Source organism: Hevea brasiliensis, chromosome 16 (assembly GCF_030052815.1).
Source record: "Hevea brasiliensis isolate MT/VB/25A 57/8 chromosome 16, ASM3005281v1, whole genome shotgun sequence".
Taxonomy (NCBI): Eukaryota; Viridiplantae; Streptophyta; class Magnoliopsida; order Malpighiales; family Euphorbiaceae; genus Hevea; species Hevea brasiliensis.
The window spans coordinates 48,383,672-48,455,760 of NC_079508.1; the positions used below are offsets into that span (position 1 = coordinate 48,383,672).

The window sequence follows — 72,089 nt, forward strand, 5'->3', positions numbered from 1 at the left end:
GTGGTATGTGGGTGAAGTTGGAATTCCCATACCTATTAAACCTTAGAAAGTCAACAATTTGACTTGAATAGTGTAGTAAATAGTAACCCGAAACACAAAAATTTCAAGAACATCGAGTTTAACACATTAGAGCTAGGTAAAAGTGAAGTTAAATTCATTTTTGGATTTATGCTAAGTTATGGTACTGAAACACTGTGAAACTGTGTGTTTCAGCTGAAAAAGACTTGGAAGGTCTAAGAGACTGAGTCAAGGTCTAGAGGCGACTCACGTCAGGTTTGTGCACAATAAACCTTATTTGAGCCCTTTTGTCATTGAAAAATTGATTTAATGTGATTTATGAAAATTTGAAGTTAATTATGAATTGTGTTGCCATCTTGTGAATGAAATTATGACTTTGGAAATTTGTTGGATTTCTCACGAATCATTTGAATAAAATGTTTGAAATTAATTTTTGATTCACACTTAGCATGACAATATCTTATTATTCCTCCTCCATTTATGGGGTGAGATCGGTTATCTTTCCTCCCTCTCTGGTTTACCAGTTGAGGTTGTAGATCGGATGAGTACTCATTAGCTAGCTAGCCACCTCCCTTATTGATTTCGATTAGTGGGGTTGTAGATTGCTTTGTCGTGGTGTACAACACGGCATTGATCCGAAATTTTATGTCATGGCTTAAGTTGTGTATGAATTGGCAACACTGTGTTCTTAAATTATTTGACTAAATTGTATTATTATGAGCTTTGATAATTTGTGAAATGTGATTGAGAAATATTTAAATTGTGTTTTGGCAATGAATGATTATGTATTGTATTTAAAATTTTTATTGTGCATCACTGAGTATTTTTTTTATACTCAGCGATAGCTTGTTTTGCTGTCGCAGAAAAGAGCAAGGAGAAAGCAGCAGAGTGAGCTGCTATCAATATTGAAGATTCCATTGATCTTTTTGTACGGGTATTGTTTTATACTCTTGTAGTTATTTTGATGTAAATATTGTGATGTTGTATGTATTAATGTAATGTGAGCAGTTGTATAATAAATTGTAATAATTTTATTTTTGGATTGTATATCTGTAAATTTAATTTGTGCATACAATATTGATGGAATGATATGAAATAGTTTGTTTTGAGAATTTTGAGATGACAAATTTTGGATTAAATTATGAAATTGATTTGAGATGTGTTGACTTGAGAATATTTGGAGGTTGGGAGTTATGAAAAATTTATTAGAAGTGCTTTTTACAGGTTTTTGAAGAACTGTTTTCTCAAAATACAGACGACACTCTGCTGAAATTTTTATAAAATTTGCGGAGAAAAAAAAAGGACAAAATTTTTACTAGTATTTAAGCTTTGAATAAATGATTTTAATTCCTACCAAAATGCTTACCACTTCCAAAATATAAGAAAATAGTTTTAAAATCCCGTGTAGGGTGCTTAATGAGTTATCGGTAGGTGAAGTTCGGTAGTTCATTAGGTAGTCTACGGGATCATATTATGTCTTACAGAGGGGTAAGGTGTGACATATTTTAGTGGTATCAGAGCATGGTTTTGCAATGAATTTTGACTATTTATGTGAACATTTCTTTGATAAGTACAACTGTTCAAGTGTCTTTAATTGATACATATGACATATTTACATCATGAATATGCACTAACGGAGGTCAACCTCCTTGTGTTTGATCTCAGGAAGTAGAAAATTTAGGAAAACGGAATGGAAGAAGGAGATCATTCTGTAGAACAATCTGTTGAGGCTGAGGTTTAAGGGGAAGCCCCAGCACTCCAAAACGTGAGTGGGTTAGCTACTCCAGCTCCTACTCCAGCACCGCAGTTTCCTGCTCAGTTTGTACAGCAGATGGCTGCGTTTTTCCAGCAAATTGCGGGAAATATGCCACCCCAAGCTCAGATGCAAGTACCTGTAGCACAACCACAGCCCTCAGCTCGGCAATATGAAAAATTGATGAAATTTGGGGCCACCGAGTTTAAAGGCACTGTGGATCCACTGGAGGCAGAACAGTGATTGGAAAGAATGGAACGGGTTTTCAGGAAGCTACAGTGTACTGAAGAATTAAAATTTGAATATTCAGTATCTCTTCTCCAAGGGGATGCATATGAATGGTGGAAGACCATCCCCCACAACCTGGTAGAACCTCTAGTCCTTACTTGGTCAGACTTTTTGAGGGAGTTTCGACAGAACTGGGTTCCCGATGCATATGTGGATATGAAGTTACAAGAATTCCTGAGTTTGAAACAAGGGGACAGAACTATAGCAGAATATGAGAGAGACTTCTCTCGACTGAGCCACTACGCTGGAAGCTTAGTCTCCACCCCCAGAGATAGATGTAAGAGGTTTGAGTCCGGGTTAAGGCCGAATCTGAGAATGCAAGTTGTGGGTTTCCGACATCAGAATTTAGTTGAGTTGATCTTACAGGCCCTGAAACTGGAAAGGATAGAATCAGAAGGGCCAGTGAAGAAGGGTACACAAGAGAAAGAGAAGACTGAAAAGACTACTGGACAAGCACTTAAGAGTGGTTCTGGGAAGAGGAAACAGTTTGGGGGATCCAGCTCCCTTAGATCTGGCAGAGGTAGATTCTCTGGCCAAAGACCACCCCGGTCTGGTTAGCAGACCCAGCAAGCACCCTGAGGAGCTCTATCAGTACGGCAGTGTGAAACTTGTGGTAGAACTCACGGTGGGGTTTGTTTCAAGGCCACCGATGCATGTTTTAACTGTGGAGGGAGCGGACATTTCGCTAAGGATTGTACTAGTCCGCGCTGGTCTGGACCTTTTGCTACATCTGAAGGATCAGCCCAAGTCTCTACACCTAGAGGGTCACAGTCAGCTGGTAGAGATAGAGGCAGAGGTAGGGGTCCTGGTAACACTCCTAGGAGTCAAAGCACTGTTAACCAGCCAGTATCCAGTGGCGCACCAGTCAGAGTGTATACCATGCGTCAGAGGGAGGAAGCTGAAACATCAGACGTAGTAGTTGGTATTTTCTCCATCCTTGACCAAGATGTACATGTGTTATTTGATCCTGGCTCCACACATTCGTATGTTAGTGCTAGTGTGATGTGTTCTACTGCTATTCAGTGTATACCAATGGACTATGATGTGCTAGTAACTAGTCCATTAGGCTAGGAGGTTAGGGTAAATAGACTATATAGGGACTGTCCTTTGATGATCCAAGGACACACTTTTCTGTCTGATTTGATTGAAATGCCCTTTAGAGATTATGACATTATCTTGGGCATGGATTGGTTAGCCAGGCATCATGCGATGATTGACTGTAGACTGAAGACAATCACTTTTGGTCTTCCTCAGTATGGTGATGTGGTAATACATGGGGAGAGGCAGTTATTGCCTTCAAACATCATTTCAGCTACACTGGCCAGAAAAATGATTAGGAAAGGGTGTGAAGCGTACTTGGCACATGTGATAGACACCCAAGTGGATAGTCCATCATTGAGGGACATCCCTACGATATATGATTTTCCGAATGTATTTCCTGATGAATTGCCAGGATTACCTCCAGAAAGAGAGGTGCAGTTTGAGACTGATGTTATGCCTGGTGTGGACCCAATCTCCATAACGCCATATAGAATGGCACCTGCAGAATTGAAAGAGTTGAAAGTACAGTTGCAAGAATTGCTTGACAAGGGCTTTATCCGCCCTAGTGTGTCACCTTGGGGAGTGCCAGTGTTGTTTGTAAAGAAGAAGGATGGCACTCTTTGGTTATGCATTGACTATCGGCAGTTGAATAAGGTGACAACAAAGAATAGATACCCATTGCCCCGCATTGATGACTTGTTTGATCAGTTGAGGGGTGCAGCTGTGTTCTCCAAAATTGACCTGAGATCAGGTTATTATCAGCTGAAAGTACAAGAGCAGAGTATTTCTAAAACTGCCTTCAGAACCCGCTATGGCCATTATGAGTTCTTGGTTATGCTATTCGAGTTAACTAATGCTCCGGCTGCTTTTATGGATCTGATGAACACTATCTTCAGACCATACCTCGACCAGTTTGTTATGGTATTTATTGATGATATATTGGTCTATTCGAGGAATGCAGAAGAGCATGATAGACATTTGCGGATTGTACTACAGACTTTGAGAAAGAAACAACTATATGCCAAATTATCGAAGTGTGAATTTTGGCTGAAGGAGATATCCTTTCTGGGGCACATAGTATCAGCAGAGGGTATTAAGGTAGATCCTAGCAAGATAGAAGTTGTCCTTAATTGGAAGCCACCCAGAAATATCACAGAGATTCGCAGTTTTCTGGGGTTAGCTGGATACTACCGTCGATTTGTAAAGGGATTCTCCATGTTGGCATCTCCATTGACCAAGCTGCTTAGAAAAGATGTGAATTTTCAGTGGATGGATAAATGCCAATAGAGTTTTGATGAATTGAAGAGATGTTTGACTGAGGCTCCAGTCCTGACTTTACCTTCATTGGGTAAAGAATATACAGTTTATAGTGATGCTTCTCACAATGGGTTAGGCTGTGTATTGATGCAAGGTCGAAATGTCATTGCCTATGCATCACGCCAGTTAAAACCGCATGAGAGGAATTATCCGACACATGACTTGGAGCTTGCAGCTATTGTGTTTGCTCTTAAGATCTGGAGACATTATTTGTATGGGGAGAAGTGCTACATCTACACAGATCATAAGAGTTTGAAGTATTTGGGCACTCAGAAAGAGTTGAATTTGAGACAGAGGAGATGGTTAGAGTTGATAAAAGACTATGATTGTCTGATAGACTATCAGCCAGGGAAAGCTAATATTGTGATAGACGCCTTAAGTCGCAAGACTATGACAAGTATATGGGTTACTCCTTTGTCTATGGTACATGAGTTAAGATCATTACATGTAAGCTTAGAGGTTAATGATGATGGACAGACAGTAGTTGCATGGCATGTACAGCCAGTGTTGATTGATCAGATCAGAATGGCTGTTCAGAGTGATGAAAGGTATCAAAAGCTGTTGGAAGAAGTCTGGCAGGGCAAGAAACTAGAATTCTCAATCAGAGATGATGGTCTATTACTATACCAGGGCAGAATATGTGTTCCTAATGATGTTGGTTTGAGACAGATCATTTTGAAGGAAGCACATGAGTCTCCTTTTGCCATGCACCCTGGTGGTACAAAAATGTATAGAGGGCTAAAGGAGCATTATTGGTGGATGGGTATGAAAAGAGATGTGGCAGAATTTGTTTCCAAATGCCTAACTTGTCAACAAGTGAAGGCAGAGCATCAAGTACCCACTAGGTTGTTACATCCACTACCAGTGCCAGAATGGAAATGGGAAAGAATAACAATGGATTTTGTGATGGGACTTCCGAGGACACAGAAGAGTCACGATGCAGTTTGGGTCATTGTTGACAGACTGACTAAATCTGCTCATTTTCTGCCAGTTCGGATGGACTACAGTTTAGAAAGATTGGCCAAGTTGTATATAGACGAGATTATGAGACTGCATGGAGTGCCAGTATCCATTGTATCAGACAGAGATCCTAGGTTCACTTCTAGATTCTGGGGTAGTCTTTAGAGAGCCCTAGGAACTAAATTGAACTTCGATCGCATTCCACCCACGCATGCATGGCGATCCGAGAGGGTAATTCAGATCTTGGAGGATATGCTACGGGCTTGTGTGATTGAGTTTGAGGGCAGTTGGGATACACACTTGCCTTTGATTGAGTTTGCTTATAACAACAGCTATCAATCTAGCATTGGGATGCCTCCATATGAAGCTTTGTATGGCAGAAAATGTAGAACCCCGTTGTGTTGGGATGACATGGGTGAAAGAAAGATGATTGGACTTGAAATTGTTCAGCAAACTGAAGAGAAAATCAGAGTGATCAGAGATCGACTTAAGACTGCATCAGACCGTCAGAAGTCCAACATTGATCTGAAGAGAAGGGATATTGAGTATGCAGTGGGTGAGAAAGTTTTCCTCAAGGTTTCTCCTTGGAAGAGAATTATGAGATTCGGCAGAAAGGGGAAACTGAGTCCTCGTTTCATTGGGCCATATGAGGTTCTGGAAAGAGTAGGTCCTTTGGCATATCAGTTGACATTACCTCCAGAGTTGGAGAAGATACATAACGTTTTCCATGTGTCTATGTTGAGGAGGTATCGATCAGACCCATCTCATGTACTACCAGTAGAAGAAATTGAAGTGAATCCAGACCTCACATATGAAGAAGAACCCATAGAGATTCTGGCTTATGAGGTGAAGCAGCTACGGAACAAGCAGATACCATTGGTAAAAGTGCTGTGGAACCATCATTCGGACCAGGAGGCTACTTGGGAACGAGAGGAGGACATGAGAAGACAACACCCACAATTGTTCAGAGATTAATACCAGGTAAAATTTCGAGACAAAATTTATTTAAGGGGGGGAGAATTGTAACACCCCTATTTGTATAGCCTGGTATATTTCACTGTTCCGGTGACCGGTGTCAGTCTGGACAATTAAGGGGATTAGAACCACACTTAAGACAACTAGAGAAGCCATAAATACAAATAATTAGTAATTGCCAATTAGTTAAGTATAAATAAGAAAAACAAAACATAAGAAGTTAAACGAGCCGAGAGTCACAGCGATGGTGACCGTCTCAGGAACGACTGCAAAGCCATTTTAAACTCAAATTTCATACCGTAAAATGTGACGCTGCGGTCCTTAGGACCATTACGAACACAGTGGCAAAAAGAAAATCATGAAAAAGAACTGTTAAGCCAGTCAAATAATTAGGTCTGGGAGCTGGAAGAAATACTGAATTATTTGCAAATCGGGATGAACCGGCGAGGGGCAATTTAGTCAATTGACCCCGAGAGCTGACTCCTGACCTAACTGTCAAATAAAATCGGAGAAAAAAAAATTTAGAATCGAGAATTAAATTAAAGAACTAATAGAAAAATAAATAGAAAAAAAAAAGAAAATGGAAAAGTCAAAAGGTGATGACATCATGCATGGCCTCATGCATGATGCCATAAAAATGATACTTAATATATTTACTTAATTGGAATTTTTGGGTCTTCCATAATTAAATAAAAGAAAAGAAAAGAAAAACAAAAATCATTGTCTTCCTTATCCCAAACAAGCTGCCCACTTCTCTCTCCCTTAGCTCTCTCTCTCAAACTCCATTGAAGCTCCCAATTTAAGCTTCATACACCCCAATTTAACCATAAATTCCCCTAAAGTCCTTAAGTAAATCTTACCCCTAGACCTAGATAAACACTTTGGGAGCAAGAAGGAAAAGAAAACTTGGAGAATTGAAGGATTAGGAAATCTACAAATTGAGGTAAGTGCAATTTCAAGTTTAGATTCTTATTGAATTCATGAATTTAAGTTTATGTGTGATGAAATTGCATTAGAAATAAAGGAAACCATGCTTAAATAAGGGAAGAGAGAATGTGGCAGCCATGGAACCCTAAGGTTTTGATGGTATTTAGTTAGGGTAAACATGAAATCTTGGTGAATAGATATTATATATGTGAATTGTATATTTAGATTACATGAATTGTGAAGATTGGACAAACTTAGGGTTTTGGACATTAGGGTTTAGAGACCAAAAATGTGAGAAACTTGTAAATAGTGTCTTTGACCTAATGTGAAGTGAGAAATGGTCATTTGTGACCTAATTAAGTGTGTTAGAAGTGTTGGAATTAAAGTCAAATTCGGAGGGAGTGTGGTCATGCTGCTGCAGCATGACCAAGTCAACTTTGAGGCCAAAAATGAAATTTTATAAGTTCAATTGGTATGAGACTAATTGGGAATGAAAATAGGCACTAAATGACACAATTTTCATTTAGGAAGCATGCCCAAAAAGTGACTAAAACCTAGTGAACAAATTGACCAATGTTGGAAAATTGCAGGCTACCCTGTATAAATTGACTAAATGAATAGTATTTATTTATTTGGTCATAACTCGAGCTAGACAAGTCAAAATGACCTGAAATTTTACCAGTAGTTAGATGAGATATAGACCTAAAACTTTTATGAAGAACACAATTCCAAATTATTCCATTAACCCAATCAAATTAGTGAGCAAAGTTGACTCACTGAATCTGCAGAACTGCAGATTTACCATATGAACAGTAAGGTTTCAATGGCTATAACTCTCTCTAGAAAACTCTGATTTAGGTGATTCTTGAACCAATGGAAACCTAAGGCATAGTAGAAAATTTCATATGAAGAAAATTAGACCAAATTATGGACTTAACTTGATCAAATTGCTAAACGAAGTTGGATCAATAATCTGCTAGAACTAAAATCTGTAGCATGAACAGTAACCGTAATTTGGATATAACTTGAGCTACAAAACTCCAATTGGAGTGATTCAAAAAGGAGAATAAACTTAAGACAATAGGGAACATTTTCTATGAAGGAAGTTTTGCCAAATTGCAACAGAAAAGTGACCAATGGAACAGTGCAACCTTAGACACTAAAACTGAAAATTTGGCAATTTTGCCTAAAAGACCTAAGTTTTGAGAAAATGACCAAAACCAACAAGTTTGGTGACCAAAATGTGGTATGTGGGTGAAGTTGGAATTCCCATACCTATTAAACCTTAGAAAGTCAACAATTTGACTTGAATAGTGTAGTGAATAGTAACCCGAAACACAAAAATTTCAAGAACATCGAGTTTAGCACATTAGAGCTAGGTAAAAGTGAAGTTAAATTCATTTTTGGATTTATGCTAAGTTATGGTACTGAAACACTGTGAAACTGTGTGTTTCAGCTGAAAAAGACTTAGAAGGTCTGAGAGACTGAGTCAAGGCTTAGAGGCGACTCACGTCAGGTTTGTGCACTATAAACCTTATTTGCATGCCATATAACAAACATGATAGGCACTTATACATGGTAAGTAGGCCGAACCAGTGACACTTATGACAAGCACATGGAGTTTACTCTTGTCAATGCATTGTCATAAATCATATCAATGCATATAATCTTTAGACCTGAGATAGCAAAGTTATCTTATATATAGGTAGTTTGAGTTTGATACTGCTTTCATACTTGTACTGTGTTTGGGTATATGAGCATGTGTTGGCTCTTACTAGTTATATATAGAGGTAGGTGTTGATCAAGATGGAATCTATTCCTCTAAGTAAATAGAGATAAAATCATATGTTCATTTAATTGTTCTTGATGTTTCAAGTTCCTGGCCAAGACAAATAGATTTATTCAGAAAGAGTTTCTGATGAGAAAATCTTTTTAATCAAGAACTAGAATTAAAAGAGAACATAATATTCATAGCAAATGGAGTTTGACATAAACCATGACTCTAGCTTGAGTTGGAATTTTGTAACAGAGAGATTCTAGTGCATGGTTACATATGATTATAGGTTCATTTAAGGTAAACCTTATTACTGATTAGGTGGCCATGGCATGCTATGCTAGGTATTAACCATGGTCAATGAGGTGCATAAAATGATTTAGAGAAATCATTTATGGTAAGAAAGAGTTCTGATGATATTAAGAGTTGATATCATGTCTTATTGCCAATTAGTGATGAGCTTAGTAAGTCACACACATACACAAGTTATCACCTAATTAAATATGATTTAATTAATTAATTGAAGAGTTTAATTAATTAATTAAATAGGTTTGGTTTGCAATTAGATTGCAAAGTCCCTAGCATGACTTGAAACCAAATCTAGATTATTGGATGTATAATATAAGTTAAATTTATATTTAAAGTGTTTAAATATGAATTTAATTAATGAGAAATTAATTAATAAAGATTAATTAATTGATTTATATTTGATGTAAATTGATTAGAAGAAGAGAAATAATTATTTTGGGTTAAGAACTCAAAATTAAGACACAGGGGCATTTTGGTCATTTCACAGGGTGACATTGGCACCATGAGATGGTGACACATGGCACTACACATAAGCTTGCTAAATGTTTTTTAATCATGTAAGATGATTAAAATTAAGATTAAATATAGGTTTGACACTTGGTACAATGTGATTGGGTCAATTAAACCTAGAATCAATCAGAGGGTGACATGTGGCAAGGGTTTAATGTATTGACCTAGCTATATAAGTGTTGTTATGAAAAGAAAACAACACAACCAGCAGCTATTCTCCTTTGTGCCGCCACCTTGAAGTTCTCCTTCTCTTTTTCTTATCTCTCATCAATTCCAAAAGATTAGCAAAATAATCTCTTGAATTAAAAATACTAGAAATCGTTTCTAGTGTCCTGTTTACATCTTTAATCTCTTAAAAGGAAAAACTTGATTTTCTAATTAATAGAAAAATCTTTAAAAGCTGTTCAAGAGCTGTCATAGGTGTTCTTGGTGTGGACAAGCTAGAGGGACAACATCTGGTATTCTGAAGACGCATCCAAAAGGCACAAATACACTGCAGTGCATCAAGAGGTTAGTGTATTTGTTCTTGATCTCATCTAAAGTTCTAAAATTAATCTGATTAATTTTTAAAATCTTAAATGACAAATACAGATCCAAAACATATTAAAAGTGTTTTAATATGTTGTTTATCATTGAAATCAAATAGATAAAAATAAATCTTGCATGATGCATGTGACCCTAGGTGAAAATTTTTTAATTCAATGGTATAAACTTGTGTTTTTCATGCTTTCGCTCTTTCAATTGGTATCAGAGCCACTATATTTGCCATTTAGATTGTTGATTATATGATTTAATTGTGTGTTTTGATCATGAGATGATTTATCCATTGCTGGTTGCAATGGATGTGTGGCGGCATGCTTGAAGGTTTGGCTTTTTAATTTGTAATTATTGTATGATCTAAAAGCTCATCCTATGTCTAATTAAATTGTTTAATTATAATTTTAATCACACAATTAAATTTTGATTCAAATTAGAATTTTAAAAATTGTTTGAATGTGATTCAAATCTGAATTTTAAAAGTTATTTGAATGTAATTCAAATCTAAATTTTTAAAATTGTTTGAATCATATTTAAATATGATTTTTTAAAGTTGTTTGAATAATATTTAGATCTAAATTTTTAAAAATTGTTTGAATGTGATTCAAATCTGATTTTTTTAAAATTATTTGAATGTGATTCAAATCTGATTTTTTAAAAATTGTTTGAATGTGATTCAAATATGAATTTTTAAGGTTGTTTGAATGTGATTCAAATCTGAATTTTTAAATTTGTTTGAATGAGATTCAAATCTGAATTTTTAAATTTATTTGAATCATGTTCAAATCTAAATTTTTAAGTTGAATATGAGATATTCAATTTAATTTAAGTATATATGTTTTATTTAATTATTAAATAGTGATATGCATGATGGATGATCATGGACTATAAAAGACCAATGTGATTGGATTATTTCTTTTATGTTTCTTTATGATTGTAAATTAATTTATTTATTTTAATTTATTTTGGGCATGTATTATTAAGGTTGTAAAAATTTTTTAGGTTGTAATTTCATTTATTTAGTTCTTGTAAATTTGCCTTGGTATGCTAAGGATTACTATGTAATATTGGATTGCAAGAAGATCAAGGAGGACAAGAGCATTGGTAGGACCAGTGGGAGGAATTCAATTTCAAGTGTTGATTATGTACTCCTTCAGCAACTCTTGTAAAATGAATGAATGAAATGCACCTAGGAATACCCTAATTCAATTCTTAGTAGCTTAGAATTGAATCCCTTAGAAAGTCCATGATCATACCATATTTATTTATTGTCCATGAATGCATGAGATGTATGTGAATGTATGCAGTAGATCATATATACATGCTAAATGGATAATGTTCAAAGTGAGACCTTAATAGTAATTAGGATGACCATAAAATCTTCCAAATAAATGATTAAGTTGGAAATGCTATAATTAAAGTAATTATAACATGGGCCCTCCATTGGGGCAATTATTTTAAGAAATTTTAAATAATTGCATAAGATGCAATTAATTTAAGAGATTTTCTTAAGAATAATTGCTAAGCATGAGATGTTGTAAATATTTAAATGGTTTGGTGGCCAATATTGGATGTACCTGAGGACATTAAAATTATTTGCATAATTACTAGCTCAATGGGATCAACTTAACTAATGCAAGATAAGTCAATAATGGATGTACCTGAGATCTTGAGCATTAGGGGCTAGGTAAAGGATTGAACCTCACATGAGATGTGATGGGCAAGGAGTTGCTCACTTATAGTTTATTGTAATTCCAATAATGGATGTACCTGAGGATGATTAATAGAATTATAAGAATTCAATCACCCACTAGAAATCCATCCAACTAGGATTTCTGTTTTCTACTTTGGAAGTGTAGTATTCGCTAAGTTAGTGGGAGGACCAATTTGATTAAAAGACCATAATCATTTTGGTTAATTACATTATACATTTACTAATTAATCTGATTATTTTCTACAGTTAATTTTCTGATAATAATGAGCACAGAACAACCACCACCATCCAATATCGTTGCAAGCATACTTGATCATAATAGGTTGACAGGACCTAATCTCTCTGATTGGCTAAGAAATTTGAAACTTGTCCTGAACCTTGAACATATAGGATATGTTCTAGATTCAAATGTTCCTGGTCCCTTACCTCCAGAGGCCACTAAAGAGGAACATGAAACTTTGGACAAGTGGAAGGAGCATGATATGAGAGCTAAGTGTTACATGCTTGCTTCCATGAGTAATGAGTTACAGAAGCAGCATGAGAACATGCAGAGTGCGAGTGAGATCCTCCTTCACCTACAAGAGTTGTATGGTGAGCATAGCAGGAATGCTAGGTATGAGATATCTAGGCAGTTGTTCCGCATGAGGATGTCTGAGGGACAGAATGTTGGGGATCATGTCCACAAGATAATTCGGCTGATTGAGCAGTTGGAACATCTTGACTTCAACATGGATTTCCAACTACAGATGGATTTGATCTTTCAGTCCCTTCCTGAGTCTTTTGGGAATTTTGTGACAAATTTCCATATGACTAAAGAGGAATGCACCTTATCTGGTTTACTCAACATATTGGTTATTGTCCAAAAGAATATGCCGAGCAATAAAGGAAAAGAGGTGGCTTTGATTGTATCTTCTTCTGCTGAAAAGTCCCATAAGAAAAAGGGCAACAAGAAAAAGAAATCTCAGATTCCTGGTCCTTCTAAGAAAATAGCTAAACAGAAAGGGAAGACTAAAGCTGATGGAGGCAAAGGAAAGTGTTTTCACTGCCAGAAGGATGGGCACTGGAAAAGGAACTACCCAGAGTATCTTGCTTCTCTGAAGGACAAGAAGGATACACCTTCGAAAGGTATGTCTATATCTTATTATTTAGATTCTGATGATACTAATAGTTCATTTACAGCTTCGGTTTTAGATACTGGTGCCAGTTCTCACATTTCTAATGATATGCAGGAACTAGAAAATAGTAGCAGCTTGCGTTCTCAAGTTGTTAGAGTCCGGATTAGCAATGGCTCAACTGTTGAAGCTTTAGCCATAGGATCTAAATCTTTTTACATGTCTGGATATGTTTTATTTTTGGATAATATTTTATATGTACCTAATGCTTTTAAGAACATCATTTTTATATTTAGTTTGACTAGAAATGGCTATGAATTTTAGTTCACAGATGATGTTTGCAATATTTATTTTGGAAATAAATATGTTGGTTTGGGTTAGATGAATGATGGTCTTTATTATTTGGATAATAATGACAAACACAAAATGAATGCAAGTGATGTATGCAATGCCATGGTGAAAACCAACTCAAGTTCAAAATATATTTGGCACTTAAGGTTATGTCATGTTGCAGAAGATAGGATTGCAAAATTGGAGAAAATGGGGATTTTATCCTCATTGGGCTCTGAACCTACTCTAACTTGTGAATCTTGCCTTCAAGGCAAAATGACTAGATCACCCTTTGTTGGGCAAGGGCTAAGGGCTACAAATATTTTGGAGCTAATACATAGTGATGTATGTGGTCCATTTAAGGAAATGGCTAGAGGCGGTTTTCATTTCTTTATTACTTTTATTGATGATAAATCAAGGTTTGGGTATTTGTATTTGATGAAATACAAACATGAATCCTTTGAAAAGTTCAAAGAATTTAAATCTGAAGTAGAAAATCAAACAGGAAAGAGTATTAAAGCTCTTCGATCAGATCGTGGAGGTGAATATTTGAGTACTGAATTTGATGAATACTTGAGAGAACATAGCATTGTTTCCCAGCTGACTCCTTCAGCAACGCCATAGCTGAATGGTGTATCTAAAAGGAGAAATCGTACCCTATTGGATATGGTAGTAGTATGATGAGCTATACTGATATGCCAATCTCCTTTTGGGGATTTGCATTAGAATCAGCTTTGTATATTCTGAATAGGATTCCATCAAAATGAGTTTCTTCCACACCTTATGAGATATGGCATGGAAGAAAACCAAGTCTTAGGCATGTTAAGATTTGGGGTTGTCCAGCTTATATCAAAAAGCTGAACACTGATAAATTGGAAAGCAAATAAGAAAAATGTCGATTTGTTGGTGTCACACCTTACCCCTCTGTAAGGCATAACATGATCCCGTAGAATACCTAATGAACTACCGCACTTCACCTACCGATAACTCATTAAGTACCCTACAAGGGATTTTAAAACAATTTTCTTATTTTTGATAAGTGGTGAGCATTTCTAATAAGTATTTAAAACATGTAATTAAGTTGAAAACTAGTTGGAAATTTTGGCCCATTTTATTTTTTTTCCGCAAACTTTATAAAAATTTTGACAGAGTTCCCTCTGTATTTTAAGAAAACAGTTCTTTAAATACCTGTAAAAAGCACTTCTAAAAATGCTTTCTCAACAACTACTTCAATTTCACAATCAAACTCAATCCATTTTAACAACTCCACAATCATTTCAATCAATTTCTCAAGTTCAAAATTTAATAGTCTTCAAAATACTAGCAATACATTTTACTCATATTTCATTAGAGACAAAACAATTTATATACACATCATTACAAAACTTACATCAAAGGAAGTTCAAACTAAATTTTTATTACAACTTCGTACAAACTTTGTACAAGCTGCTCAAGACCCATTTACATGTCCATACTTTTATATGCAATACATACATCAAAAGAAATATTTACAATTAGGGTATAAATTATACCCGGCGACTTCAAGCTGATAACTCCTCACACCTCAGCAGCTCGGTCTGCTGCTCCTCTAGTCTCTGTATCTGCGACAACAATAGAAGCTATCGCTGAGTACTAGGACTCAGTGGTGCACAACATACTAAAATAATCTTTATGCAGAATATAAATCACATTTATTCAAAAATTTGACTAAACATGAGCATTAAATACAAAACATGAATTATGAGGTTTTAATGCAAACCAAGTTCATTTCGAAGTATCAAAATACGTTTCATAAAACCCACAGTTAGATCATGCCATTCGAAACAAATAGAATCTCAATAGCCAGAGGCTAAAGAGAAATCACATTACAAGGCTAGCTAGCTCAAATATATGGATATCCATTCACATCCTCTTCTACTGTCACACCTCAACACTTCTCCAGAGAAGGAATCAAAATTCGAAACTAATTACCTCCACTAGTCGTGCTAGTGAGGTGTTCAAATATATGGTCATGACACTGTGGTTTCAAAACTTATCTTAACAATTTGCTAAACATTGTCATTTCAATATACATAATAACTTTCAACAATTTAAATCAAAACATCATAAGAATGTCATAATTCAATATTTCACATTATTCAAAATAGTATGCAAAAGATGATTATAAAAAGTATACATTGTGCACAAACCTCAAATGAGTCGTCTGTTGGCCTTGACTCGACTCCTCGGGTTCTGTCCCAGTATTCTTTTTCACTGAAACACACAATTTCACAGTGTTTCAGCACCATAACTTAGCATAAATCCAATAATACCATAACTTAGCATAAATCCAATAATAAATTTAACTTCACTTTTACCTAGCTCTAACATGCTAAATTCGACGTTCTTAAAATTTTGTGTTTCGGGTTACTATTCACTGCACTATTTAAGTCAAATTATTGACTTTCTAAGGCTTAATAGGTATGGAAATTCTAACTTCACCCACATACCACATTTTGGTCACTAAACTTGTTGGTTTTGGTCATTTTCTCAAATTCTAAGTCTTTTAGGCAAATTTGGTAAATTTCAGTTTTGGAGTCCTAAGTTGCACTGTTCCATTGGTCACTTTATTGTTGGAATTTGGCAAAACTTTCTTCATAGAAAATGTTCCCCATTGTCTTAAGTTTATTCTCCTTTTTGAATCACCCCGATTGGAGTTTTGTAGCTCAAGTTATAGCCAAAATACGATTCTTGCACGTGCAATCGCTCATGCTACAGATTTTGGTTCTGGCAGATTTTTGATCCAACTTCGTTCAGTAATTTGATCAAGTTAAGTCCATAATTTGGTCTAATTTCCTTCATACGAAATGTCCTACTATGTCTTAGGTTTCCATCGGTTCAAGAATCGCCTAAATCGGAGTTTTCTAGAGAGAGTTATAGCCATTGAAACTTTACTGTTCAAATGGCAATTCTGCAGTTTTGCAGATTTAGTAACTCATATTTGCTCAATAATTTGATTAGGTTAATGGCATAATTTGGGTTGGTGTTCTCCATGAAAGTTTTAGATCTATATCTTATCTAGTTACTGGTAAAATTTGAGGTCATTTTGACCTACCTAGCTCAAGTTATGACCAAATGAACAAATACTGTTCATTTGGTCAGTTTGTGCAGAGGTAGCCTGCGATTTTCCGACTTCGGCCACTTTGTTCACTAGGTTTTAGTCACTTTTTGGGCAGGCTTCCTAAATGAAAATTGTGTCATTTTATGTCTATTTTCATGCCCAATTGGTGCCATATCAATTGGACTTGTAAAATTTCATTTTTGGTCCTTCAAAATTGACTTGGTCATGCTGCCAGCACATGACCATACACCCTCCGAATTTAACTTAATTTCCAACCATTCCCACACTACTCATTTGGTCATAATTGACCATTTTTCACTTCACAATAGGTCAAACACATCATTTACTCATTTCTCCAAATTTTTGGTTTATAAACCCTAATTTCCAAAACCCTAACTCACTTAATTTGTTACATTTCACTAATTCCAACCATACAAATACAATTCCTCAACTCATTCAAGCTTTCTAACATATTTTATTCAATCAAATTCATGCAATTCTTACCCTTACAAGGGCTGGACGAATTTTCCTTTGGTCCTCTAAAATGTTTTCTTTTCATATTAAGTATATTTCTAGGTTAATTAAGCTATAAACATAACTAAATCAACTAACAAATCAAGTTTAGTTTACTAACCTTGTGTGCAGAATTTTCTTCTTCCTTTTCTTCAAGTTTTCTTTTCTTTCTTGCTCCAATCTTCTTTTCAAGACTCAAAGACAAGGTTTAACATGAGGAACTAGGAAATTTATGGTGTAATTTATGGTTTTAAAAGCTTAAATATAAGCTTTAATGGTGGAAAAATAAAAAGAAAGGGAGAGGAGAGCTTGGAAGAGAGAGAAACGTAAATGAATGGAAGATGAGTGTTTTCTTTTTTTTTTTTTCTTTTCTTTTTCTTTTATATTTTTAGTCTTATGGAAGACCACAAATCTAATTAATTAAATATATTAATTATTATTTTTATGGCATCATGCATGATGTCATGCATGATGTCATCACCTTTTTAACTTTTTCATTTTCTTTCTTTTTTTTTCTATTTATTTTTCTATTAGTTCTTTAATTTAATTCTCGATCCCGAAGTTTTCTTTTCTCCGATTTTATTTGACAGTTAGTTCAGGAGTCAGCTCTCGGGGTCAATTGACCAAATTGCCCTTCGCCGGTTCAACCTGGTTTGCAAATAATTCCATATTTCTTCCGGCTCCCTGACCTAATTATTTGACTGGCTTAACAGTTCTTTTTCATGATTTTCTCTTTTCCACTGTGTTCATAAGGGTCCTAAGGACCGCAGCGTCACTTTTTACGGTTCGAAGTTTGAGTTTAAAATGACTTCGTAGTCATTCCCGAGAAGGTCACCCATCGCTGTGACTCTTGGCTCGTTTAACTTCTTATGTTCTGTTTTTCTTACTTATACTTAACTAATTGGAAATTACTAATTATTTGTATTTATGACTTTTCTAGTTGTCTTAAGTGTGGCTCTAATCCCCTTAATTGTCTGGACCGACTCCGGTCACCGGAATAGTGAAATATACCAGGCTATGCAAACGGGGGTGTTACAGTTGGATATCTAAAAGATAGTTTTGGATATTATTTTTATTTGCCTACATCACAAAAGGTTGTGGTGAGTAAAGATACTACATTTATTGAACAACAGTTTGTTCAAGAAGGAGGCAAAGGAAGGCAAATAGAGTTGGAATTGGAGAATTTTGACCAACCAACAGATCAGATGGATATAGATCCAGGTAGTCAACCTACACTCATTGATGAAACATCTATAGCTGGTCCTCGTAGAACAACCAGGGTATCTCACCCACCAGTGAGATATGGTTTTCGTCATGAAGAAGAACAAGAGTTGTCTACTCATGAAGAAGTAAATCATGGAGATGATCCACTTACCTATGAAGAAGCTATATCAGATATAGACTCTTCAAAATGGATTGATGCTATGAAATCCGAAATTGATTCTATGTATAAGAATCAAGTTTGGGATCTTGTTGACTCACCTGAAGGTATTGTACCTATAGGGAACAAATGGGTTTTTAAGAAGAAAATTGGTTCTGATGGAAAGGTAGAGACCTATAAGGCAAGGCTAGTAGCGAAAGGGTTTTGCTAAAGGCAAGGAATCAATTATGAGGAGACTTTCTCGCCTGTTGCCATGCTTAAATCAATTAGGATTCTATTAGCAATACCTGCATACTATGAGTATGAGATTTGGCAGATGGATGTCAAAACAGCTTTTCTCAATGGATACATTGAAGAAAACATTTTCATGGAACAACCTACGGGTTTTGAATCCCAAGATGATTCCAAGGTATGCAAGCTAAAGCGACCATTTATGGGTTGAAGCAAGCTTCGAGGAGTTGGAACATCAGTTTTGATGAAGCCATTAAATCATTTGGTTTTATAAAAAATGAGGATAAGCCATGTGTATATAAGAGGGTTAGTGACAGTGCTATCACTTTCCTTATCTTATATGTGGATGATATACTGTTGATGGGTAATGACACAGGTATGTTGACAAATGTAAAGGTATGGTTGTCAAATACATTCTCCATGAAAGACTTAGGGGAGGCAACCTATATTCTTGGGATTCGCATCTATAGAGATAGAGCAAAAAGAATAATTGGTTTATCCCAAAGTCTATACTTGGAAAAGGTGTTAAAGAGGTTTAACATGCTTGATTCCAAGAGAGGATTGTTACCAATGAGACATGGTATCCATCTTTCTAAAGAGATGTCTCCAAAGACACCTGAAGAAAGATGGCCAGGATTCCATATGCTTCGGCTATTGGAAGTTTAATGTATGCAATGTTGTGTACTAGGCCGGATATCGCATATGCTGTTAGTTTGACTAGCAGGTATCAATCCAATCCAGGTTTGGAACATCGATAGTCACAAGAATATCCTTAAGTACTTGAGAAGAACTAAGGATTTATTCTTGATTTATGGAGGTGGAAACTTGCAATTAGATGGTTATACTGATTCTGATTTCCAATCAGATATCGATGATAGAAAGTCTAGCTCTGGATATGTGTTCATTTGTAATGGAGGTGCAGTCAGTTCGAAGAGTTCCAAACAGAGCACGACTGCAGATTTCACTATCGAGGCTGAGTATATTGCTGCATTAGATGTTGCAAAGGAAGCTGTTTGGATAAAGAAGTTCATGACAGAACTTGCAGTAGTTCCTTCCATTGAGTTAACAGTTCCATTACACTGTGACAACAATGGAGCAGTCATACAGGCTAAGGAACCAAGGTCTCACTAGAAATCCAAACACATAGAAAGGCGCTACCACATTATCAGAGAAATAGTTGAACGAGGCGATGTAGCCATGCAGAAAATAACATCAGCTGAAAATTCAGCTGATCCATTCACTAAGCCTATGTCACAGACTCAGCTAGACCGACATCTTGAGAAGATGGGTCTAAAATATTATAATGAATGGCTCTAGTGCTAGTGGGAGATTGTTAGTAGTATGTCCTAGAGCATATCATTTAGTATGTATATTGTACATGCTTTTATTAATAAAAGGCATTTTCACTTTTCCATTTACATAATATATTTATGTGTAATAGAAAAGGTCCATTGATATTTTATTAGAAATTCTATTCTTAAGTTGTTAAGAATATGAGTGACAGTATTTCTAGCACAAAGTATCATAAATAGGTTCACAATCGAGGATACTTCATAATAAGGACATAACTTATCCAGAAATATTGTATTCATGTTTGTTCCTAAGTTATTTATATGAGATATAGATAAGATGGAATAGTGAGTCTCATGCCATATAACAAACATGATAGGCACTTATACATAATAAGTAGGCCGAACCAGTGACACTTATGACAAGCACATGGAGTTTACTCTTGTCAATGCATTGTCATAAATCATATCAGTGCATATAATCTTTAGACCTGAGATAACACAACTAGTTATCTTGTATATAGGTGGTTTGAGTTTGATACTACTTTCATACTTGTACTGTGTATGGGTATATGGGCATGTGTTGGCTCCTACTAGTTATATATAGAGGTAGGTGTTGAACAAGATGGAATCTGTTCCTCTAAGTAAATAGAGATAAAATCATATGTTCATTTAATTATTCTTGATGTTTCAAGTTCCTGGTCAGGACAGATAGATTTATTCAGAAAGAGTTTCTGATGAGAAAATCTTTTTAATCAAGAACTGAAATTAAAAGAGAACATAATATTCATAGCAAATGGAGTTTGACATAAACCATGACTCCAGCTTGAGTTGGGATTTTGTAATAGATAGATTCTAGTGCATGGTTACATATGATTATAGGTTCATTTAAGGTAAACCTTATTACTGATTGGGTGGTCATGGCATGCTATACTAGGTGTTAACCATGGTCTATGAGGTGCATAAAATGATTTAGAGAAATCATTTATGGTAAGAAAGAGTTCTGATAATATTAAGAGTTGATATCATGTCTCATTGCCAATTAGTGATGAGCCTAGTAAGTCACACACATACACAAGTTATCACCTAATTAAATATGATTTAATTAATTAATTAATTGAAGAGTTTAATTAATTAATTGAAGAGTTTAATTAATTAATTAAATAGGTTTGGTTTGCAATTAGATTGCAAAGTCCCTAGCATGACTTGAAACCAAATCTAGATTATTGGATGTATAGTATAAGTTAAATTTATATTTAAAGTGTTTAAATATGAATTTAATTAATGAGAAATTAATTAATAAAGATTAATTAATTGATTTATATTTGATGTAAATTGATTAGAAGAAGAGAAATAATTATTTTGGGTTGAGAACTCAAAATTAAGACACAGGGAAATTTTGGTCATTTCACAGGGTGACATGTGGCACCATGACATGGTGACACATGGCACTACACATAAGCTTGCCAAATGTCTTTTAATCATGTAAGATGATTAAAATTAAGATTAAATATAGGTTTGACACTTGGCCCAATGTGATTGGATCAATTAAACCTAGAACCAATCAGAGGGTGACATGTGGCAAGGGTTTAATGTGTTGACCTAGCTATGTAAGTGTTGTTATGAAAAGAAAACAACACAACCAGCAGCTATCCTCCTTTGTGCTGCCACCTTAAAGTTCCCCTTCTCTTTTTCTTCATCTCTCATCAATTCTAAGAGATTAGCAAAACAATCTCTTGAATTAAAAATACTAGAAATCGTTTCTAGTGTCCTGTTTACATCTTTAATCTCTTAAAAGGCAAAACTTGATTTTCTAATTAATAAAAAAAGCTTTAGAAGCTGTTCAAGGGCTGTCATAGGTGTTCTTGGTGTGAACAAACTAGAGGGACAACATCTGGTGTCCTGAAGACGCATCTGAAAGGCACAAATACACTGCAGTGCATCAAGAGGTTAGTGTATTTGTTCTTGATCTCATCTATGGTTCTAAAATTAATCTGATTAATTTTTAAAATCTTAAATGACAAATACAGATCCAAAACATATTAAAAGTGTTTTAATATGTTGTTTATCATTGAAATCAAATAGATAAAAATAAATCTTGCATGATGCATGTGACCCTAGTGAAAATTTTTGAATTCAATGGTATAAACTTGTGTTTTTCATGCTTCAGCTCTTTCATAAGCACAACCCTATTTGCATGGATTTCAAAGTGCAAATATCCTTATTATGTGGATTCCAAATTATTCCATAAGTTTGTTGGTGGTGTACTTGTTTTTCTGACCTTCAAGCAATCTATTGTACCCAATTCTAAAAGCTCTTTGTGAGATGAAAATCATGCAAGTAGATTTAGATAAAATTACATGCTAAAATAGATTGAACTTAGTGAAGTAGTGATTATTGTCTTTAAATAGTTCTGCTTTGTTACTAAAACAAACGTTGATGTCTAAATGAACACTATTGCTGTTACTGTTGTTCATTTTGCCTTGTCCAAGCTTTTTGCAGCTGAAAAGAAGATGCCCCGCTCTATGGTTCAGTATACATAACAAATTTAGAATAAGAATGTTGCAATGTTGTGTTTTGAAATTTGAATTGGTAATTTGGCCTTTTCCATGATAGATGTATCAATGTCACTTTGCTTTACAGAGCTCTTATTCTGCATTTTATACTTATAAGTCTGAAACTTTTGTTAGATGGAGAATTGGCAGCAACATCTAGCCCACACACATGACAAAAAAGAAAAAGAATAGAAGGAAGAAAACTGTCTTTCCCCAAGTCTTGAAATGCTTTATGGTTAAGTGATTAAAAAACAGAATTTTGTTATCTAACAAATTTGCCTTCTCTAACTAGTTACCATTTTTATTTGGAAGATAAAGAAAATGGTCCAAAGCTCCAAGCCATGTAATCTATATTCTCCTTAGACTGATCTTTATTTTAGGTGGAATGAATGATACAGATTTCTTTTAATATTCAAGGTGTTTAATCAGAAATAAACAATGTACATTCTTGGACATGTTTTATGTTTAGGCATCATTTCCTAAGGAAACAACTAGCTGAAATCCTTGAAAGTAGATTATCATTATGATGATAATGCTGAATTCTGTCAGTTCGGAAAGTTTTAAGCTAATATATGAGGTTGTTACTGATGGTAGTATAAACACTTGATTGGCTTTGGCACAAGAGCCATATGTTTATTTTTCTTTTCCCATCCTTAAAGTCATTTGATCTTTTCTCATGGTAATGGCACAATTGCTCTTGATTCCTTTTTATTTGGCACAGTTGCGTAGAGAAAGAATAGCCGAAAGAATCAGGGCATTGCAGGAGTTGGTTCCTAGTGCAAACAAGGTGTGTCCTTTTCTGTTTGATGTCTTGTTTATGAATTTAAATGAAGCATGGCTCTTTATAAGTGGGTTGCAAGAAGAAGAGGAAACTTGAATCTTTTATAGTAGCAGCAGGCTTTATTCTAATTGATTTAAAATTTGGCATGAAAACTAAATTAATTAAATTTTTTTAATTAATATTTTGATTTGAAAGAATTTATAACTTATAAATTAACTAAAAGTTAATTCATAATTCTTTTTATATGATGACTCAATAAGTAATTTAAATCAATTTATAATTTAAATTCTTTCAAAAATTAATAAAATTTAAAACAAATTGAATTCAAATCTAATTTCTTGAACTACTATTGTCAATTGTTTTGTGAACTACTACAGTTAGTTTCTTCATATTTTTGGATATATATATTGATTTGATCATCCTTAAATTGGGGGGGATTGTTCCTTCTGAGATGCTAAAGCTGTAATTGAACGAGTTGATGGTGTTTCTTTTATTTACATTGGTTCATTAGTTGAATATATATGTATAATATGAGTTGTTAGTTGAATATGTATGTATAATCTGAGTTGTGGAAACTAGTTGGTTTATGGTCATGATTGGAAATGTCTTCAACATTAGCTCTATAATATTCAAATATATGCTTATCAGTGAGCTTAGTTTCCAATTAACACATTAATACTTGAAGTCCTTTATATTGAACTAATATTTGCTAATACCGATACTTATAAATTTTCATATTTAAGTCCTTTATATTGAATTAATGGAAAGGAAATTGTCCTGCTTTCTATTTGCTTAAGAGTAATTTTGAATTCACTTTTACTCATTGAGGTGCTTTTCCTTGATGTAGATTATGGCTTTATCCTTGATTGGACTATGGGGCATAATTAATGTTTGAAGAGATATTGTTATGGGACCAGAATATTAATGAATAAACATGGAGTGGAATGGTCCAGATCTTCCTAGCATGGGTATTTACCGAGAAAATATGGCCAGACATGACTTGGTTCACTTTTGTGATATTGTAATCTATATTTGTTGTGATATAATTATCGCCCAATACTGAAGTTTGTAGGTTGGAGTCTATATTGGATTTCTTAGTGTTTCAATTGCATTGCAAGTGTATACTTTTCTTTGTATATATTAAATTTATGATCTTCATAATTTAATAAAGATATCCTTTTCTTCAATGTTTTATTTATTTTATCTATGATAGAATTTTTAATTTTCTTGTATTATTTAGATTTGATAACATATTATATGCTTCAATATAAAAAATAATGCATTAAATAAATAAAAATAAAAATTTTTACAGTAATTTAAAACGGATTAGAAACTGAATTTCATTTTTAATTTGAAACAGAAAAGTATTTGGTTTCAAAATAAAATGATTTCATTTTATTTTATTATGCTTAGAAACGGATTTGAAATAGAAATTTCATTTCTATTTAGAAATCAAATATATTTCGATTTTAAAAAGTGTTTTATTTTTGTTCCGATTAAAAACTGATTTGAAACGGAAATCCGTTTCAGATTATAGAAATCGATATATTTTGGTTACTAATTTGAAATAGATTTAGAAACCAAAGTTATTCGATATCTAATTTTAGAACGAAAATATTCATTTCAAATTAGTTTCAGAATTAAAAACGGACATCATATTCCGTTTTTAATTTATTTAGAAACCTACGAATTGTAAACCGATTATTTCGGTTTCAAATCGGTTTCTAACGGAAATTAAAAACCGATTTTCAATGTTTTCAAATTGAATTTTCGGTTGCTAATTTTCTTTTTTCTTGTAGTATCATAAATTCAAAATATATGTATTTAATAAATTAATTTTACCATATATATATATATATATATATATATATATATATATATATATATATATATATATAATTTTAAAATTGATATAGTATCATGATATTTATTCACATCATTAATATGATAAATTTAATTCAATTACTTTCAAATGAATTTATAGGTATCAATTTAACAATTTGATTAATAAAAAAATTAATAAAATGAATATATATTTCATTTTATTAAATATTAAAGGTGATTGAGCAATTAATAAGGCTAGATAACACCTAACGGTAAAAGGCTTAATCAAATTGCAGAAACACCTGAAACTAACTTTCAATAATATTTAATATATAAGAGCATACATACATAAAAGCTTATAATTAACATGCAACTGTTACAGAGATGAACAGGCAATGGAAAAGCTTTCACACCCAACTCGATCCAACTGATAGATAATTAAAAAAACATGAACACATAAATACACACGTATGGAGTTAAAAGTGATTGTGGTGCTTCTTTCCATGACCTTCTTCATTCTTTTTCTTGGCTTCTTTCTTCTCATGATGCTCATGGAAGGCAAATCCCCCAGCTCCTATTGCAGCCGCTGCAGCTACCTCCTCTTTTATCTTGTGCCCATGGGCATGCTCTGGATCTTTCTTTGCCGCATGCTTCTCATGCTATAAGGAAATTAATGAAGCTATTGTCATAATAATCCGAAAAAAAAAAAAACAAGACTAATTAGAAGTTGATATCAAGAATTCAAGAATATATACCAAGGCGTAAGTGCCAGCAGCAGCAGCACCTAGCTTGCCCAGTTGCCCAAGATGCTTGTGGTGCTTCTCCTCCTTTCTGCAGTCAACAGCTTCCTGGCCTTCCTTGTGGTGGTGGAAGAGGTGGTGGTGCTTCTCTTCTGCCATAGTTGTGGTTTTATGAAATAATATAGCTGCTGAAAAATTATGTAAACGAGTGAGCAAAGGCTTTAGGTGTGGTTTGAAAGATTTTGGGTTAGGCTATTTATAATTGAGAAAATTTTAGGTAGACCCAATTGTATCGTGTGATTTAAATTAAGCTAACTAAATTATTTTATATTAATATAATCGTTTTAAATAATATATAATTTAATTTAAATTATCTTTTTATTTAATATAGAAACGATGGATATACTAAATTTATCTAATAATTTCTCTTTATAAATTAATGGAAGCAAAATGGTAAGTTCATTATTTTGACTATTTGTTTTTTTTTTTTAATTCTCAATTAATGAGTTGTATAATCAAAGTAATTATTTATTTATTAATTACATGTATCTCCAGTGCATATATATATAGAACTAATTCAAGCTTAGGCTGGGAGTATTATTTAAATAAACCCTTCGAACAATAATAACTTCAAGATTCAAATGTCTGATTTTATTGATAAAATTTGGGTAAAAATTAGCTCCATGTCAGTAATCTAATCATCTATTGATATTTTTAAAATAATTTCAATGTCATTATATTGATAAAAAATGCTTTTAGTCAAGAACATTTTATACATGTGATCTCTTCATTTATGTGGAAAGCAGGAAATAATTTTTATCAATACAATTATGAAATAGAATAAAATTGCAAAAAATGATTTGCATGCAGATATTTTATTCCTAGTGATAAACTGATCAGGCTAATTTATTTAAGTATGTACAAGTATAAAATATTTTGTTAATTATAAGTGAATACAAAAAATTAATAAATTATTTTTTTTTATTATGTTCAGTCCAATTAAATATTATGATTAAGTTTCGCCACTATCATTTTATGTATAAATAATATTATCATCCATTTTAATAATTTAAAATGAAATTAATTTCACATAATATGATTTAAATATGCATAAATATAAAATATTTTATTAATCATAAGTAAATATAAATAATTTTTAAATTATCTTTTAATTTTATTCAGTCCTTTTAAATATTATGGTCAAGTTTCGCGTTCATGTACATAATAAAATCTGTTAAACAAATTAAAAAAAATGTAATTTGAAAAAGAATATTGGAATCCAAGAGATGACTTAGCATGTAAGTCAGGATAAGATGAGAGATTAATATTGGACCTACTAATAATGAAAGTATCAAAAGCTTGATATCATTTGTAGATGGATTTTAATTCAATGCTTTATGTGATAGTTGGCCTAGCTATATTTTAGGTTTTTTTTTTTTTATGCATCATATATATTATTATTTATTTTTTATTAATTAACATAGTTTATATATGTCATCCATAATTCCGGATCCACTTTTAATAATATATTATATTCCCGAATAGTTTAACATTTCAAACTGTTTCTGAATCCATTTATCCATTTCAATCATTTTTAATATTTTTAATGATTTAATAACATATTTTATAAAAATTTTATAGTTATTTTATTTTTAATAAATTAAAATTTATTTTATAAAATTATTATTGTTAAATAAATTATTAATAATAATTAATCTATTGATAAGAATAAAAGCACTGTATTTTTCAAATTTTTACAAATTTATCTTATACTATAAAAATTATCAATTAAATTCTAAATTTTTAACTCTCCTTGATTACGCTCTACCTCTAACAAAACCATTATCTCACTAATGGAGATATCATGTCAATTGCCACATTAGATGCCACGTCACACCTATGATAGAGTACAGTTGGTAAAACTTGAAAAGTTTAGGATTTAATTAGTAATTTAATTAGTATAGGGTTAATTGTAAAAAAAAAATGAAAGTACAAGTTTTTTTGGCAATTTCTTCTAAAATTATTAAATTTTAAAATATAAATTATTAATTATGAATATATTTATGTAGATAATTTTTATGGGTACTTCATATGTTACCATCCATAGTATGATCTAAAGACTGAAAAATGAAATTTCCTTAAATATTTATTGCAAAAGTTATATATAATTAATTAATTAATTAAAATATATACCGTAACACCCTAAATTTTTAAATAATTATTTTATATATAAATTATAATATTTTATTTTATTAAATATTATGAGAATTAAAATAAAATTTTCTGGTCGAGTTTTATTTTCTTGAGATAATAAATTTTATCGATTTTTAAAAATTAATCTAAAGATCACGTGGTAAATTTAAAAATATATTTAGACTCTACAATTTTTTTTTTTAGGTTTTTGTAATTTTTTGAAAATTTTTTGGCCTCATTTTGGGTCCCAAGGCAGAGTAAAAATTAAATTTCGAGTACATTGAATCGAATTGGCCGAATCGACTCGGACCAAATCGAACCGGTCCCTTTTTCTTCCTTTCCCTTCTTCCTGCATGCCACCCTCCCCTGCCTCTTTTCCCTCTCATTTTCTCTCTCCTCTTCCCTCCCCACCGCTGGCCAACCACTCCCCTCCCTCCCCTACTCGCCGGCGCCCCACCAGGACGCTTTCTCACCGTCGACTGCTGCCCCTGTCACTGGAAAACATGCCCAAACTCCCTCCTACTCGCAGCGCGCTTTTTTTACTTCTAGGGCTGATCCGGCCACCAATAATATCGGGTCCAGTCCCAATCATATTCTACTCTCTGAGAGCTTTCCAAAGACACAAAGAATATAAATTTTCATTGAGTGGTTTGTCCGATTTAAGCCCAAAAAGTTTTAGTCCATTTCGACTTTTTGACTAAATTTCTCCAAAATCGGAAACTCCACTACAATTCCAAGACTACTAGCATGCTCTACTCGGTGAGAGTTTCGAAGAGATATAAATTTCAAAATTTTCTGACACCAAAAATTCGGTTGGTCCCGCGAACTTTGCAGTATTTTTTCGAGTATTTAATGAGCTTATTTAGTTAAATAAAAATTATATTCTAACTCCTGATATTGTGAATTTCACGTAGGTACTTTTATTTTGCGAAAATTCCATAGGCGCCCGGGTCTGCATTTTCAGGTCGGATAGATAATTTACTGGAGCCGCCCTAGAAACGAGTCGAAATTATAGTACTCGCCACCATTTTCAAACACTTCAAACGTGTTCCAAGCGTTAGAATTGGCGTAGGTAAACCCGAACTTCGAGTTGTTCATTTTTTCCTAATACTGAGTTTAGAATAAAAATCTATAAAATATTCATGGGTGAAAATATTCGTGGGTGGGTAGAAAATTGTATTTCATTTTTTAATAATGTTATAGCATTGTGATAGACCGCGTGTCACACATTTAAAATTTTTAGAGCTAATTTAGATAATTTTTGTAGAATATCACTGTAGACTTCATGTATATAATAAAATCTATTAAAAAATTAAAAAAATGTAATTTTGAAAAAGAATATTGGAATCCAAGAGATACTTAGTATGTAAGTCAGGATAAGATGAGAGATTAATATTGAACCTACTAATAATGAAAGTATCAAAAGCTTGATATCATTTGTAGATGGACTTTAATTCAATGCTTTATGTGATGGTTGGCCTAGCTACATTTTAGGTAATTTTTTTTATGCATCATATATATTATTATTTATTTTTTTATTTATTAACATAGTTTATATATGTCATCCATAATTCTTGGTCCACTTTTAATAATATATTATATTCCCGAATAGTTCAATCTTTTAAACTATTTCTGAATCCATTTATCCATTTCAACTGTTTTTAATATTTTTAATGATTTAATAATATATTTTATAAAGATTTTATAGTTACTTTATTTTTAATAAATTAAAATTTATTTTATAAAATTATTATTATTAAATAAATTATTAATAATAATTAATCTAATGATAAAAATAAAAGCCTTGTATTTTTTAAATTTTTACAAATTTACTCTATATTATAAAAATTATCAATTAAATTCTAAACTTTTTAACCCTTATTGATTCTATTCTACCTCCAACAAAATTATTATCTCACTAATGGAGATGCCATGTCAATTGCAACATTAGATGCCACGTCACACCTATGATAAAGTATAATTGGTAAACTTGAAAAGTGTAGGGTTTAATTGGTAATTTAATTAATATAGGGTTAATTGTAAAAAAATTGAAAGTACAGGTTTTTTTTTTACAATTTCTTCTAAAATTATTAAATTTTGAAATTATAAATTATTAATTATAAATATATTTTATATAGATAATTTTTATGGGTACTTTATATATTACAATCCCTAATATAATCTAAAGACTAAAAAATGAAATTTCCTTAAACATTTATTACAAAAGTTATATATAATTAATTAATTAAAATATATACCATAACAATAAAATTAAGTCTACAAAACTAGTTAAAATTTGTTATATGAATATTTTTCATCATTCAATTATATTCAAAACCAATTTTGTAATAACATTTAAATGTTATAAATTTTTTAATATTATTTTCATTCATGTGATTTTTAGATATCACACTTTCTATTCTCATTTGATTATTATTATTATTATTATTATTATTATTATTATTATTAAAAACTTAATAATTTTAAAAATAAGTCGAATATTGTTAAAATAAAAGTCACTGATATATAATAATTGGATATCGAATTATTAATTCGATTAAAATATTTGTTTAAATTTTAATGTGTAAGTGGTTCTTATCAGTAGCTATGGATCTACACAACAAATGTACTGCATTCAATAATCTTGGGAGGTGATAATGTTAATCTGTTAAAACAACATAACATCATAAGTCCAAACGCTAACATTTGGGTTTGCACATGAACTTCATACTGAACATTATGTAGTCTTCCACCTTATGAAGTCGCAATCAAAAGAATTGATTAGTTGATATTACAGAAACAGAGAGATTACCTCCCACCAAACATTTCTTAATCTGCTTTAAATTTAACATACACCAACAACATAACACACTGCTCCATAAATTCCCATCTGCCCTCACCAATTACATCATGTTACTACACCATACAACTGATGAAATGAAATATATGCGCACACTAGCACCCATAGTACCCATGAACACACAAAGCAAATAGAAAAGTAGTTGATGATTCTTCTGAATTCTGATTCACATAGAAAAAAGGAGGCTTGTGCAACTCCATATAAAGACTACTAATTTACCGTTATTGATTCAACTGTCTGTGCGCATTGCTGCCTCCAAGCCCATCTCTAGAGAGGTCTTAGCTGAATTTGCTGCTGCGTGGAAATTTTCAACCTAAATTTCATCAAGAGTTTACTTTTTGACCAAACTGGATAATGCAAAACAAAAATAACTTGTTTTATTTCTCTTCACAATCATAATATAAAAGATTCTGGATGTGTCTGGTCCAGTGAGAATGTCTACCATAACATATGCTTGCTAAGTGCTCCCCGTAAAGTAAGCAATGGATGCCAAGCTGAAAAATATTTATCCTTTCCTGGCTGGTGTGCTCATGTGCCCCAAATCCAGAACTACTTTCCCCAGTCCAACAACTCGAATCCATATTATTTCTGCCTAAATTAGCTTCAAAGTCTGATATATTTGATAATTGAGCAAAAGAACTGAAATCAAATGGTTCTTTAAACATTTTCAAGTAATGGCAACCTGGAATTAGAAAATTCCATACTTCATGTGAATAACTTGTGATACAATCAAGAAATTTGCTTGATATGTTCCCAAAATCTTCATTTAGATCTTCACTAAGAGAAAAATTGGCTTCAAATCTATCCAGCACTGAGCACTTTGAGCATTTATGATTACGAAGGGAAAGAAGTTTTGAGCCCGTCAATTCCTGTTTCACAAACAAATCCCATGCTGAGCTTCTAGCATAAGTTAATAAGGATTCCCCTGCGCTTGTCCAGAAATTTGCAACAGAGACAATAAGTGAAGTTTCAAAGCAGAACAGGTGGTGAGTTGCAGCTGCAAGCAATAAGGAGTATGCTGCACCAGTCCTGGACATGTCAAAAGCTTTCAACTGATGTCCATTCATTTGAGAACAGAGAGCGAGCAAGTCACTTGCGTACATTTTATATGCAGAAGCCAGTGTTATGTATGCATTCAGGGCAATATGGTGCAGAGGATGCAACTTAATATCCAACTGTACTTTTCCTTCCTTCGTCTCCGATGGCTCATCAAGGATACCAAGAATAAGCATGCTCTCAAGCTTCTCACAGCAAGATTCAGGATCACCCACAGATAAATACTCAGATATAACTTCATCTACATAATCTGTCAGCTTTCTGCTTGCTTCATCTCTACAAAAGCTGTGATCAGAACTTAACCTTGAAGGGGCAAGATTTGAAGCAGTAATTTCCTAAATATAAGGAGTTCAGGGTAAATGAATGTTACAAACAGTCATCTACAGAAGCTAGTGATATGCAAAACCTTTGAAGCAGACATTTGCTTTTTCTTCCTTCCATCATAAATTTTGAAGTTGCCCAAGGTTAAATGGTATAAGAAATTTACCTCACAGTTAAAGGTTAGAAATTAACTTTTTTATCAGAAAGTTGCAAAGACTGAAACAGGATGCAGATATAGGTTGAACTAAAGATCTTAATTTTACAGTGAATAATTAAATCAAAATAATTCATAAAGTTAGATTTCATTAACGGCATCAATATGAAGAAGAAGAAGAAGAATGAATGAATATTACCTGCAACATACGATCTACATAAGTTGGGGGAAAGGCACTACACCGTTTACAACAACAAATAAAACGATACTTTGACCACAACTCTGACTGCCTTATTGCCTGCCAAAAAGCATTGGTGCAAATAATAGACTATATTTAAGAAAGTAATTTGTTTTAATTAAAGGATGAATCTAAAAAAAATGTAAAAAAAAAGAAGGCCAAACCCCAATACATCAACCTTTTGTTTTTTATAAAGCAAACTTTTGAAGGTATCACAATGACATACCAGCTGTTGTTAAACCCATGGAGGATATAGCAAAGTTTTTGTTTTGTTCTATGGCAGAAATGTAGACTCAGAACCCCTACCATTAAATATCCCAATCCCATAGTAATCAACATATAAAATGTAGGAACGTTTCACTAACGTCATAACACTTTTTATTTTAACACAATGTCATTTCTACCACAGCATCAATTGCAGTATACACAGGCACTGGCTAACAGCCTTAGACCAACATCAATGTTATCATTGATTCTTATTGACACAAAATGCAACAATTCCTCAATAATTGAGTTAACAGATACATAAAGTATGAAGATTACTAGCACACTTGATTCACAGAATTAGTGGTAATTAGATGAGTTGATTTGCAAAAGATCTCAACAAGAAAAAGAAGGAATGAAAATGTAGAAAGACACCAAATCACATACAGTTATTAAAAGGCTCCAAACAGGTGAATAAAAAGGAGTTAACTCCTCACCTTAGGTTGCAACAAGTCTGTGTATGCCACAGTTACCTCCTCACTTCTCTTGATCCTCTTAATGCTCCTCACAATCATCCTTGGCCCATATTCACCATATGCTGCATAATCACTAATCAGGAAAATAGCCAAAATAACAAACTATTTAAAAAAATAAACTACCAAAACAAATCAAGAAAAAAAAAAGTTTGATAATTAGTATAACCTCTTGTAAGTTCAACATTGCTACGTACACTCTTTTCTCCCTGCAATCAGTATTAATCTCTCAGGTCCCAGTTCATAAATGAAATACATGCCGATAATATTTCAGCTATAAAGAATATGACTTTACATTGCTGCCTCCTGGAACGATTCGCAGCTTGGAGTCCGCCGGAAATGCCGCTGTACTAGGTTTAGAAATCAAGAACCGGTAACAAGCATTGGGAGAGCAGCTGTGATTAATCCAGGAGAAGGTAGGATCATAAACAGCAATCCCGAGAGTACAACCATCACTATCCTGCACCTCCACAGCGTTTGTTAGCACCAAGCACAGCGCAGCCTCCTCCTCCTCGAACAACACGGCGTCATATTCATTTTCATCCAGCTCAATCAACTCTTGTTTTCCATCTCGCAATCTCCTGGCGGCCGCCATCGCCCTGGCTCCGTATCGAACTCGCGCGACTATCTCTTCATCCGCGAATAACTTATGGTGGTTGGTCAACAATCCGGAAATCCTGCCGAGTGGGTAGGAGTGAGAAGGGAGAGAGTGGAGAAGGCGGAGAGCAGCGCGGAGGTCGGAGGAGGAGGAGGGGGGAGGAGAGGTGGAGGAAAGGTAACGGAGGAGGTGGAATTCGGCGGAGTAGAAGTGGAGAGGGGAGTTGGAGGAGGAGCAGAGAGGGGAACAGTAGAGGAGAGAGTGGGGAATGGGTGTGGGATGTGAAGGGCGATTAGGGAGTGGGCAGAAGCAAGAAGAGCAGTGGGAGTAAAGAAAGGAGTCGTAGAGAGAGAAAGAGAGTGGAGAGAGTGGTGGGGTTATGTCTTCGCCGATTCCTATGTCTTCACCAGCTCTCATTTCCATCTCCATCTTCAGCAGCTCTCATCTCTCACGTGGGGCTTTTCGTATTTTAGAGTGAATCTGTTACGTGGTGTCGTTTGATTCATAGAAAAATTTCCGGGCAAATTTTGCTGATTAAAGGTTATTATAGTAAAGTCATTAAATTTTATTTTATTTTTTAAATATTTTAATTTCAATTTGATATATAATAAAGTCATTTTCATCATTTTTGTCCAAAACTCCGGCGATTTGACGATGCCACATGGCATTTTAAAAGGAAAAATCTTCTGTGAAATCAACCTCATAATTCTCTCTTTTTTAACTCAACCACACACACACACACACACACACACACAAATGGGGGACTGAGGGGTGAAGAGGGTTTTGTGATTACCTATTTGTTTGGATTGAAAGAAACGGAGAGAAAAGAAAAAAAAAATTCTTTAAATTTTTTTATTTGAACATTAGATAAAAGAAAAAATTAAAGAGAAAGGAAAAAGGAGAAATGAAGAGAAATTTAAAATATTTCTCTTTAAATTGTTTAAATTGGTGAAATGGAGGGAAATGATAATTAAAATATTTAAATATTTTTTTATAATATAAATATAAAAAAATAAGAGTATAATAATATTTTCAAGAAATTATATTTTTTTATTTTAATAATTTATTTAAATAATATAGAGTAAATTATTTTTTTTTTTTCTCTTATTTTCGCTCTTTAATTTCTCCCCGTTTCCTTTGTCAAGTTAAGCATCCAAGGCTACATGTCATTGCTGGCAGTTTTGTATTAGTGCTACAGGGGTAACCAATTCGTTCAAGCGTGGAGACAGTTAGGGACGGAGGACAAAATCACTTGTCTAGATTTTGAAACCAGATTAGTCGAAGAGCTCGAGATCCACAAGGAAATGGGGAACCGGAGATTTCCTCCACTGTCTTCCTCTCCAGCTTCCGCAGCAGCCATTGCTACTACGTTAATGATAACTTTGCATATTAAGATTTGTTGTTGATTTTGTGTTGGACTCCTAGAGATATCAGGCAACAGTGTGATTTTCCTTTTTTTTTTTTTTGTTTTCTAATGTGTTTTTCTTTAATATTTCATGTTATGCCATATATCGTGCTTCGCATAAGAGGAGGGGCAAGAGAATCCTACAGTGGTGAGAATGAGGTCAGCGAACGAGGATTCAAGCTGTATTGGGACGATGTAAGAGGGTTTGGGTTGAAACTTTACCACCGAGCATGTCGAAATTTTTACTAGGATTTGGGTTTGAAAGGAGAGATGTTTGACCTCTTACAGGAGAGATAACATAAGGGAGAGAATTTTTTTTTTTTTAATTTAAGATGCCACGTGGATTAGCCATGTCAGTATATGGCCGGAGCTATTACTGAAAATTGGACAAAGTGATTTCGTTGTTGAATATTTTAAACTCCAATTACTTTTAAGAAAAAAAAAATTTAGTAATTTTACTGTAAATACTTTCAAAGTTGTGTCTATCAATAAAATTTATCCAAAAATTTCCACTATTAGAGTAATTTACCATTTATTTTTTTGAAATATATTATTTATATACTTAAAACAATAAATAAAATATTTTACTAATTTTTATATTTATTTTATCATATTTTTTTTTTCAAATATATAATTATAAAACACCATATAATTCTATATATTAATGGACCACATTACACTCAATTCAAATAAAAAAAAAATAGTGTGATAATTAGTAGACCTCTTGAACCCTCGCCATAAGCATAGCCCGCAAGAACAAAAACAAGACAAATGCATATATACGAACCCCACTAGGTGGGAAGGGAAAAAAATCCATGCTTTGGGTAAGGGGACAAGAGTGAACCCTCCTAGGAAGGTGTAAAGAAGGCCACGATATCTACCTAGCCTTAAGAATTCTCCCAAAAAAATAGAGAGAAATGTCATTAAATAATTTAAGCCAATTTATGAGCCATATGAACTTCAAAAACCCAAGATAAAGAAAGCCACAAGAAATGTCGATGTGAAAATGGAGAGAGATTATGGACCAGCAGGCTACACTTGACCTAGCAGAACACCATCCTTCATCGCTTGTTTAAAGTTAATTAAACACTATAAGATCATCCCATTATCGAATAGGTGCAATTTACAACTAGGACGTATAGCAAAACTCACAGATTTATTTGATTGTTAAGCTTCTATTCCTTTAAAAAGTTAGTCTTCGTTAAAACCAAACCCAATGATGCATATTGTTTAAAGCCATGTGGAGCCTAACCAGGTTTCATGACAGTTGGTAGCAGGCCAACTTGGCTGCCTCAACAATTATTTTCTCAAGCCCTTGTCAAAACACTCCAATTGGGCACTTCATTTAGTAGCTTAGCTTCTAGTTTATCCACCAATTGCAATGACAAACTCATTCAGCACAGACAATCTTGAACTGAGCAAAGTCTGCATCAAGTAGAGTAAGAGTAACCATCAAAAAGAGCAAAACTTCTCTTATCAAGTTTCAAAACAAATACAGCCATTTTGCAAAATTCCAGGAGTTCCAAACAAATATGCCATTAGAATTTGTGTTTGTCACTCTTTTTAGGTACAAAAACAGTCATTACAACATTCTGGGAGGGGAAGAATGGGCGGCATTCCTAGTAAGATTCATATGTAATGTCTTCATATTGCATTCTTCGTAAAACCTGAGGGCAAAAATGAGAACGAATTATTTTCTGGGGTCTCATAGTATGCAAATGCATTCCAAAAGGGAGAGAATGAGAAGGGACAACAGAAGGACTACCTCAACTATTGCTTCACTTGCAGTGAATTTTCTACGCGTTGAATGAACTTATCTTTAGAGAAAGCACCCTCCTGAAAATTATCACGCCAAAGCAGCAACCTCAGTAAAAACTCGAACTCAGAAAGCGAACTCAGAAAGTGGATGCAAGTAGATGGATATTGAAAAATGAAAAACAAGACTAAAAGAAAAAAAAAATCCAGCATGGTGATAAATATTGTTGAGAGGAAGTGAATTACTCTCCTCTGGCAGATACAGATTATAGGCCTTGCAGCAAACAATTTATATATGATTTCTTCTCCTTTTTCCTATTGATATTTTAGTTAATTTTTCTAACATAAAGAATGCCATTGACAGGAAAATTAGCAAGCAGATACACATAGGAAAACAGTCTTTGGTGATGGAAAGGAGCTTTGTGCATTTCAAGAACATCATTCTGGAAAGGTAAAGCTATTTTTTCACAAAAGCTTACAGATAATAAACTTACGAAGCGATCATAAGGTTTCCCATCCTTAAATATGATAAATGTAGGCAATGCTTCTATTCTGTATTTGTCAGCAATGCTAGGGTACTTCTCAGTATCGATTTTCACCACCTGGATTGTGTCATTCAGGATGGCACTGACCTCTTTAAGAATTGGACTCATAAGCTGGCATGGACCGCACCTGCAAACAGCTTGGTCTAATCACTCTTACTCTTTAGTTGAAATTTCTAATCTATTCCAAAATTTTCAAAATGTGTCATCTTAAGATTCAGCATTATAGTATTCTTTTGCACAAAATGTAAATCACAATTCCACAACACATTTGGGGGGAAAAATCTCCAAAGCCTAGCAAATTAACTCTAATTATTTGATTCCCTTCCTTCACTTGGGGAAGGTGGAAGATTTAATTCTGCACATTATCAGATTGGGGCCTTAGGTAATTTGAAGATGATTAGACACCATCTCCATTTCACAATCTCTCTCAGAAAATGTACTAAAATACATGAAAAAGAAATGAAGAGAACGGTACCAGGCTGCATAGAAGTCAACCAAGACTGGTTTGTCAGCATTTGCCAATAACTCATCCAAGTTGGAAAATGTTTGCTTCTTTGCTGCAAGCTGCAGCAATCATTTGCCAAAAGAAATACTATCACTTCAATTTCAGAAAGGCAGTTTAGAGTCAATATATAGCTGCAAACAAAACTAGTAGATAAAGTAACTCTCAAGACCCATCCGATATAGTAAGATTGCGCACTCTCTTTATTGCATTTACAATTAATGTACTAAAAACAATAGAGGAAAAAAAAAATGCTATCTCCTGACAAACAAAAGATGGATATTAATTTCACGCCCGTTGGACACGGAAGTGGTATGCCACTTAACTAAGTATAAGGTATGTATAAGGTGGGCTTGGTATGTCAATTTGAATCACGGTACGTGAATTATATTTTTTGCTGCACAATTCTTTTTTTAAAATTTTATTTAGAATAATATATTTATTAAAAAAATATATTGATTTAATATGAGTAATTAATTAATATGATAAATTTTTTGACATAATAATCACATTATTCAAATTTTGAAATTCATACTATTTTTGTTATTATTAATTATTTTTAATGTTAAAATTACAATATTGAAGAATATAATTAGTAATATATTCTCCTCCTCCTCCTCCTCTATTCCCTTTTCTAGTTCTACCACTGTATCTTGGAAACCCTGTTTTAGCAAATCGGAACACAAAGCATAATGTTCCAAAATGCTGAAGTACCGCATTTGGGTCGAGTTCCAGGATAGGGTATGCAGGGGGTGAGTAAATTAGGTAACTATGGTCTATCTGCTCCTATTAAATTACTTTGTCTAGCATAAGAAAAGGGACACATCTAACTTGAAATATGCAACTCAGTTTATTTCTGATGGATCATTTGTAATGGTAGAAAGAATGACGGTTTTGCTGCTCATGTACAAGCATAAAGGACAACAATAGCTGTTACTATTACCACGTGATGTTAATTGATAGAGAATCTTGAACATAGCAGGAGCATCTAAACTACCCAGAATAATAAAAACTACTACAGATGGCAAAGGCAGAAAGAGTCCCAGCTGTGAAATAAGTTCCTTCCAAAATAGACCTCCTATAAGTGTGATCTTTTAAAGGGTTTTTTGAATAAGTTACTTCAGCTCCACGATTTATTTTCTTTGAATCATAAATCAAGTAGTACCAATTTAGCTCACTAATTGAGGAGTGAATATTGAGACATGTAGATCATTAAGCACCCATGGTTCATAAAGTACTTGATTTTTTTTTTTAAGAAAAAAGGAAAAAAGAAATGCCCTTCAACAATTATGCACTACTGCTGAAATATCCTCCAGAACATATATAAACCCATTTCAGAGCCACATTTGAATAGGGAGTGAATATCAACCATTCTGGAAGTACAGCTCTAAAGAAGAACAAATGAAGTACCATTGAAATTAACCATTACAAAAGCACCCAAAAGATTCCAAATTTTATTATGGGCTTAGAAATTATTTTAGTGAAATGAAGCATCACTCCAAGGTTTTGCCTGGTTTATGATGAAATTGAATGTTAATTCCATTCATTCATTCTCATGTTTGGTTCGGTACTTTGGGAAATGAAACAAATAATATGATTATACAGAGAATAACATGACCCAAAATGACCTGAATCTCAATCTCATTGACTTTTTTTTTAATACTATTAGATTGCGTCACCACCCAATCCACTTCTATTGCAAACTAATTTTTTTTTTCTTTTTCTAATTCCTTCTTGTCTTTCTTTTATGTGCTATAAAATCTGAGATGTTCCAGGAGGTATGGCTACGTTTTCGATATGAAGAAATGATATTGCTAACAGATATGATGACTCTATATTCACCTACTCCCTCTACTTCATATTATTATGTAAAACAAGATGTGAGGCCATAGGCTTAAAACCTATTCCCTGACGTGTCAATGACAATACACATATTTCCTCATAGCAAAAACTAAAGATAGTTAATGGATTATGCATGTATAATATTCGTTACAATTGGTCTAAAATGATATATAAATTTACCATCTTTCTCTCTTTTTTAAGTATCGTATATTTGACAGCTCCCTGCATATTGCATACTTAGTAAATAGAATCAAACCGTGAAGTTCCAGTTTTCCCGGGAACCAAGTTCCTCCCTATTCCTCTTTAAAATTCATTTCCCTTTAGCTGACTGACCAAATCAAAGGCATCTAACACCAAGCAATAAAGACCCTTGCGACTCATTGACAACAGCTAAAATCTTAAGCAAAAATTTCAAAGTTGCAGAAAATCAAGAACAATCTCCATGGAAAATGCAAATATCCCATCAAATTGACCTAAACCCAATTACCTATCTCATACATAAAGATTGAACAAGACAGGCAATTTTACTCTACATATTTAAGCTCATCCGAAAAGGAAAAGAAGAAGAAAACGGAATATAAAGTGGGGAATAGAGGGTAAGAGTATTTACCAGAGGCAAAATTCGAGACCTGGAAGGAGAGGAAATCCCTCTGTTCCCAAACTGAAGCCTGTGAAGCTGCGCTGGAAACTGCAGCGAAGACAAGCAACTCAAATTAGCACTCAACTGCGAGTGCGGTGTCTTCAAAGAAGGAATTGTTGAAGCCGAGAGAGAAGAAATCGCCATAGTTTTCTAGACTCTTCTTCTCCTTCTTCTTCTTCTGCTGCTACCGATAAATAGAATCCACAAAACGCCTATTCTTAGGATAGAATCGAGAGGGCAAAAAATCCAAAAATATGCTTCGCTGGGCAAGAACACAAAATCTGTGAAAAAGAAGAGAGAAGAGAGAGCCAAAGAAGCCACCAGAGTTTTAAGGATTTTTCGGTAATTGAAATGTACTGCTAATACTAGCATAACGTGATAGAACCCATGGTTTCTGAGCGTTGATTGGGTGCTTGGTGGGATCCACCTCTTACCACTAGAAGATTTGTTATTCCCGTATCTGTGGGGACCGTTACTCGCACGAGCCATTCAAACGGCGCGTATACGTGAGCAAATAAGTCCTTCCAATAAATAAATATTTTGACTTTTAAAAATAAATAAAAAAAAATAAACCTCCGCCTCCACCTCATTATTATTATTATTATTATTATTATTATTATTATAAAAACTAATTGAGTGGATAGAAACTCAAATTTGAGTCTCTTGGCTGAGTAAATACAGGGATTGTAGTCGACAGCAGGAGTGAGCATTGAATTTTATGAAAATTAAATTATATATTTTAAAAGTTAAATCGAATTAAAATGAGTAAAAAATTAAATTAAATTAAATTATTTTATTTTAATTTAATTTAAATAGATTAATTTTGATTTTTATTAATTTTTTAATTTAGATTTAATTTTTAAGTTATTTAATTTGATTTTGATCTTGATTTGAACTTAATAATTATTAATCAATGAAATTAAATAATTTATATATATATATAATTATGTATAATTCATTTATTTCCCCTTAAAATAAATTAATTTAAAAATCAATTAAACTATTTAGTTTAATTCAGTTTAGTCAATTTTTTTTCTTTTCAAAACCTAACTGAATTGAAATAATTGAAATTTTTATAATATAAAATTGAATCGAACTAAATTAAGGTAGTTCGGTTTGTTTTATTTGATTTGAACCGAATAATTATCACCCATAATTATTAGTTTACTTATAAAAATTATCCTATTCAAATTTAGAAATGATTAATATTTACACTATCTAAATTTAATTAAGCATAAGTAAAATTTATTTTTAATTATCTCAAACTGATTATTATTACTCGAATAATATCTGAATTCATAATTTTATATATTTTTATTAATATTTTACATAAAAAATTTTAATTAATAATTTTATAAGATATTTAAATTTTATTTACTTAAAATATAATAAAAATATAAATTTTCTTATAAAAATATATATTTTATATTTAATTAATTATTTATATAAACTGATTTGGATAATAAGTACTCAACATGCAAAATTCAAAATCTATGAATATTATTTTTCAAATTCATTTCAAATCAAATTATATGCTAGTTAAATTTATCTTATTATGGTTTTGTTAGATGAGTACCACATGTCCAACCTGTTGCTATTTTTAATAATACACTTTCAACCATTAAACCAAATCAGGTTAGATATTATTATTATTATTATTATTATTATTATTATTATTATTACTCAAATGATATTAAATATCATATTGCTAATAAATTCCCACCTTCAAAATTTTATTGGCTGTATAATTTGAGTATAATATTAATATTTATACAATTAAAGACTTGTTTGGTATTGCTGTTGAAACTGTTATCGAGAAAATCACTTTTTTAAATATACTAGTTAGAGAGTATTAAAAAATAATTAAAAATTAAATTTAATCAATTTTAGTCATAAAGAACACTAAAATAATAAAACAGTTTTTTTCAAACTATTTTTTTCAGCAGTATCTAAAATAGTACTTTTATTCAAAAAAGCTAAAAACTCAATATCAAACAGGCTATTAAGTAAAAGGCCTAGGGGTTTCAAAATTGAACTGAACTTCAATTTTCAATTCTACCGATTTCTTTTATATGCTTTTAGTTCTAGTGTTTGGTACAAAAACAAGAGAGATAGGAGGAAAGAAATGAATTTAACGAATAATTTGGGCCAAATTAAATTATATAAAGTCAAAATACATTTCCTTCCCCATTCCTTTCCTGCCAAAATTTTATTTTTGAATGGGAGGAAACACTACCAAAGAAATCAAACATCAAAAGCCAAATAGTCAATGATAATACTTTAATTTACTTACGAAGCAATCAAGTTTGATTAATTCCCAGGGAAAAAGGAAGAAGTTTTATAGCTGTTCACAAAGATTAAAACAAAAATGTCTTTACTTGCAAATCCTAAACTATCTGAACTGAACTTCAGATCATTTCTACTGAGCACTCTTCTGTGAATGCGCAAACATGTCTTTAAGTGTTACTTTGAGGGATTGTACCCTCAAATATTACATGACTCACATGCAAATACAAGTTTGAACGTTCAAACTCGTGGGAAGAATCATGTTAGAAGATCATCCATCGCTCGTCAATGTGAAGGCTAGAAGGACAATTGTGAGAGCTGAGAATATTGTCACACAGGCAAACAACCAAATAGACTTGCTTTGGCCTTTATTCCGGCTCTCCTGGCCGCTCAACTCAACCTCCTTGAGTAGCTCTCTCACTTCGTCCATGTCCGAGTCTTTTGCAGCTTGGACTAATCTACTCTGAATTTTCTCAAGCTTCAAGAGCTTTCGACTTTTTGTGACATCTTTGGTTGGCCAGATATAACCAGTCACTTTCCACAGAAGGATACCAACATATATGGCCACAATACAGTCTACAGTATAATGGTGTCGTTCCCGTATTTCTCTTTGTGCACTGTGCAATACAAGCAGCCATATGAAAGCTGAGCTAAAACCTCCATAAGCTTCCTGCAGCAATAAGACATAAGAAATCATCAGGTTTTACAAACTTTGTGCAATCCTCATTAGATGATTGCACGTGCAGTTTCTGTTTGCTACAAATTTACCGTCCAAGCCATAGCTGTTAGTACAGCAACAAGCATGTGACCACTGTAAATGAGGTCATTGCAGCCACCTCCAGCTTTCTTAAGAAGACTGTACCAAGATCCTTGTGTAGTAGGTCGCAAGAAATCTATCAGGAAACTCATTGAACCCCAATCTGGACGGTAATCACCCTGGTATTCCCCAGTGTTGGCTAGAAAATTGTGAAAAAATGTGAATACAAATTTCCAGCTTGAAAGAAACCCATCTGTAGTTAGTTTTAGGATAGCCAAACAAAGGAGAACAGAGCACAAGTCCAAGCAAGAACTGAAAAAGTGCTTCATTATATTACCAAAAATTTGAATCTCATCATCAGAAAGCTTCCTAAATCTAACACATTTCTCTACAATGGGTTTTGCCCAATCTGTGAATTAGAGTAGCTAAAGGAATAAATTATCAGAACACAGTGGGAAAAAAAAATCTCAAATCTCTGTAATCAAGAACATAACCAACTTATATGATGGTAAGAGAAAAGTCAAACTAGCACCTTATCATAGCAAATGTACCTTGAACATGAATCCCATAAGAAAGCTAATAGGAAAGACTGGAAATAAACAATGACATTTTAACCTGCTTATTGAATTATAAGGTAAATTTAAATAAAAGGTTGGCAGAATGTCATTTATTAAATAAATCCACAAAAATTCAAAAGGTTCATGTGGAACAAATGGAAATTCAACCTAAGAAGAAACAATAGCGAGTCTTGGGTTTCAAATTGCAAACATCCAAAGCACAAAATTAAGAAGATAAAACAGATATATGAATTTAGTATACAGAACTTACCATAAGCTATATCCCATTGTATTATCTGACGAATAGCATTAGCATCTGAGGCATAAGGGACATAATACTTTTGAGCCCAATGATGAGGGTATGTTGGAACTGAAAACCGAGCTGCAGCACACCAAGGTCGGGCTGATGGAAGAATAGTTGATACAAAAGTTATGGCCCGAAGAAAACGGCCAATTGCCATGGTGAACATATACCTTGCTCCTAGTCCAAGACCAGGGGCCTCTACAGAGTCAAATAGCACTGAGAATGCCAGCATCATAAACAACATCAGGAAATGGTGCAGTCCAATAATATGAGCCCTCAGTATCTCAACCAATGGTTCAGGAAGTTTCTCATTCAGTGAGAGGAGCAACCACTGGCCAGTGTCAGGAAGAGGAGATGTATCACTGTTCAATATTACCAAGCCAAATAGTCCTGTTAACAATAGTTGACAATATTTAAAAATGAAATAGTTTAGGAGATGAAATGTACTCTTGTGGAATGAAAATTCCTATAAGTGATAGAAAAATGATGGCAGATTATATCAACTTACACAAATGTAAGTCAGAGACAGATTATTTCAATTTATTTAAATGGAAGTCATGATAAATTTGGAATCACTAGACAACTAGTGGATATTTTGATTTGGAATTCATTAAGAGAACAACATTCTGACTTTTCAGGATTTAGAGCATAATTCTTCCCAGAATATCTATTCTGCATCTACTTTCAGTAATTGAGTGAACAAGACTAAGTTCAGCACTTTAGCTATAATTTATCATAAGAATGTGTGGGCCTTGGACCATCATACCGACCAATTTTAATTTACACATCTGCAGCTTATGGAGAACACAGTACATAAAGGATACACCGAACAAATAATAATAATATTGACAACTGTTGCAGATTTAGCAGTTGCAGAACCCAATAAGCAAATTAATTTATGTCCCCTAGTGACTGCTACAGATATTCATTCCAGTCTTCTTAAAAATTTTGAGAACACACACATACTATCATCAAGATGACAAGATCACTTTTATATTCAATAAAAATTCTATCAAAAGGCCCCCAATGGCAGTTACATTCATGTAAATTTGAACAAACATTTTATCAAAAGGTTGGTATGTTGTTTGATCTCTGATGAAATTAATGTGAATTTCATCTAAGATTCTAACTCATAATTTTATGCTTTATCACATAAATGCATAAATTTCGATGATCTATGAACGGCAAGCCTGGGAATTTAATGAAACAAAGCGATCAGAACAAGACCTTAAGACCTATTAATCACAAATACAATGAGAAACGCAAATGCATCCTTAATTTGCAAAAGATACAAAATAATTGCATACACTCTGGGTCTGGAATAATTTATTCAAATTCTTCCACCCAGTCAATTAAAATGCATGCTTAATTTGAGTAATCATATCCTGCAGATTAATCTATTTAAAAGCATTCCAGCCCAGAAACACCTGGAGCAAAGTACATATCGGGATTTACTAAACTGGCAACCTTGAGAACTTTAGATTCCATTATTTGAGTGGTAAGCAGTAAACAATAACCCACGTTCAGATCGCAGCATACTAAAATCAAATACAAATCAGATCCCACTTAAATTCAATAAGATTCCAAATCAATAACTTGGTATAATGCAGAGAAAAAACAGACCCAAGTAAACATTTAACATCGATATTGAACAAAACACCAAAAAAGAACAGAAATGGGATCTAAACTACTTCAAACTAATTGCATGATTTGCACAACCCAAAAAGTATACAAAATACCAAATCTGAAAAAGGATCAAACTTGACCCACTTCTAAATCAAATAAACATGTGACACAAATCAAACTCGACCCATATGATATACCCAGAAAAACACACAAAGCAACCAACTGGTCCAACCCCACCTCAGGTAACACTACATTGACCATATGGGTCGCTCCAGTTCCAACTCAAAAAATATAGCACATAAGAAAATAGCAAAGCAATTACCGGTGCCAATCCAGGCCAAGCACGGCGGTGGCGAAGCGCACACATAAAGCCTCGAAGAGGAGACAGGCGAGCATAAAGAACATAGAAGCAACAAATGGGATGGCAGCACGAACCTCGGAGGACCAGTGCCTGTAAAAAGGGACACGAGAGATGGCGATTAGAGCTAGTACGGACCAAAGTGCAGGTTGTAGACGCTCGTGCCAAGTCGGGGATAGGTGGCGCAGGTAATCCACCGCAACGTAAGACATCGCTGCCACTCCTAAACCGCCGGTGGTTCTCGCTGCTGGCAAATGCCTCATGGCTGTGCGACGATTATTTCGGGAAAGCTGACCAAGTTGTGGTGTAAGAAAGTGGAGGACTTTGCAGAGAAGTTTGGTTAGTTGTATGTGTTTTTAGTTTTTTCAACCGCCTGTGGTAAACAGTATTTTTTATTTTGGAAAAGGAATTATTTTAAAATAAGATAAATAAAATAAAAATAAAGTAAATTAAAATATGAGTGTGATTATTTTTTATAATATAATTTTAAATTATTTTTAATTTTAAAATATATAATTTTTAAATTTTTATAATTAAATGAAATATTAAAAATTTTAAAAATATAAAATAAAAAATTATAAAAAATTAATAATTAAATAAATATTAATTAAATTTATTTAATATTTTTAATCATTTAATCATTTAAATTGAGGTAAATATACTTAACAAAATAAAAGAATAATTATAAAAAAATTCAAATACTTAGCATAAAAAATATGGATTACTATCATTATAAAAGATGCTTATCTTATCTCTATGCCTTGCAACAAGACTAAAGAAAACCAGTCTATATGGTAACGCCAATCAAAATTCTCTCTACTATATATATATATATATATCAAATCATTTAAACATAAAAATTAAGGTAAATATACTTAAAAGGAAAATTAAAAAATTAAAATTAAATACTCAGTTTAAAATATAATAATTACTATAATCACAAAATATGATATTCTCTATATGTAAGTATTATAAGACAACAAAATGTATATATATATATATATATATATATATATATATATATATATATATATATATATATATATATATATATATATCAACATTAAGAAAAAAAAATATATATATATATAATAATTATTATAATTATAAAATATAATAATTTCTATATAATAAAGGCCATGAGACAACAACAAAAAAAATATATATACATATGACAATACTAAAAAAATTATGTCTGTTTTATATATATAGATAGATGTGTTAGCATGATATCACCACTTTGAGATCCAAATAAATAAATTATCGAAACCTTAATTTTCTATATATATATATATATATTTGGAAGAGCCAATATGAATTTAAGAGCATTTGTGTTACATTTAGCGTAAATTTATAAGCAAATTAAATTAGATTATAAGGGGAAAGAAAGGAGATTTTACCATATCAATTCGTGTTTTGAATAAAGAAAGATTCCATATGTAATAATTTTTTATGAGTAAAAATATAAAGTAAAAGCAAAGTATATTAAAAATAAATGGGAAGCAGTTTTTTTTTTTTTTTTTTAAAGGAAGCTCTTATTCTTAGAAAACTTATAAAATACTTTATGCATATTAAAGAAATAATTTATTTTATACATATAAAATTTTAATTTTTCTTAAAATATAAAATTATATATATATATATATATAAATTATTAAATGTCTAATTATTTTTATTAATTTTTAGTTTTCCTATCACCTATTAAGGATTTGAACTCATGACCTCAATTTTGATACGATAAAACTGTTACGACCCAACCTATGGGTCGGACCGGCACTAAGACCTGGGCCGGCATAAAGCCCCCGAGGCTCGAATTAAGCCTTACTGTTCTCAAACCCATGACCAGGCCCACAATTTAGGTCCAATATGCATATAAAATAATTTAAATTAAATTGTTATAATTTTATTTCGGGCCAACTTAACCCAGTAATTATCAGAAACTAAAATTAGGGGAGCCCAGCTCAACCCTATTACACCATTTACAAACTATTTAAAACTCATAAAAAAATTTTCATTTGTTAATACAAAAACTTAAATTCATGCAGTCCTTGACAGGATTAATGCTACTACTAGTACATGCGAAGTTCTAAATTACAAATTTAGACAATAATAATACCGTTAAGTAATTTTCTCCATAACCTGCGAGGAAAGAAACATGTTATTTTGAAAAAGGTCTCCTCCTATAGCCTGAAAAAATAGGTGAACAAGAGTGAACATTCGACTCAGAAAGTAAAATATTAATTTTAACCATAATCTCTATAGCTATCTAAAACTAAAGCACCCTGTAAAGTAAAATGCAACATCGTTAATATTCTCACATCATAACAGCAAAAAGGCAATTTGGAACACCCACACACCCGGTAATGTCAAACCATAAATATATGGGAGCTAATTCCCTATATAACCCTCTTAATCCAACTTCTGCCAGCGAAGAATTCAGCCAGACTTTCGCTTAATAAACCAATACAGGGTCTCAACGAAGAACTCAAGCCGTGTCTACCCCGAAGGACAGGATCCCAGCGAAGATCTCAAGCCGTGTTTACCTGTCCTGTCCATATCCAACACTATACCACACACACGCCAACGCACACACACTGCTTCAAATTATCACAAACAACATCTATAGCAGTTCAACATTTATAAATGCAATGTAAAATGTGCCTAGTGTTTAACTGTATAGATACATATATATAAGTGATGCATGGGCATACTGGAACATATAATAATATCGAAATTACAATTAAAATTAATATTTTACTCACAGACTCAACCGAAGTCACTGTAGCGGCTGGGCAGAGGAGGAAGGCTGTCCCGGCTTACCTAATAATTTTTATTACAATTATTTAGTACATTTGACTCAATATAAGCTAAGAAAAAGGCCAAAGATGTCCTAAGTCGTGCCAAAAATTTGGCAAAATCTCCCCTATACTTAGGACCTACCCAACCTGCAAAAAGGCTCAAAATGCACTTCTATATCCACAAATCACACATCTACAACTCAATCACATCACATAGCCCCTCCTGGGCCCACCCAAATAGTCAACAATCACAATTTGAAAAATTATAATTTAGTCCCTACAATTACCCCTTTTGCAAAAACTACTCAATTGAGTTCTAAAAAATTCTAAAATTTTGCCCCGCGGTCCTTAGCAATATTACAGAGCTAACGCAAAAGGAATTATATTTTTTCTAACCTACCACAAATATTTTATAGATTTTTAATCAAAATTAAGTACTAGATAATTAAGAAAAAGTAAGGTTCGGGTTACCTATGCCGATTCTGACAACTGGAACGCGTCCAGAACGTCTGAAAATGGTGGGATAGCCTATAATTTTGATCCGATTCTGAAATGGTGGGATAGCCATAATACCAGGGTTAGAATAAAATATATGTATGTAAAATAATTATTTGAAAATTAGGGATGTTACATTCTTCCCCCCTTATAGAAAATTCGTCCTCGAATTTTACATAAGGCAGAACAATGACACATAGTTGTATATCAAACTTATGAGTACTTGCTACGTATATCCCGCTCTAACTTCCAAGTGCATTCCTCCATAGATTAACTCCTCCACAGGACTAACCATAGGGATTTGCCTTGACCAAAGTTGTCTCATATGATAGTCTACTATGGCTACTAGTTGCTCCTCAAAGATCAAATTCTCATTTAACTCCACCGTGTCTGGTCGCAGCACATGAGAAGGATCGGGAACATACTTTCTAAGCATGAAAATGTGGAATACTGGGTAGACATGAGAAAGGTTTGGTAGCAACTCTAACTGACAGGCAACTGCTCCCACTCTGTCCATGATCTTAAAATGTCCTATGTAACGGAGTGCCAATTTGCCTTTTTTTTCCAAATCTCATAACCCTTTTTATAGGAGAAACCTTCAAGAACACGGTCACCCATTGCAAATTTTACATCTTTCCGCCTTGGATCTGCATGAATGGTTAAAAATTTTTATGTCTATCTGCCCCTGTCGTAGTATGCCAGCTACCATCCTCCTTCTGAGTCTAGACCATCACATCTGACTACTCGTTTACCCCTCTTTTTTTTTGTCATCTCTAGTACTCATAACTCCACTACTCTCGACTTGATATCTGATAACTTTAATCAACTTTGGCGCTTACCTCACCTTTATTACGCCCTAACGTGTCTCTTGGTGACTTCAGTCCTCATTCCTTTGTTTCAATAATCTCTGTTCCCCAAAAATATGACTTATGTTACTTACCCTATAGTATCCTATGAAATGCTTTCCTGTAGCACCTATCATATACATCTCGTTCGAAACCTTTACTTGTCTTATGACCTCAATGGTCAATATCTATAAATCTTCTCATCCCCCATGATACTTTGAATTTCCAATCTCCTTGTGTCATTATTAAGGTCCTTAGACCAACTTCTGTTTATCTTATGCAACTAGTCATGAAGAGTTCCATCGAAATGCCAAGTGTACCTACACCATCTAGGCTTCTTCTGCACTCTGATATGGCATCTGATGCGTCCCTACCGCAAGTGCACGGGTCGTACAAGTAGTATAGAAAAAATATCGATCCCACGATGAGTTGTGTTAATGATTGAATTTTCGATATAAAAGTTGACTAAATCGAAGTATCTATGAAATTAAAATAATGAATTAATGGGTAATGGAGTATGCAATCTAAATGTGCAAAATTAACATTCTATTCAACAATGTATTAATTAAACTAAAATTGCATCAAATTAAAATAAGCAAGTTCAAATATGGCAATATTCAAAATGACAAATGATTAAATTCGATTAGAAATTAACAATGGTAAAAAAGGTGATTCCGGAGTTCGGGATTTCATATTCGAGCTATTTTGAGATTTTAAATTGGTTGTCCAATCCTATGAAACTTATGGGTTTTAAGGAGATTAATTCTTAAATCCTTTGAATTCCCTTTCGAGTGAGACAAAGAGTGCCTTAATCAAACTAATCCTACTTTCGTGGAGTTAGAATTAATTAAGACCCTTTAAGTTCTTTAATTAATCTGTGAATCCTCTTAATCCTTAGCCTATTTCTAGGTCTAAGTTAATTAAGTCCAATTTCTTGATTATCTATCACAAGATCTTCTCCTTTCGGTGCTTCAACCATGGATTAAGAACATCACTTAATGGGATCCTACACTAAGCATGTCATTAAGCATACAAGAAATGAATAAAACTCATTAGGACCACAAAATATGGATTACCCAATCAAAATCCACAAAATATCTCAAATATTACAACCCTTACTCCAGAATCAAAAGTAAACTACTCACTATCCATAATGCTTACAAGATATGATGAGTTTAAATGGAAATAAAGCTTTAATCTAAGCTAAGAAGTAAGAAATTAAACACTAGAAATGTAGAAAAATGTAAGGGAAGAAAGAAATGCAAATCTTGGTTGAGAATGGTGTAGAAGGTGAAAGTGACTCCTCAAATTCTGCCTCTCTTCTCCTTTTCTTTCTCGCTCCTTGTCTCTCCTTCTAAAATGAGAAAATGGGACTATTTATAGCATTTTTCCGACATGGAGCCCTAAAATAGTATGTTCTAGGAGGAATTGTTTGAGGGAATCTTCTGACTCATTAATGAACTCTTTATGGATCAGATAAGTGGACCGCATAAGTTATGCAGTCCCTTATGCGCTTTTACTGGTTCTCGAGTCACTTATGCGAAATCGCATGACTTGGTGCATAGGTTATGCACAATTTCGTGAAGGTGCATAAGGGAGGCGAGAATGTGCATAAGCTATCTGTCTCCTTATGCACATTTCTACTGGTTCGAACGATGATATTTCTCCTTATGCAGATCTGCATAGCTTATGCGGCAAGTTATGCACAGTTTGGTCAATGCATATTTCAGCTTGAAAACTTGTTTTTGACATCTTTGGTCAGAAGACACTCCTCAATGGCAAAATTCTCTTATTTCTTCAAAAACACCATTTTTCCTACAAAACAAAGTAAAAATTACAAATTAATCCAAAATTGACAATTATGGAAAACTAACTAAATAACTAATGAAATTAGCTAAAAGTGACTAATAATCAAATAAAATAGCTATGAAATTAAACCTAAATGATTATGCAAAATGTATGCATCAAATACCCCAAACTCAAGCTTTTGCTTGTCCTCAAGCAAACTTTAAAATGAAATGCAAAAATTTTTAGGGTGCCTTATCCAAAGAACTATGAAAATCACCTATTAAAGTAACTTAACACACCTTCACCATACCAAAGAATCCATATACCCATCCTTCAAAATGCAAAGAATCTAATGCTTATCCAAGCTTTCACCGCTTAGCCATCAAGTCAATTATCATTCAAAATCCCCAAACCAACAAATCAAAAGAGATAGTCATGCTCAAAAAGAATTCTAGGACAATTGATAACCAAAGTATCTCAACATGGAATGATAGAATTGAATGAATAGATGAATAGTTTTCCAATCCCATAGGCAAATTCCCTACTCCTATCTCCACTAATGTAGCAAGTACTATCAAGAGATCAAAGGTCTTTTTAGGGATGTAATGAGGCCATGGGGTTTAAAATGAGGCTAAGAAGAAAAATGGGTAAAAAGGGTTCAAAGCATGAGAATATTTTCAATTTTGACAACATAAGGTACACTTTATTAAATCTTTTTCTCTTTTTTTTTTTTTTAATATAGGAGAAAGAAATACACAATGAGGATTGTCAAGTGCTAGCATATTTTACAAGACACATAAAATGGAGGGACATTTTGATACTTTAGACTTGTATTTTACATTTTCTTTTGATGCTTGTCCCTAGAATTTGCCACCCCCAAACTCATTTCTTTTAATACTTTGGGTGGATTTCTTTCATTTTGAATGGCAATAGTGAAAAGCACGTATACTAGCACTTTTTACAAGATGACAAGCATTTCTTCTCCCTTTTATTGTATATTTTTTTTTATTTTTTTATTTTTTTTAGAAAGTGTACCTAACATTCAATATTATTCTCATGAAAAGGGTTGGAGTGTTTGGTTCATTGGCTAGGTAGCAATAAGGATTTCAAGAAAAATTAGGGATAAAAAGGCTCAAAGGGGTTTTCAAAGGTCAATTTTAATTAGGAAAAAGGCCAAAGGTTTAAAATGAGAGGGTTTAAATCAAAGAATGCCTAATCATTTCTCTTTTCAAGTATAAGCTGGTATTTCGCCTTGAAAGGTTTAGAAAATTTGTTCTAGGATTGGTGAGACATCATTTGACTACCTTATATTCAATAACTCCCTCTAAACACTTCCATCTCCAAATGACTAGTTGGGTGGCTTTTTGGCTAAGAAGATATAGGCAAGGGATAACACTTTAAAACTTTGCACCTTTTAGGAAACTTTCAATACACAAACCCAACTAAAGGTAAGTCAAATCACTCTCATAGGCACATTTTCAATACTCAAGGGATTTGGCAAAAGATTTTAATGCATGATGCATCATTCCTAAAATGAGTAATGCATTAACTAAATGGAGGGAGTCTATTTGTATGCAATGTGTACAATTTCTAAGTGATGTATAATGTGTGTGTAAATGTGTTATGTATATGTATGAGTGGAAATGTATGTAAAATATTTAAAATATATGTAAATGAAATGGGATGAGATGTTCCTATACTCAAAATGTGAAAAATGAAGCTAAAAATCAAAATGTGCACCCCCCAAACTCAAAATTTGACATTGTCCTTAATGTCTCAAGCAGCAGATAACCAAAACTCAAAGCAAATAATATTGACCAGGAATTGTAAAAATTAAGAGTAAAAAGAAAGAGTTACCTGGTATGAGAATTCAAGATAAAGGGATGCATAAGAAGCTGCACAGGTTGTGCAGAGTTAAGAGCTGTCCAGAACATGTGCATAGGTAAGGTGCATAAGCCATGCGGTGCTGCATAAGAGGCAATATATGTTGCATAGGCTATGCAGGACAGTGGCATAAGGGGAATACAACCTGTGCAGTTCTGCAGAAGTAGCAGAAAGAGTTGCACAGGCTATGCAAAAGTTCTGCATGAGGAAATTCATAGCTGTGCAGTGTATACAAAAGCTGCTGCATGGGAATTGGCAAGGGGAAATGTACAACCAGCAGTAAAAGTATTGAAATATAGACAGAGTATGGGCAAATATGTACAAAAGGGCAATAAGTGCAATAAAAATTAAAGAAGACTAATGTAATAGCTATCCAATAAAACTTCAAGAAAAACAGAATTTAAAATAAACTAATTCAGAACTAACAAACATAATCCAAAACAAACTATAAATGTTTGAACATATTTACAAAGGAAAAGTCCTACAAGTTGGAACAAAAGTAAAACAAACACCAATCTAGTTCTATTGTCTTGCCCTTGTCCAAGGATGTTGCTAAGGGGCTGGTGGCTGCGGCCGGCTGTCGAAAAGATGGTGTTGGAGGAGGTGATGGAGGTGGGGGTGGCATGCCCAAAAAGATCATGAGTTGCTTCACCATCTCCTTCAGTTCTTTCTGTTTGTCCCTGGTTTCCATGACAAGGTCAAATAGTTGATCATGACGATCCTTGAGTGTATCAAGACCAGTGTCAAGCTTCCTATCCACAAAGAATATATCATCACTAAGCCTTTCAAGATAGGTGAATAAGGCTTTAGTGTTGAATGTAGGAGGTGCTGTGGATGAGGAAGGTTCAGCTGTAGGAGGTATGGGCTGAGCAGAGGTAGCTGGAATGTCCTGAGCAGGCTGAGGGGGTGGGGTAGGTGTAGTAGGGTGCTGTGGGACTGATGTGAAAGGTTGGGTTTCTGGTTGTGCAATAGGCTCAGTTTCTGCTGCAGGGTGGACAGTATCAAAACATGACAAATTGAACCCTGTTTTGGTTAAGTGTGCAGTATCAAAATATGAAGTGTCCTCAAGTGCTGGTATTGAGTGCTCTGCAGGATTAAAACCAAAATGCTTGGCTATGACAGTGATGAGCCCACCCAAAACAATGTCACCTATGGATTTGGTGGCAATATGCAGCACATGTTCACAAAAGAAATAACCAGGAGATACCTTAACTTTGTGAAATGCACACCATAACATAAATAGTTCAGATTTTCCCACAGCACCAGAACTAGTCCCTCTGCCCAATATGGTGCTAGCCATCAGCCTATGAATAAACCTAAGTGTGGTCAAGTATTTGGGATGTTTTGATCTTCCAAAGAGAAAGTTTGAGGTTGGTTTGTTATGATTCTCCAAAATTGGGCAAGATTCCAAATGCCCTTGTTGGCTACCTCTAGTCCAAAGATGTGGTACTCTAAATAACCCATCAATAGCAAAACCAAAAATGCTATGAAATTGGTCCAATGACAGTTCTCTATTTTGCCCCAAGCATCTAAATTTCATAATTGGTTTATGGTCTACATCATGCAAGTTGAGGGTAGCAGAGAATGAAGAAATAAACTCCAAAACTAGAATTGGATAAACTATCTCTTACTTATGCACAAATTCAGTCCAACCCATACCATCAAGATATGCAACTACATTGTCAAATAAACCAAGAGATTGTAAAGCATCAGCAGATATATACCTAGTGGGTTGTACCTTCCTATCCTTAAGGCGCTTAAAAGCTGCTTTTTGAATCGTATCAGGGAGAGGCCAGGGTAGCTTTGATACAAATGAGGTTGCCGAAATTGTCTTTTTGCTGGAAGAGGGTGTAGAGGCTGGAGCTTTTGGCTTTTTGGGAGGCGGTTCCGACAATGGGGTGGGTGGGTCTTTGCGTTTGGACAGAGGAGGAGCAGAGGACATGGGTCGCACAGATTTGGACCGGATTTTGCGTTTGTATGTGGTTGGGAAGGTGGTGGGGGTGTCGCTTGTGGAGGAGAATTGGGATTAGGGGGTATCGATGACAATGGAGAGATTTCGAGAGGAGAAGGTGGACGGGAATGGGGAGGGGACTCCATTGCCGATGGAGAAGATGGAAGAGATAAGGGGGAAATGAAAATGTAGGGGGAAATTTAGGGTTTACGTGATGAAAGTGCTAGTGGAGAAGACGGGATAGAGACGGTGAGAATGCCGGAAGGAATGGAGGTTGAAGGACGGTCGTGGGGTGAAGAGGCGGGAAGTGGAGGTGGGGATTTTTGTTTGCCGAAAATGAATTTGAATCGGGTTTGTAAGAGACTGCATAAGGGGAAAATGATTTATGCATAACCTGTGCACTCTTTTATACATGTTTCAGAATGATTTAAACTTCAGAGAAATGGCTTATGCAAAAGTGCATAAGTCATGCAATCCTTATGCATGTTTCTACAGTATTGAAATCTTGGGTTGGTGGTCATGCGGTTGTGCATAGGTCATGCACTTCTTTATGCAAGTTTGGTGACCCTTGAAATTTTGAGGAGCGAAGTCATGCGGGAGTGCATAAGTTATGCACTCCTTATGCATCTCTCGGCCAGTGGTTGTTCGAGAAAATCGGGTCATGCGTAGTGCATAGGTTATGCACTCGCTCATGCAATCGCTCGGCAATTTTTGGAATTTTGGGTTGGTGGTCATGCAGATGTGCATAAGTCATGCACTCTGCTTATGCATTCTTCGGTGGGTTTTGAGTTTCAGAGAATGAGGTCATGCAGTTGTGCATAAGTTATGCACTCTGCTTATGCAGGTCTCGGCAACTTTGGTTTTTCTGGGTTTCTGGTCATGCAGAAGTGCATAGGTTATGCACTCTGCTTATGCACCCCTCGGCAAGTTTGAATTTTTGGAGTTCTTGGTTATGCGGAAGTGCATAACTTATGCACCTTCCTTATGCACCCCTCGGCAAGTTTGATTTTTCTGGGTTTCTGGTCATGCAGAAGTGCATAGGTTATGCACTCTGCTTATGAACCCCTCGGCAAGTTTGAATTTTTGGAGTTCTTGGTTATGCGGAAGTGCATAACTTATGCACCTTCCTTATGCACCCCTCGGCAAGTTTGATTTTTCTGGGTTTCTGGTCATGCAGAAGTGCATAGGTTATGCACTCGCTTATGCACCCTCGCACTGGAAATTCAGAGTTTTTGGTTATGCGTATGCATAGGTTATGCACTCGCTTATGCAGACTTTCCAGAGAGAGAAAATGCAGAATTTGAAGTTGTGCAAATGTGCATAAGTCATGCACTCACCTTATGCAAGTTTTGTGATATGAAATTTGACAAAATGAGGTTATGCAGAAGTGCATAAGCTATGCACTCTCCTTATGCACTTGCAATAAAGGTGGAAAATGGCAAGAATTGTGGTTATGCAGGATTGCATAAGCTATGCAGTTGCTTATGCACAAGTTAGCAAGATCAAGAATGCAATAGAACATGGATTGCAAGTGTGAAAAATACTCTAGAATGAGGAAATATAATTCCATGAAGCATAAACCATGAGAAGTTTCACAAAAAACACATCAATATATACAAAGTATATCAAAAAGGCATCACACAAGCATGTAAAAATGGATCCTACATAAAAGACCTTTGAGAACTATGCCATTTTAAGACAAATTCTGCAAATCAACATTTAGCACATAAAACTCCATAAAATTTGCATGAAGTTGCATCTAACCACAAATGAGAAATGAACTTTCCAAGTTTTGCCAAGAAAATGCAGCATTTCTACCTTGTATCCTATAACCCAAAGAAGCTCAAAACTGCAAAAATGACTCACTTACCACCATATTAACATTATAAGCACAAGTATTAAAAAGTTACACACCCAACCTCACCAAAACACAAGCCATTTGCTGCAGACACCCTTTTTGCTGCAGATTTCATTTTCCTCTGCATGAACTAGATTGCAGGTCCTGCACAGATTATGCAGCAAAAACTTATCAGTTCTTTTGAAGGACAAAATTTTTCAAGTTAAGAATTACTTCCCCAACAGTTCACCAGCCTTTCGTCATTGAATTACATCTACAAGGGACAAGATTTAATAATGTCAAAAATTGCATTTGGGGAGATTTAAGATAAAACAAAATCAATGAAAATGAAAGTAAATTAGCAAAAGCAAAATAAAAGGACTTGGGATGCCTCCCAAGAGGGCTATTTTATAGTCCTTAGCTGGACTTTTCATGAATTTCACTGAAAAGAGGTGAGGGATTGGAGAGCTTGTAACAGCTTGCTCCTATTATTGGGTCTCCAGTTATGTAATGTTTCAATCTATGCCCATTGACCTTAAAATTCCTAGATTTTTCACTCCAAATTTCAATTGCTCCATAAGGGAAAACCTTAGAAATTCTATATGGACCAGTCCACCTTGACTTGAGTTTTCCAGGGAACAATTTCAATCTTGAGTTGAACAACAAAACTAAATCACCTTCTTTGAATTCTTTTTTTCTCAGATGCTTATCATGCCAAACTTTAGTTCTTTCTTTGTAAATACGGGCACTTTCATAAGCATCCATCCTCAATTCCTCAAGCTCATTAAGTTGTAACAACCTTTTTTCACCAGCTTGCTTAAGATCAAAATTCAAGGTCTGAATGGCCCAATATGCTCTATGTTCTAGCTCCACAGGTAAATGACAAGACTTACCATACACCAACCTAAAGGGAGTAGTTCCTATAGGGGTTTTGTAGGCAGTCCTATATGCCCATAAAGCATCATCTAGTTTGATAGACCAATCTTTCCGAGAATTGTTCCTTTGCTTTCTCCAAAATATGCTTGAGCTCTCTGTTAGAAATTTCAACTTGTCCTGAAGTTTGAGGATGGTATGGGGTAGCTATCTTGTGCACTACACCATACTTCCTCATTAAGCTCTCAAATTGCTTATTACAAAAATGGGAACCCCCATCACTAATTATAGCCCTAGGAGCTCCAAATCTGCTCAAGACAAATTTCTTCAAAAATTTCACTACCACTCTAGCATCATTAGTTGGAGTTGCAATAGCTTCCACCCACTTTGACACATAGTCAACCCCAACTAAGATGTATCTATTACCATATGAAGGAGGGAATGGCCCCATAAAATCTATTCCCCAAACATCAAATAATTCCACTTCAAGAATATTATTTAGGGGCATTTGATCTCTTTTTGACAAATTGCCACTCCTTTGACATTTATCACAATTCAACACAAATTTCCTCACATTCTTAAAAAGATTTGGCCAAAAGAAACCAGCTTGCAAAATTTTACTAGCTGTCTTAGAGATGCCAAAATGACCTCCATAATCAGAAGCATGGCAATGATGCAAAATACTCTGAACCTCCTCTTCAGGAATACATCTTCTAATTAGACCATCACAACATCTCCTAAAGAGTAAAGGATCATCCCATCTATAAAATTTTACTTCATGCAAAAACTTTTTCTTTTGTTGCCATGTCATTCCTAGAGGTAAAACTCCACAAGATAGATAATTCACAAAGTCTGAATACCAAGGTAGTTTAGCAACAAGAGAGAAAAGTTGTTCATCCAAGAAAAACTCATCAATAGGGATTTCATCCAATTCTTCACCATCCAATTTCAATCTACTAAGATTATCAGCAACTACATTTTCAGCTCCTTTCTTATCTCTAATCTCCAAATCAAACTCTTGTAGCATCAGAATCCACCTAATGAGCCTAGGTTTGGCCTCCTTTTTACGGAGCAAATACCTGATGGCTGCATGATCTGAAAATATAACTACCTTTGAGTCAATAATGTAAGGTCTGAACTTTTCCAATGCAAAGACAATTGCTAAAAATTCCTTTTCAGTTGTTGCATAATTTGTTTGAGCCTCATCCAGGGTTCTACTAGCATAATAAATAGCATAAGCCTTTTTGTCCTTTCTTTGACCAAGAACAGCCCCAATTGCATAGTTGCTAGCATCACACATAATTTCAAAAGGTAGGTTCCAATCAGGTGGTTGCATGATTGGTGCAGTGATAAGAGCTTGCTTCAACCTGCAAAAGGCATCCAAACACTCTTGGTCAAATATAAATGGTGTGTCATTACTTAACAAATTGGACAAAAGTTTAGCTATTTTAGAAAAATCCTTGATAAAGCGTCTGTAGAACCCGGCGTGTCCTAGGAAACTTCGAATTCCTTTGACATTGGTAGGAGGAGCCATCTTCTCTATCACTTCAACCTTGGCTTTATCAACCTCTATTCCTCTGTTAGACACCAAATGTCCAAGCACTATCCCTTCCTGAACCATGAAATGACACTTTTCCCAGTTTAACACAAGGTCAGTATCTGCACATCGCTGCAAAATTTTAGAAAGGTTAGCCAAGCATATATCAAATGAAGATCCATAAACAGAGAAATCGTCCATAAAAACCTCCATTATGTCTTCAATGAAATCTGAGAAGATTGCCATCATGCACCTTTGAAAAGTGGCTGGTGCATTACACAACCCAAATGGCATCCTTCTATAAGCAAAGGTTCCATATGGACAAGTAAAAGTGGTTTTCTCTTGATCATTTGGATGGATAGAGATTTGAAAAAAACCTGAATATCCATCTAAATAGCAAAAGTAAGAATGCCTAGCTAGTCTTTCCAACATCTGATCAATGAAGGGAAGTGGAAAATGATCTTTTCTAGTGGCAACATTTAATTTTCTGTAATCTATGCACATTCGCCAACTAGTCACCGTTCTAGTGGGAATTAATTCATTATTTTCATTTTTGACAACTGTCATTCCACCCTTTTTTGGAACAACATGTACTGGGCTCACCCAAGTACTGTCTGAGATAGGATATATGATCTCTGCATCAAGCAACTTCAAAATTTCCTTTTTGACAACTTCTTTCATATTTGGGTTCAACCTCCTCTGATGTTCAATAGATGACTTACAATTTTCTTCCAAAATGATTCTATGCATGCAAAAGTGTGGGCTTATTCCCTTAATGTCATCTATGGTGTATCCTAAGACTTTCCTAAATTGTCTCAACACTCGTAACAACTTATCAGCCTCTAAGGTACTCAAATTTGCATTTACAATTACTGGATAAGTGTTATTAGTGCCAAGAAATTCATACCTGAGCTGAGAAGGAAGTTGCTTAAGTTCTACCTTAGGTGCATCTTCTTCCTTGAATGATGGTTGCTTAAATTCAACTTTTTCCTTTTGTGTAAGTTGAAAAACTGGAGCAGAAGTGAATGGTGGACTTCCCTCTAAGTGTTGAGCATATGCAGCTACAAGAGGGTTGTCATAGTTTATGCCTCCTCCATGAACCAAACAATTTTCAAGTGGATCTTCTGGATATTTCTTTCTGAAGTGTTCTTCAACCAGCTCATCAATGATATCAACTCTCAAGCAAGTATCAGCTTCAGAATGATGCTTTTTCATAGTGTTATTAATATTGAAAACCAATTGCTCTTCACCAACCCTAAGAGTCAATTTTTCTCCCTTAACATCAATCAATGCTCCTGCTGTAGCCAGGAAAGGCCTTCCCAAGATGATTGGGATATTAAAATCTTCCTCCATGTCCAAGATGACAAAGTCAACAGGTATGTAGAATTTCCCAACCTTCAGAGGCACATTCTCTAAAATCCCTTCAGGATACTTAATTGACCTGTCAGCTAACTGAAGAGAAATGTGGGTTGGTTTAAGATCTCTCATGTTGAGCTTCTCATAAATGGAAAGGGGCATAAGGCTAACACTAGCCCCTAAATCACATAAAGCTTTTGTAGAACAAGACTCTCCAATGTGGCATGGAATTGAAAAACTCCCTGGATCCTTGAGCTTTGGAGGAAGTTTCCTTTGGAGGATAGCATTACATTCTTCTGTCAAAGCTACAGTTTCATCATCTTCAAGTTTCCTCTTGTTTGAGAGAATTTCTTTCAAGAATTTTGCATAAGAGGGCATTTGTGAAAGAGCATCAACAAAAGGCACATTTATGTAAAGTTTCTTCAAAACCTCTAAGAACTTCCCAAATTGCCTATCAAGCTTGGCTTTGTGAAATCTTTGTGGAAAGGGAAGTTGTGGCTTGTAGGGTTCAGGAGGTATATATTTCTCTTCCTTCTCTTCAATTTTCTCTTTACAATTTTCTGCACTCTCTTGTTTTTCACTCTCATCAGTATTTTTCTCATTTTCTCTCTTCTCACTGTTTTCACTCTTCTCATCATTTATAACTTTTCCACTTCTTAAAGTAATAGCTTGACCTTTGCTCTCTTGGATTTTCTGGTTGACTTGGAAGCTTACCAAAAAACTTATCACTTGAGGAGGATGCTTGTTGTGCAACTGGTTTTCCAAAGATTCTGTGTGTGTTTGCATCTGCTCCACCTTGCTTTCACCTCTCTCATCTCCTCATCATGCTAATTTTTGTTAGAAAGTATCTGTTGAAATAAAGCTTGATGGTGGAATTTCGTTCTTCTTTGTTTTGGTGGAGGGTTCATATTTTTCTGCTGAAAATTAGGCGGTGGTTGCCTATTTTCGATATGGAACTCCTTGTTGCTGATGTGGTTGAAAATTCTGATTTTGAACTTGATTTTGCTGATTTCCCCATGAAAAGTTGGGATGATTCCTCCAATTTGGATTGTAAGTTTGAGAATAAGAATTCCCCATTTGTTTGTTTCCATAATTACCAACATATGCTGCTTGTTCTCCATATTCTACTCCACAGCTGGTAGTTTCCTCTGCATAAGCCACTTGTTGTGAACTTCCAGCTGATGATGTTGAACTAACCAACATACTCAGATCTTCCATCTTCTTAGCAAGGACATTTGTAAGTGCATCAAACTTTGCATTAATCATGTTGAATGGATCAAGATCATACATTCCAGCAGCTTGCCTCTTTTGAGTTGGAGCTGGTCCTCTTGGACTACTCCAAAGATGAGTATTCTTTGCAATTTTCTCCAATAGCTCATAAGCTTCATCTTCATACTTTATAATAAATTCTCCTCCTGTTTGAGCATCAATAATTCCTCTGATTGCAGGAGTGACATTTGTGTAGAAATTCTGATTTATCATCCATTTTGGAATGGCATGATGTGGGCATAATCTCTCTAATTCCTTCCATCTCATCCATGACTCATATAGAGTTTCATCTTCTCTTGGTCCAAAGTCGTCCTTTGATTCCTCAACTCTTGAGTTTTTCAGTGGAAAATATTGTGCAAGAAATGCATCGAGTGTTGCTCCCAATTTGTAATGGAGTTGTGAGGTAAAGAATCAAGCCAATCCAATGCTCTATCTTTCAAAGAGAATGGGAATAGCTTCAATCTTGCTGCATCATCAGACACTCCAGGTTGTTTTTGCATGTCACAGATCATAGCAAACTTCTTCAGATGTATGTGTGGATTTTCAGAAGGATGTCCTCCAAATTGAGAATTTTGAATCATTTGAAGAACTCCAAAATCCATCTTGTAGCTATTTGCATCAATCCTTGGTCTTGCTATGCTCTCTCTCAAGTCATCAAAACGTGGAAAAGCATGATCCATCATACTTCCCCTAGGCAGATTAGCATTAACAACTTCTTCACCTTGGGCTGCATTTTCGTTGTTTCAATCATTTCCAGCATTACCAACACCAATTCTAATCCTCTCATCAGCCATGTCTGCTTCTAATTCAGTTTCTCTCAATGCTTCTTTCCTTTTTCTGGTTTCTTTCTTGTTGGCCTTACAAAACTTTTCAATTTCAGGATTAAACAGTAAGGATGTGTCACTTGTGCTTCTAGCTCTTCTCATAAAAGGTTAAAAGTACCTGAAAAAGAACAAACAAACACAAAATGAAAAGATAACAAAGATAAAACTATAAACAACTAAAATAATAAAAAATTCAATATTAAACAAACAACTCCCCGGCAACGGCGCCAAAAACTTGATGCGTCCCTACCGCAAGTGCACGGGTCGTACAAGTAGTATAGAAAAATATCGATCCCACGAGGAGTTGTGTTAATGATTGAATTTTCGATATAAAAGTTGACTAAATCGAAGTATCTATGAAATTAAAATAATGAATTAATGGGTAATGGAGTATGCAATCTAAATGTGCAAAATTAACATTCTATTCAACAATGTATTAATTAAACTAAAATTGCATCAAATTAAAATAAGCAAGTTCAAATATGGCAATATTCAAAATGACAAATGATTAAATTCGATTAGAAATTAACAATGGTAAAAAAGGTGATTCCGGAGTTCGGGATTTCATATTCGAGCTATTTTGGGATTTTAAATTGGTTGTCCAATCCTATGAAACTTATGGGTTTTAAGGAGATTAATTCTTAAATCCTTTGAATTCCCTTTCGAGTGAGACAAAGAGTGCCTTAATCAAACTAATCCTACTTTCGTGGAGTTAGAATTAATTAAGACCCTTTAAGTTCTTTAATTAATCTGTGAATCCTCTTAATCCTTAGCCTATTTCTAGGTCTAAGTTAATTAAGTCCAATTTCTTGATTATCTATCACAAGATCTTCTCCTTTCGGTGCTTCAACCATGGATTAAGAACATCACTTAATGGGATCCTACACTAAGCATGTCATTAAACATACAAGAAATGAATAAAACTCATTAGGACCACAAAATATGGATTACCCAATCAAAATCCACAAAATATCTCAAATATTACAACCCTTACTCCAGAATCAAAAGTAAACTACTCACTATCCATAATGCTTACAAGATATGATGAGTTTAAATGGAAATAAAGCTTTAATCTAAGCTAAGAAGTAAGAAATTAAACACTAGAAATGTAGAAAAATGTAAGGGAAGAAAGAAATCTGCAAATCTTGGTTGAGAATGGTGTGGAAGGTGAAAGTGACTCCTCAAATTCTGCCTCTCTTCTCCTTTTCTTTTCTGCTCCTTGTCTCTCCCTTCTAAAATGAGAAAATGGGACTATTTATAGCATTTTTCTGACATGGAGCCCTAAAATAGTATGTTCTAGGAGGAATTGTTTGAGGGAATCTTCTGCCAGCTCATTAATGAACTCTTTATGGGACTGCATAAGTGGACTGCATAAGTTATGCAGTCCCTTATGCGCTTTCACTGGTTCTCGAGTCACTTATGCGAAATCGCATGACTTGGTGCATAGGTTATGCACAATTCCGTGAAGGTGCATAAGGGAGGCGAGAATGTGCATAAGCTATCTTTGTCTCCTTATGCACATTTCAAGGTTCTGGAACGATGATCTTTATCCTTATGCAGATCTGCATAGCTTATGCTGCAAGTTATTCACAATTTCTTCAATGCATATTTCAGCTTGAAAACTTGTTTTTGACATCTTTGGCTGTAGAAGACACTCCTCAATGGCAAAATTCTCTTCAGTCCTTCAAAAACACCATTTTTCCTACAAAACAAAGTAAAAATTACAAATTAATCCAAAATTGACAATTATGGAAAACTAACTAAATAACTAATGAAATTAGCTAAAAGTGACTAATAATCAAATAAAATAGCTATGAAATTAAACCTAAATGATTATGCAAAATGTATGCATCAGCATCCCACAGCACTAACCTTTGCTCCCCTTTATTACCAATCTCTGTGGTGTAAGAATGTGACTCATATTGTCTGTTTTACAATGTCTCATGAAACACCCTTTTGGAACAACTACTTTTGCATGCACCTTACCCAAGATCATTGCTAATTCCATGATACTGCAAGCTTCTAACTTATTTTGTGTCATCAAAGAGTTCCTTGTAACTATTCCTACCTATCTTAGGTAATTAGTTATGTAGAGTTTCACCCACTCAACACTACTTATCATAACCCACTCATTTCCTGAAAAAAAAAAAAAAAAAAAAAGAGTTCCTTGACTTCTGCTTGAAACTTCTTACTATTTGACATGCTTTCAGACACATTAGTATTTAAATCGAGGCTCCATTATTCGTTTAATCTATCATCTCACTATAACTTATTTTAAACATTTCTTAATGTGTCCCTAGCATACTTATTCCTTCTTATCCTCATCATTATAACTAGCTAAGACCGGGCTTTCTTCATGTCCTATGAATCTTATCCACTTCCTTTTCCTATTTCTGCTATCGTTGATATCTTTTCAACCTGCTGTACTTATTCCTTAATCTTAGTCCTATCTCACCCTTACACCTTTTCTTTCAAGGATGTCCTCCCATCATTAACTTTAACCCTTTTTTTTTTATCTTGATTACTAGTTCCATTACTTCGAGAATTCTAACTTTACAATTGACTCCTGCTAGCACATTCTTCACATTACGTAACACTTGTAATTAACCATAGAAAATTCTTTTTGTATCCCCTTTCCCAACTTACCTATCAGAATATTATCATTCCCTACCAGCTTTAGTAGGAAATTGCTCATCCTGGATGGATAGGAGCTCCAGAAACTATAAGTTCCATCTGAACTAACACGGCTGTGGGAAATGTGTGCCATGCCTTAATTCTAAACAAGATACTTCACGTGTTCATTCTCCTTAATATAATCACATATACTGCCCATAGCTTTTCAAACTTCAGCCTCAACTCTTCCCATTAGCAACAATTTCATCTATTGAAACTCATCCACAATTAGTATTTCCTCCAGCTCATAGTTTAAGACAGTTGCAAGCCTTAGTAGCTAACTCAATTTAACTCTTGTCATTACTCTGATCGTCCTTTCATACTTAACACTAGGTATGCACTTACTGTCATCCTCATATTAGGAAATTGTGTATGAATTGGTGCCTACCAAACTCTCAAATAACTAGGTCTCCTTGACTCAGTTTATGTTCCTTATATAACACTCTAGAATCAAAAGCACAAGCTAAACTTGAAAAGAAAGAAAAATATCCTCTTATATTCAACTATGCTCGATTGTTCATATAATAACGTTTAACCTATGTTCCTTGGTCTTTCTCTTCAAATTTCATCATCTCCTAGCACAATTGTGCTCTACCTATAAGGTATCATCTGCATGAACCCTTTACCGTACCATTGTCCTTCTTGACATAATACTTTATAATTTATTAACTTTACTTATACTCGACCTATGATTCATATCTATCATCGTTTATATTGTGCCCTTAACTTTTGTTAAATCCTGAAAGATTTCTCTTACTAATAGATTCTTCCAACACTAATTCCACCCTTATCTATGGTCATTAATTTGATCCTTGAACTTTCTAGTGATTTATAACCACCCATACTTGTCACTTTTCGTTCTACCCCTATTGTTATTCTGTCGTTATTGCTTCACTGGAAAGTGATTCTGTTGATCACACTAAAAATGTTTGCCTGACATTCATAACGAACCTCTAACTACCTTCTCACTATCTCAAAGGTCTAACCTAAAGCCTATGTGTCATTATCTATAATTCTTTCCTCTCATCATACCTATTTGATCCCTTATATTGACTTTTATTCAACTTACTACTTACTAACTTCTTTTTCTCTGCCTAATTAGATAGTCCGCAATACCATCGTACACCTTCTAGCTTTTGCTCATTATTATTGTATTCCTCGCCTAATCTTCTTGATACTCTTAACAAGTTAAAAGAATCTTGCCCCATTGCTATTCACTTCACTTTAGGAATAGAGAATAGATAAAGTATGATCCAATCATGTAACTCTAAGCTCTATATTTTAGCCCCTGGCACTACCTCAATTACATCATGCTATGAGTATCACATTACTAGATTTCATACCTCCATCACTATTCTCACTAATGTGGTCCCATTTTGGGTTCTCCATCCTTGTCATTCACCTTGCCAAGAATAACATTTAGCCTACCCTATATCTTAACTTTGTTCCTTTTATTATGCGCCATCAGGTTGTCCTTTCATTTATTTCCTTTGTCTTACCCAAAATAGAACTTGACTATTCTATCCCTGGTTCCATTCTTCTTCCTAACATGATAGTTATACTTGCTAACTATATCTTTCAGAGTCTCTACCGCGTTATCACATATCTGTGCTACTCAGATTTGATCCTTTGACCACTCTAGCTAGTACTTCCACTAGCATTTAGATTATATTGCATCTGTAATCAATTGTCCAAACTTTCATTCTGCACTTTCTCTATCCATTGGCCTTCTGTGATTTATCTTCGCTAATTTATTACTCTTAACACTATTATAATTAGATTATATTATTGTTTTGAACAATATGAAGTTAGAAAGGAACTCAGGAAATTGCAGTCATACTTTTATTGTATGATCTCTATTCTTATCCTTCAGCTTACATAATACCCTTACTACCTCGAGAACTGATTCTGCAGCAATTTTATTTATTTATTATTATTATTATTATTATTATTATTATTATTATTATTATTATTATTATTATTATTATTATTATTATTTTCCATGTTTACTCAATTAGCCAAAACTTAAGATACCGGGCACCCAAACCCGTCATCCAATTCAAAGGATTTACATTCATTATGATCTGGTTATATATGATTCCTATAATGGAACTTGTATCAATCTCCAGAATACCCGAACCAACTACTCTCTACCACACTCTACAGTCCCATCTGGGGTACTATTTTATTGGTCACCATTATTAGTAATAAACCCCTATCCCTCTTGAAAGAATAAGACCACTTTACATCATAATGGACTGCAAAAAAGGTACTACTTCTTCTACCTTGCCACAACCATGTCAGGCTATCTACCCTCTTATCATACTGCAAACCCCTTAAAGCGTCGTTTCATAGGCTATGAACATCATCCATAGCATCCTGTCTCCCTTAGGAGAGAAAAATCATACCCTGTGCCCTGCTGCTACATAAGGAAGATATTGTTTTTCACTAAACTTTAGGCAAAAGGCCCATTACAATGCCAAAACTCTCTAAGACCCCATATCAAAGACCAAATGGCCTCACCCTATAAGTGTTACATTTAATTTACGACTATACTGAAACCTCTAGTCTTTCAACAATTCCTGATGTAACTGTAGCTCATGCTAGGGTAACTGAGTCACTAACTCTAGCCCTTGCAACTGTGTCCATTCAATATTCTAATTATAGGGTTTTAAATCTCTAGCTAGGATTTCCAAACTCTTTTGCAGTAATAGAATCCTATTCTGGCATAACTGTACCAAAATAAAGACTGCCTACAAACATCCTCGTCATGAGCACTACAGAGAAGTACGCAGCTCTACACAATAATCCCATGTCGGTACTGTAATCTGCAGCTTACAATACAAATATCAAGAACATTACATAGTTACTAAGGTATGTCTTAACAAACTAGGTTTTTCAATCTCTTATCTCTCTCGAATCCGCCGATCTCGTAAACTTATTTTGACTGTGATATCCACTGACAACTACAAGCAGTGATACCTTTGCCCTCATCTAAGGCAACTATGTTGCCATAACTCACCTTTATGTCCACTTGCCTTGCACTAAATAAGCACGCCAATTAGCCCTATACTGACAAAAACACAGACCTTCATGGAATACATATACCCATGGTAGACCTTAACACATCAGCTAACTCTAGTTTACATCGCCATGTACTGTATGAAAAATAAGACACCAATATGAAGCACTTTTACACTGCCCAATGAATAACGTAGAATCTAGAAATAAAGAACTACAGAAAAAAATGAAAACAAAATCCTATACTCTGCATGTAATATACTAACAAGACTCCTTTTACACTCCCAAGTATATTATTTCCCATGAATCTAGAGTCTAAGCTCTGATACCAACTTTGTCATGACCCAACCTATGGGCCAGACCGGCACTAGAACCTGGGCCGGCATAAAGCCCCCGAGGCCCGTAGTAAGCCTTACTGTTCTCAAATCCATGACCAAGCCCAATATGCATATAAAATAATTTAAATTAAATTGTTATAATTTTATTTCGGGCCAATTTAACCCAGTAATTATCAAAAACTAAAATTAGGGGAGCCCAGCTCAACCTTGTTACACCATTTACAAACTATTTAAAAGTCCTAAAAAATTTTTCATTTGTTAATACAAAAACTTAAATTCATGCAGTCCCTAATAGGATTAATGCTACTACTAGTACATGCAGAGTTCTAAATTACAAATTTAGACAATAATAATACCGTTAAGTAATTTTCTCCATAACCTACGAGGAAAGGAATAGGTTATTCTGAAAAAGGTCTCCTTCTGTAGTCTGAAAAAATAGGTGAACAGGAGTGAGCGTTCGACTCAGAGAGTAAAATATCAATTTTAACCATAATCTTTATAGCTATCTAAAACTAAAGCACCCTGTAAAGTGAAATGGAACATCGTCAATATTCTCACATCATAACAGCAAAAAGGTAATTTGGAGTACTCACACACTCGGTAATGTCAAACCATAAATATATGGGAGCTGATCCCCTATACAGCCCTCTTAATCCAACTTCTGCCAGCGAAGAACTTAGGCAGACTTTCGCTTAATAAACCAATACGGGGTTCCAACGAAGAACTCAAGTCGTGTCTACCCCGAAGGACAGGGTCCCAGCGAAGATCTCAAGCCGTGTATACCTGTCCTGTCCATATCCAACACTATACCACACACACGCCAACGCACACATATTGCTCCAAATTACCACAAACAACATCCATGGCACTTCAACATTTATAAATGCAATATAAAACGTGCCTAGTATTTAACTACATAGATACATACATATAAGTGATGCATGGGCATGCTGGAACATATAATAATATCGAAATTATAATTAAAATTAATATTTTACTCACAGACTCAACCGAAGTCACTGTGGCGGCTGGGCAGAAGAGGAAGGTTGTCTCGGCTCACTTGATAATTTTTATTACAATTATTTAGTACATTTAACTCAATACAAGTTAAGAAAAAGACCAAAGATGTCCTAAGTCGTGCCGAAAATCTGACAGAATTTCTGCTATATCTAGGACCTACCCAACCTGCAAAAGGGCTCAAAATGCACTTCTATATCCACAAATCATACATCAACAACTCAATCACATCACATAGCCCCTCCTGGGCCCACCAAAATAGTCAACAATCACAATTTAAAAAATTACAATCTAGTCCCTACAATTACCCCTTTTGCAAAAACTACCCAATTAAGCTCTAAAAATTCTAAAATTTTGCCCTGCAGTTCTTAGCAATATTATAGAGCTAACGCAAAAGGAATTATATTTTTTCTAACCTACCACAAATATTTTATAGATTTTTAATCGAAATTAAGTATTAGATAATTAAGAAAAAGTAAGGTTCGGGTTTACCTATGCCGATTCTGACAACTGGAACACATCCAGAACGTCTGAAAACAGTGGGATAGCCTATAATTTTGACTCGATTCTGAAATGGTGGGATAGCCACAATACCAGGGTTAGAATAAAATATATGTATATAAAATAATTATTTGAAAATTAGGGATGTCATAAAAACACTTACAATCGTGCTATATTTGACTAATTTTTATATATTTAATTAATTTTTAATAATTTATTAAATTATTGATCCATCAACTATATCCAGCTAAAGATTTCATACTCACTTATATGATATCTAATCATTTAGAAGTGACTGAATGTTCAAATTCAGATTTAGCTGGATGTGTTGACAATAAAGTTTATTTTGGTTACTTGTTCCTATTAGCT

At 34.1% G+C, this 72,089-nt stretch overlaps 4 protein-coding genes across 4 annotated transcripts; all 4 read right to left on the reverse strand.

Moving 5' to 3' along the window:
• Nucleotides 1–25,542: 25,542 nt before the first annotated feature.
• LOC110665369 (abscisic stress-ripening protein 3) lies at nt 25,543–26,233 on the reverse strand. Its single transcript, XM_021825433.2, has 2 exons — nt 25,995–26,233; nt 25,543–25,898 (listed from the first exon to the last, which is right to left on the reverse strand). Exons 1-2 carry the CDS (start codon nt 26,136–26,138, stop codon nt 25,716–25,718), a joined length of 327 nt encoding a protein of 108 aa, XP_021681125.2. The 5' UTR covers nt 26,139–26,233; the 3' UTR covers nt 25,543–25,715.
• A 4,663-nt stretch (nt 26,234–30,896) lies between these two features.
• LOC110665370 (protein SET DOMAIN GROUP 41) lies at nt 30,897–34,616 on the reverse strand. Its single transcript, XM_058137391.1, has 5 exons — nt 33,834–34,616; nt 33,708–33,747; nt 33,503–33,603; nt 32,763–32,861; nt 30,897–32,423 (listed from the first exon to the last, which is right to left on the reverse strand). Exons 1-5 carry the CDS (start codon nt 34,563–34,565, stop codon nt 31,410–31,412), a joined length of 1,986 nt encoding a protein of 661 aa, XP_057993374.1. The 5' UTR covers nt 34,566–34,616; the 3' UTR covers nt 30,897–31,409.
• Nucleotides 34,617–36,987: 2,371 nt separating this feature from the next.
• Nucleotides 36,988–41,177, reverse strand: LOC110665371 (thioredoxin Y2, chloroplastic). Its single transcript, XM_021825437.2, has 5 exons — nt 40,796–41,177; nt 38,317–38,405; nt 37,791–37,968; nt 37,307–37,377; nt 36,988–37,208 (listed from the first exon to the last, which is right to left on the reverse strand). The coding sequence occupies exons 1-4, from the start codon at nt 40,967–40,969 to the stop codon at nt 37,312–37,314; spliced, it is 507 nt and encodes a 168-aa protein (XP_021681129.2). The 5' UTR covers nt 40,970–41,177; the 3' UTR covers nt 36,988–37,208; nt 37,307–37,311.
• A 1,911-nt stretch (nt 41,178–43,088) lies between these two features.
• LOC110665373 (protein PHLOEM UNLOADING MODULATOR) lies at nt 43,089–47,076 on the reverse strand. Its single transcript, XM_021825439.2, has 4 exons — nt 46,678–47,076; nt 44,697–45,091; nt 43,880–44,067; nt 43,089–43,781 (listed from the first exon to the last, which is right to left on the reverse strand). Exons 1-4 carry the CDS (start codon nt 46,974–46,976, stop codon nt 43,383–43,385), a joined length of 1,281 nt encoding a protein of 426 aa, XP_021681131.2. The 5' UTR covers nt 46,977–47,076; the 3' UTR covers nt 43,089–43,382.
• Nucleotides 47,077–72,089: the final 25,013 nt, after the last annotated feature.

Bases quoted from the DNA above. Each gene is read 5' to 3' on its own strand.
- LOC110665370 (XM_058137391.1), bottom strand. From the start codon at position 34,565: ATGGAGATGGAAATGAGAGCTGGTGAAGACATAGGAATCGGCGAAGAC. The intron at 33,748-33,833 runs GTAAAGTCATAT...TACTGATTGCAG, and splicing joins TCGTTCCAGGAGGCAGCAAT to GGAGAAAAGAGTGTACGTAG. The intron at 32,862-33,502 runs GTGAGGAGTTAA...GCTTTTTGGCAG, and splicing joins CAGACTTGTTGCAACCTAAG to GCAATAAGGCAGTCAGAGTT.
- LOC110665373 (XM_021825439.2), bottom strand. From the start codon at position 46,976: ATGAGGCATTTGCCAGCAGCGAGAACCACCGGCGGTTTAGGAGTGGCA. The intron at 45,092-46,677 runs GTAATTGCTTTG...AATATTGAACAG, and splicing joins CTTGGCCTGGATTGGCACCG to TGATACATCTCCTCTTCCTG. The intron at 43,782-43,879 runs GTAAATTTGTAG...TTATTGCTGCAG, and splicing joins TAACAGCTATGGCTTGGACG to GAAGCTTATGGAGGTTTTAG.
- LOC110665369 (XM_021825433.2), bottom strand. From the start codon at position 26,138: ATGGCAGAAGAGAAGCACCACCACCTCTTCCACCACCACAAGGAAGGC. The intron at 25,899-25,994 runs GTATATATTCTT...ATTTCCTTATAG, and splicing joins CTGCTGGCACTTACGCCTTG to CATGAGAAGCATGCGGCAAA.
- LOC110665371 (XM_021825437.2), bottom strand. From the start codon at position 40,969: ATGGCGATTTCTTCTCTCTCGGCTTCAACAATTCCTTCTTTGAAGACA. The intron at 38,406-40,795 runs GTAAATACTCTT...TGATTGCTGCAG, and splicing joins GGTCTCGAATTTTGCCTCTG to CTTGCAGCAAAGAAGCAAAC. The intron at 37,378-37,790 runs GTAAGTTTATTA...GATAATTTTCAG, and splicing joins GGAAACCTTATGATCGCTTC to GAGGGTGCTTTCTCTAAAGA.